At 47.5% G+C, this 68,857-nt stretch overlaps 4 protein-coding genes, 1 non-coding gene and 1 pseudogene across 7 annotated transcripts in view; 4 read left to right on the top strand and 2 right to left on the bottom strand.

Annotated features, from left to right (window-relative positions):
* Positions 1–4,059, top strand: part of GIP (gastric inhibitory polypeptide) — a 10,404-nt gene extending 6,345 nt beyond the window's left edge. Inside the window, exons 4-6 of the mRNA XM_008013037.3 lie at positions 1,196–1,288; positions 2,031–2,132; positions 3,583–4,059. Of these exons, the coding sequence (XP_008011228.3) occupies positions 1,196–1,288; positions 2,031–2,132; positions 3,583–3,592 (205 nt within the window). The 3' untranslated portion in view covers positions 3,593–4,059. The remainder of the gene's footprint in view (positions 1–1,195; positions 1,289–2,030; positions 2,133–3,582) is intronic.
* A 1,513-nt stretch (positions 4,060–5,572) lies between these two features.
* Positions 5,573–5,676, top strand: LOC119622230 (small nucleolar RNA U13). Its single transcript, XR_005238900.1, has one exon. It is a non-coding gene; the product is annotated as a small nucleolar RNA U13 (small nucleolar RNA).
* A 6,238-nt stretch (positions 5,677–11,914) lies between these two features.
* Positions 11,915–12,068, top strand: LOC119622242 (U1 spliceosomal RNA; annotated as a pseudogene).
* Positions 12,069–14,364: 2,296 nt separating this feature from the next.
* On the top strand, positions 14,365–28,666 carry SNF8 (SNF8 subunit of ESCRT-II). Of its 2 annotated transcripts, XM_008013035.3 has the most exons (8): positions 14,365–14,526; positions 15,233–15,283; positions 18,397–18,535; positions 21,283–21,387; positions 22,464–22,536; positions 25,332–25,473; positions 27,255–27,329; positions 28,428–28,666. In XM_008013035.3, the coding sequence occupies exons 1-8, from the start codon at positions 14,473–14,475 to the stop codon at positions 28,563–28,565; spliced, it is 777 nt and encodes a 258-aa protein (XP_008011226.1). In that variant the 5' UTR covers positions 14,365–14,472; the 3' UTR covers positions 28,566–28,666. The 2 variants fall into 2 exon arrangements, with proteins under 2 accessions (XP_008011226.1, XP_072861507.1); XM_073005406.1 differs by lacking the exons at positions 14,365–14,526; positions 15,233–15,283; positions 18,397–18,535; positions 21,283–21,387 and adding an exon at positions 21,416–21,552.
* Positions 28,667–29,992: 1,326 nt separating this feature from the next.
* UBE2Z (ubiquitin conjugating enzyme E2 Z) lies at positions 29,993–49,755 on the bottom strand. The gene is made up of 7 exons (XM_008013036.3): positions 49,324–49,755; positions 47,256–47,328; positions 45,150–45,337; positions 41,709–41,820; positions 36,917–37,029; positions 34,592–34,682; positions 29,993–32,071 (listed from the first exon to the last, which is right to left on the bottom strand). The coding sequence occupies exons 1-7, from the start codon at positions 49,638–49,640 to the stop codon at positions 31,901–31,903; spliced, it is 1,065 nt and encodes a 354-aa protein (XP_008011227.1). The 5' UTR covers positions 49,641–49,755; the 3' UTR covers positions 29,993–31,900.
* Positions 49,756–62,587: 12,832 nt separating this feature from the next.
* Positions 62,588–65,640, bottom strand: ATP5MC1 (ATP synthase membrane subunit c locus 1). 2 transcript variants are annotated; one of them, XM_008013033.3, is made up of 5 exons: positions 65,563–65,640; positions 64,949–64,996; positions 63,969–64,043; positions 63,126–63,304; positions 62,588–62,802 (listed from the first exon to the last, which is right to left on the bottom strand). In XM_008013033.3, exons 2-5 carry the CDS (start codon positions 64,985–64,987, stop codon positions 62,688–62,690), a joined length of 408 nt encoding a protein of 135 aa, XP_008011224.1. In that variant the 5' UTR covers positions 64,988–64,996; positions 65,563–65,640; the 3' UTR covers positions 62,588–62,687. The 2 variants fall into 2 exon arrangements, with proteins under 2 accessions (XP_008011224.1, XP_008011225.1); XM_008013034.3 differs by having other exon boundaries at positions 65,493–65,616.
* Positions 65,641–68,857: the final 3,217 nt, after the last annotated feature.

The raw sequence follows: 68,857 nt of genomic DNA, 5'->3' as shown, positions 1-68,857 counted from the left end.
ACTACAGCCTCACAACACCATGCCCGGCTAATTTTTAAAATTATTTGTAGAGACAGAGTCTTGCTATGTTGCCCAGGCTGTTCTCAAACTCCTGGGCTTAAGTGATCCACTCACATTGGCCTCCCAAAGTGCTGAGATTACAATTGTGAGCCACTGTGCTGGCCCTAATCCTTTACTTCTAAGGGGAGGAGTCAGAAGATGTATGGGAGCTCAGAGAGGAGCCCCAGGGGTCTGAGGATGAAGGGAGGGAGAGATGAGCTCCCTCTAATGACTGCTTGCTTGGCGATGGCCACTTCAGACTTTGAAAACAGGATTGGCTAGGGCCGGGCCCAGTAGCTTACCCCTGTAATCCCAGCACTTTGGGAGGATGAGGCAGGCAGATCATGAGGTCAGGAGATTGAGGCCCTCCTGGCCAACATGGTGAAACCCTGTCTCTACTAAAAATACAAAGATTAGCTGGGTGTGGTGGCACATACCTGTAATTCCAGCTACTCAGGAGGCTGAGGCATGATAATTGCTTGAACCCTGGAGGCGGACGTTGCAGTGAGCTGGGATCGCACCACTGTACCCCCAGCCTGGCAACAGAGTGAGACTCTGTCTCAAAAAAAAAAAAAGGAAAGAAAATAGGATTGGCTGTGCACCGTGGCTCACGCCTGTAATCCCAGCACTTTGGGAGGCCCAGGTAGGTGGATTGTTTGAGCTTACGAGTTCATTCGAGACCAGCCTGGGCAACATGGCAAACAAAAAGTACAAAAATTAGCTGGGTGTGGTGTGGTAATGCCTACCTGTAGTCTCAGCTACTCGGGAGGCTGAGACGGGAAGATAGCTTGAGCCTGGGAGGCAGAGGTTGCAGTGAGCTGAGATGGTGCCCCTGCACTCCAGTCTGGGCAATACAGCCAGACCGTATCTCACACACACACACACACACACACACACACACACACAAAAGTGAAGAGAAGATGAACTGTCCTTATCCTTCTCCCTGCTCTATGCCAAGTCTCTTTCCCCGCCATCTCTGGTCAGCGTGGTAGATTCTGAAAAACTGTTCACTGGTGGAGGCAGCTGAAGACCACCATTGGGTGGGCTTAAGTGGAGAAAGGTACCCTCTGCTTTTGGGGTTGAGGTACTAAAAGATTCAAGTGTCTCTAGCCTGGAGTCTCCACAGCTTGCCCACTCTCTAATCTTATCTTCCCAGCTGGAAACACAACATCACCCAGAGGGAGGCTCGGGCACTCGAGCTGGCTGGTCAAGCTAATAGGAAGGAGGAGGAGGCAGTGGAGCCACAGAGGTGAGTCAGGGCGCAGAGGGAAGGGAGGCAGCCGAGCCTCCTGCCCCGCCCCCACCTCGTTGTTCCCTCTCCCTGACCCCAGAGCAGAGCAAGGACCCGCGATAAGCATCCTCTTCCTCTCAAGAGTTCAAAGAGGGGCCTTCCTTGAGCAAACTCCTGGAGGTCAGCCCAAGCTTAAGGAAGAAGCCTTGGAGGAACAGGGGAGGGGTGCTAGGAGGGGTTTCAGGGACAGGGTTTCTAAGATTGATGACTTCATACACAGCAGAGTCACTGAGTCAGGAGAAGGGCAGGAAAGAAGAGACCTCAGGTTCTGGCTTCACCACCTCTCCTTGCCAAACTTCGGGAAGGCTGTTTGTGAAAGAGTGGGGGATCTTCCCAGGCCCACTCCCCTGAAATCAGTTATCCCCTCTCTGAATGGCACAGGTCATTTCAAAAAGTGAATGTGCCCAAAGTACTCTCTGCATTCTGGAACACTTGCAGAGGTGGATGGGCGGAATATCTCACACCAGAATTCTGTTTGACTCTCCCTGTAGGAAGAGTCCATATTCCCCAGGCAGGCAGTGCTGGGTGGGGCTGGCAGAAAGCAGGCTCCAGATCTCAGAGCTGAGCCAACAGAGAGGCAGCTGTGTTGGCTCCCTCCCCCCATCCGTGGCTGCCCCTCAGTGGTGTCCCCAGTCCTGTGTTTACTCTCTTTGGGCGCGGCTCAGGCTAAAACAGTCAGCCAGAGGCTCTTACCTTGCAGCTCCCCACCCAAGAACCCCAGCGATGAAGATTTGCTGTGGGACTTGCTGATTCAAGAGCTGTTGGCCTGCTTGGTGGATCAGACAAACCTCTGCAGGCGCAGGTAGGGGAATGTGGTGTTGCACAGCAGTTCTAAATTGAGCTTGGGCATCAGACATGGATTCAGATCTTTGCCCCTCCACATGCTGGCTGATTACGTAGCCTTTCTGAACCTCAGTGTTTTCATTAAAATCAGAGGTATAGAATCATTTCACGGGATGTTGTGAGCTTTAAGTAAGACAATGCAAGTGGAAAAACACAAAGAAAAAAACAAAAGAAAAATAAAGACAATTCAAATGGAGACCTGAGGGCCACCTTTGAGGAGTAATAAGAGCTCTGCAAGGTTAGCAGCTCTGATTCCTATTTGTTCTTCCTCACTCTTCCAGGTGAGGTGCTGCTCTCCCCTGCCTATCCCTACCCACTGAGCTGAGCCCATCCTGTGCCCTGCCTGTCCCCAATCCTACCCATCGAGCTGAGCCCCATCCTGTTCTCAGCTTTCCCTCTGTACCCTTGGGCCATGGCACCTTCCTGATGATGGGAAACTGCATAGTTGCAGGCATGTTTCCTTTCTCTGTGGCCATTGGTGGCTTCAATGGTCTCTTGAATCCACCTCATCAGCTAGAAAATTCTTCAGTCCATTCCTTATGTCTCAGAATCGAGGGACTAAATATTATGAAGAGACCTGTCCTCCTAAAGGGTGAGACAAGATCCTCATGATGCAGACAGCGGGGCACGGAAACCAAAACACTTCAGACACTGATACTGAGCAGCTAGGGAGGGATTGAGGGAGCAAATCTGGAACAGGAACCTCAGGAGGGGAAGAAGGGACAGGAGCGTAAGCAGATCCATGAAGAGGGTGTGAGAAAATCTCTGTAGGAAGGTGGGTAACGGTCTCTGTACTTTTGTGAATTATTTGGATTACTTATCATTAAAATAGTGATTTGATGGGGCAAAGGTGGGAGCACTGCTTGAGGCCAGGAGTTCAAGACTGCAGTGATCTATGATTACATCCGTAAATAGTCACCGCACTCCAGCTTGGGCACCACAGTGAGACTGTCTCTTAAAAAATAAGTAAAATGAGGCTGGGCACGGTGGCTCATGCCTGTAATCCCAGCACTTTGGGAGGCCGAGGTGGGCAGATCACGAGGTCGGGAGATCAAGACCATCCTGGCTAACACGGTGAAACCCCGTCTCTACTAAAAATACAAAAAATTAGCCGGGCATGGAGGTGGGAGCCTGTAGTCCCAGCTACTCGGGAGGCAGAGGCAGGAGAATGGCATGAACCCAGGAGGTAGAGCTTGCAGTGAGCCGAGATTGCGCCACTGCACTCCAGCCTGGGTGACACCGAGGCTCCGTCTCAAAAAAAATAAAAAAAAGGTAAATTGATAAAAATAAAAATATTTAAAAAGGTGATTTGAAGGTAGGAGGGGTTCAACAATGGCTGGGTCCCAGGATAAACGTGCTTGGCCGACTCCAAGTCCATAACCTTCCTCTCCTTTCCCTACTCTCCCCAGGTCTCGGTGACTCTGACCACACCCAGCTCAGGACTGGATTCTGCCCTTCACTTAGCTCCTGCCTCAGCCCCACTCCAGAATAGCCAAGAGAAGCCAAACCAATAAAGTTTATGCTGAGATAAGTCGAGTGCATTGTGAAAATTTATTCAAATGACTACTGAGCACTAACAGGGCATGTTTGTCTTTGTGTATCTCTGTGTGTGTGGGCACCACCCAGTGGAAAGGAAATATAGTCTGGGCATGGTGGTGTATGCCTGTAATTCCAGTACTCTGGGAGGCTGAGTCTGGCGGATTGCTTAACCCCAGAAGTTCCAGTCCAGCCTGGGTAACAGAGTGAGACTCCATCTTTGTTTTGTTTTGTTTTGTTTCTTTTTTTTGAGATGGAGTCTCACTCTGTCATCCAGGCTGGAGTGCAATGGTGCAATCTCGGCTCACTGCAACCTCTGCCTCCTGGGTTCAAGCAATTCTCCTGCCTCAGCCTCCTGAGTAGCTGGGATTACAGGCACCCTCCACCATGCGTGGCTAATTTTTTTTTTCTTTTTTTTTGAGATGGAGTCTCGCTCTTGTTACCCAGGCTAGATGGAGTGCAATGGTGAGCTCTCTGCTCATTGCAACCTCCGCCTCCCAGGTTCAATTGATTTTCTTGCCTCAGCCTCCCAAGTAGCTGGGATTACAGGCATGCGCCACCACACCGGGCTAATTTTTTATTTTCAGTAGGATTTCTCCATGTTGGTCAGGCTGGTCTTGAACTCCTGACCTCAAGTGACCCACCTGCCTCTGCCTCCCAAAGTGCTGGGATTACAGGTGTAAGCCACTGCACCCAGCTTAATTTTTGTAGTTTTAGTAGAGACGAGATTTCGCCATGTTGCCAGGCTGGTCTTGAACTCCTGACCTCAGGTGATCCGCCTGCCTCGGCCTCCCAAAGTGCTGGGATTACAGACATGAGACATCGTACCTGCTGGAGACCCCATCTTTAAAATAAAAAAAGAAAAAAGAGAAGAGGGCCTGGTGTGGTGGCGCAAGCCCGTCATCCCACCACTTTGGGAGCTTGAGGTGGGCAGATCACCTGAGGTCAGGAGTTTGAGACCAGCCTGGCCAAAATGGCAAAACCTCGTCTCTACTAAATATACAAAAATTAGCTGGGCATGATGACAGGCACCTGTAGTCCCAGCTATTCGTGAAGCTGAGGCAGGAGAATCGCTTTGACCCAGGAGGTGGAGGTTGCAGTGAGCTGAGATTGCACCACTGCGCTCCAACCTGGGTAACAGAGCAAGACTCCATCGTGCACAAAAAAAAAAAAAAAAAAAAGAAAACAAAAGGATCATTTGAGGTCAGGAATTCGAGACCAGCCTGGCCAACATGGTGAAACCCTGTTTCTACTAAAAATACAAAAAAAAAAAAAAAAAAAAATGAGCCAGGCATGGTGATACATGCTTGTAATCCCAGCTAATTGAGAGGTTGAAGCACGAGAATCGCTTGAACCCAAGAGGCGGAGGTTGCAGTGAGCCGAGATCACACCACTGTACTACATCCAGCCTGGGTGACAGAGTGAGACCCTGTGTCCAAAAAAAAAAAGAAAGAAAGAAAGAAAGGGAAATAATAGTTTTTACTTGCATCTGTTAATTCATCTATTTATTCTACAAACACTTATTGGAAAGTTAATATTGGCAGGGCTGTGCTAAACACTGTATATATAGCAATGAAGCAAATGGACACAATCCTTGCCCCCGAAGAGCTTAAAGTCTGGTGACAAAGAAAGACCTCTAGTTTTTTTGTGGTTTTGTTTGTTTTTCTGGGAGAGTCTTGCTGTGTTACCCATGCTGGGGTACAGTGCTGTAATCATAGCTCACTGCAACCCCAAGCTCCTGGGCTCAAGCGATCTTGCCACTTCAGCCTCCCAAGTGGCTGGGAAAAGTTGGGACTACAGGCACACGCCCAGTTAACTAAAAAAAAAAAAAAAAATTGTGTAGAGAAAAGTTCTGATCCTCTGATCCTTTTGTAGCGCATGAGTGTGATGATTGGGTGTTCACGGGCATATGTGAGATGTGCCACCCTTGAACCTTGTTACAATGTTGGCACATTACCCTTCTGACATGAAGAAAAGAAAAAAAAAGAGAAAAAAGGAGTCTTGGCCAGGCGTGGTGGCTCATGCCTGTAATCCCAGCACTTCGGGAGGCCAAGGCAGGTGGATCACCTGAGGTCAGGAGTTTGAGACCAGCCTGGACAACATGGCGAAACCCCATCTCTACAAAAACACAAAAAAATATTAGCCAGGCATGACAGTGGGCGCCTGTAATCCCAGCTACTCAGGAGGCTGAGGCGGGAGAATGGAGTGAACCTAGGAGGAGAAGCTTGCAGTGAGCCGAGATTGTACCACTGCACCCCAGCCTGGGTGATAGAGTGAGACTCCGTCTCAAAAAAAAAAAAAACAAGAAAAAGAAAAAAGGAGTCTCCCCATCTGGCTCAAATTGGTCTTGAACATCTGGGCTCAAGTGATCCTCTTGCCCCGGTCTCCAAAAGTGTTAGGATTACGGGGTGTGGGCTGCTGTGCCAGGCCCAGACTTTCATTTTTATATTTATGTACTTATTTAAAAGATCCTTGAATCATAAAGACCTTCCTCTTTTTTTTTTTTTGAAATAGAGTCTCGCTCTTGTCGCCCAGGCTGGAGTGCAATGGCGTGATCTTGGCTCACTGCAACCTCCGCCTCCTGGGTTCAAGTAATTCTCCTGCCTCAGCCTCACAAGTAGCTGGGATTACAAGTGTGCACCACCACGCCTGGCTAATTTTTGTATTTTTAGTAGAGACAGGTTTCACCATTTGGCCAGGCTGGTCTTGAACTCCTGACCTCAAGTAATCTGCTTGCTTCAGCCTCCCAAAGTAGTGGGATTACAGGCGTGAGCCACTGTATTACAGCCTGGGTGAGAGAGCAAGACTCTGTGTCAAAAATAAATAAATAAATAAATACATACATACATAAAATAAAATAAAATCAGGGAGTGAGTGGCCAGGCGTGGTGGCTCACCCCTGTAATCCCAGCACTTTGGGAAGCCAAGGCAGGTGGATCACTTGAGGCCAGGAGTTTGAGAGCAGCCTAGCCAACATGGCAAAACCCTATCCCTACTAAAAATACAGAAAATTAGCTGAGTGTGGTGGCATACACCAGTATTCCCAGCTACTTAGGAGGCTGAGGCAGGAGAATCACTTGAACCCGGGAGGCGGAGGTTGCAGTGAGCTGAGATTGCAGCACTGCACTACAGCCTGGATGACAGTGAGACTTGATCTCCCAAAAAAAAAAAAAAAAAAAATACACACACACACACACACACACACACACACATATATATATATAAATAATGGAGTGGGTTTCTTGCTCCAATCAGAGCTCCATCCTGTCTTCACTGCTCCTTATCCTCTGCTCTGGGAGGTCCAGGTAACTGTGCTGCAGCTTCTGTCACCCTGTGACCTGCAGATATTGGGAGAGCCATAGCTAAGACCCCAGGACACCCCAGAAGCCTGGAAAGCAACTGCCTTGTGTACGCTTCTCCAATCCAGAGGATGGGCCACCAACCCACAAAAGACACAAAGCCCAGGACCAGCTGTAAAGCTCCTAAAGTCACTTGGCCAGGTTTCATTGTTTGTATTGTTGGTGTGGCCTCTGCTAACAAGCATAAAACAAATTAATGCAACCTGTCCACCCATGCCATGGAAACGACTGCAGCACCCCCTTCTCTACAGGCTGAGGAACCATCGTGGAAGAGGTGCGTGCATGAGATTGTATGAGCCGGATTAGATGAGTGGAGTGGTCACAAAAGGGACTTTATTTTAAATCCTAATCTGACATGTAATTTCTGATTTACCCAGAAGTGCCTCCAAAATGTCTACTTGATGTATTACGCTTTCTGTAGAAACACTTATTCACTGTAAGTTTCCTCCAAAACAACCCTTGATGCTGTTGCAGAAATCATAGGCTGTGAAGTCTGTAAACATCTATACATTCCTACCAAAGCACTTATACTTTTCCCCAGGATATAAGCCCTGGGTCTGGGGGTTGTTGTGTGGAGATCTACCCGTCTTGTGGCCACCCAAGACCACCCTTCTGTCTGTAAGTTAACCTAATAAATTACCTAAAACCAAAATTAATAAATAAAATCAAATCAGGGAGAGAGTGGCAACCAGATTGGCCCAAGGGCTGGCAGTGAGCAAAATGGGGAGAACACAAGACAATGGGAGGGGTAGGATTGGTAGGGTGCCTCAAGGTATTCTGCTAATCAAACAAAACTCCTTTTTTTTTTTTGAGACAGAGTCTTGCTGTGTCACCCAGCCTACTTTAATTTTCTTTTCTTTATTTTTATCTTTTTGAGATGGAGTCTGGCTCTGTCGCCCAGGCTGGAGTGCAGTGGCTGGATCTCAGCTCACTGCAAGCTCCGCCTCCTGGGTTTACACCATTCTCCTGCCTTAGCCTCCCGAGTAGCTGGGACTACAGGCGCCCGCTACCTCTCCCGGCTAGGTTTTTGTATTTTTTAGTAGAGACGGGGTTTCACCGTGTTAGCCAGGATGGTCTTGATCTCCCGACCTCGTGATCCGCCCGTCTCAGCCTCCCAAAGTGCTGGGATTACAGGCTTGAGCCACTGCGCCCGGCCGGTTTTCTTTTATTTTTATTTTTTATTTTTTATATTTTTTGAGACAGAGTCTCACTCTGTCTCCCAGGCTGGAGTGCAGTGGCAAGATCTCAGCTCACTGCAACCTTCACCTCCTGGGCTCAAGCAATTCCCCTGCTTCAACCTCCCAAGTAGCTGAGATTACAGGCATGTGCCACCACACCCAGCTAATTGTTGTACTTTTAGTAGAGACCGGGTTTCACCATGTTAGCCAGGCTGGTCTCGAACTCCTGACCTCAGGTAATCCGCCCGCCTTGGCCTCCCAAAGTGCTGGGATTACAGGCGTGAGCCACCACGCCCAGCCAAATTTTCTTTTTGAAAAAAATTTTCAACTTTTATTTTAGATACAGATATTTATGTGCAGATTTGTTACATTGGAACATTGCATGATGTTGGGGTTTGTAGTACGGGTCCTGTCACCCTGGTAGTGAGCATAGAACCCGATAGGTAGTTTTGTCGGCTTTTTAAGGCTTTTAATTTTCTACCTCATGGAGGCAGTGCAGTGCATGGTTGATAACAATTATCATATTATCTTTTTTTAAAAGGGTTATGATAAGGCTTTAAATGAGACTACCATGATATATATAAAAAAAAGGAAGACAATGTTTACAAAATGCCTAGCACAATGCCGAGCCCACAGTAAGAACGTTGTACAAATGGAAAAAAACTAACTTCTTTTTTTAGAGCTGGGGGTTTCCCTCCGTTGCCTAGGCTACAGTGCAGTGGTGTGATCACGGCTTACAGCAGCCTCAAACTCCTGGACTGGAGATCTTCCTGCCTCAGTGCTCCACCCACTTCTGCTCTGTGGCTGGAATTGTATTAATAGGTGTGAGCCATCATGTCCAGCTCAAAACTAACTCTTTTTGATTCACCAACCTCCCCTGAAGACATCCAAGACCTCAGAAATGTAGATTCAAATTTCTCCCCTAGATAATCAGTTCTATCATGGAGAATCACTAAAACAAACCCTCTAAACAAAGACTTGCTCTAAATTGTGTGTATAGATTCCAGGAGCTCCAGGAATTTAAAGGAATAGAAACCAAGAATGTCAGAGCTGAAAGAAATCTTAGAGGTCAACTGGAGGCTGAGTGCACTGGCTCACACCTGTAATCCCAGTATTTAGGGTGGCCAAGGTGAGAGGATCACTTGAGCCCAGGAGATCAAGACCAGCCTGGGAAACAAGGCCAGACTTTATCTCTATGACAATTTTAAAAAATTAACCAGGCACAGTGGCATGCATCTGTAGTCCCAGCTGCCTGAAAGGCTAAGGTCACAGGATCCCTTAAGCCCAGGAGTTCAAGGTTACGATGCAAGCTCCGCCTCCTGGGTTTACACCATTCTCCTGCCTTAGCCTCCCGAGTAGCTGGGACTACAGGCGCCCGCTACCTCTCCCGGCTAGGTTTTTGTATTTTTTAGTAGAGACGGGGTTTCACCGTGTTAGCCAGGATGGTCTTGATCTCCCGACCTCGTGATCCGCCTGTCTCAGCCTCCCAAAGTGCTGGGATTACAGGCTTGAGCCACTGCGCCCGGCCGGTTTTCTTTTATTTTTATTTTTTATTTTTTATATTTTTTGAGACAGAGTGAGACTCTGTCTCAAATGATGGCACCACTGCATTCCGGCCTACGTGACATAATGAGGCCCTGTCTCAAAAAAAAAAAAAAAAAAAAAAAAAACTTAAAAGACTATGTTCTGGCTGGGCGCGGTGGCTCGCGCCTGTAATCCTAGCACTTTGGGAGGCCGAGGCAGGCGGATCACCTGAGGTCAGGAGTTCGAGACCAGCCTGACCAACATGGAGAGACTCTCTCTACTAAAAATGCAAAGTTAGACGGGTGTGGGGCCGCATGCCTGTGGTCCCAGTTACTCGGGAGGCTGAGGCAGGAGAATCGCTTGAACCTGGGAGGTGGAGGTTGTGGTGAGCCAAGGTTGCGCCACTGCACTCCAGCCTGGGCAATAAGAGCGAAACTCCATCCCCCGACAAAAAAAAGACCATGTTCTTAGCCACCCTGCCACGAAGCCAATGAGTCAGTTAAAGCAAATGAGGGATTCCGTAATGGTCAGCATTCTGTGATGTGCTGGAAGCAGGCACAGTGGCAAGTGCCTTTGTCCCATCTGCTTGAGAGACTGAGGCAGGAGGATCACTTAAGCCCAGTTGTTCAAAGCTGTAGTGCCCTGTGATAGCACCTGTGAATAGCCACCATATACCATCCTGGCAACATATCAAGCCCACAATCAGAGTATTTACACCATGGACATAGGCAAATGCTACAAATCAGGGTTCCCCTCTCCCAGCCTGGCAAGGTAGTTGTTAAACCCTTACCAGGATATCACTGGTCAGCATATTTTCCCTAAAATTATAAAAGGGTACAAATGTATCTGCATAGGAGGATGAGCATGTCTGCCAGAGTGTGGCCACAAGTGTAGCTATTGAGGTCCACTTTGTGCATCTAAGGGACTAGGCACAGCTGGGCGCAGTGGCAAGCCAGGCGTGGTGGCTCACGCCTATAATTCTGCACTTTGGGAAGCCGAGGCAGGTGGATCACCTGAGGTTAGGAGTTCAAGAGCAGCCTGGCCAATGTGGTGAAACCTCATCTCTACTAAAAAGCCAAAATTAGTCGGCCATGGTTGTGGGCACCTACTTGGGAGGTTGAGGCAGGAGAATCGCTTGAACCCGGGAGGCAGAGGTTGCAGTGAGCTGAGATCACACCACTGCACTCTAGCCTGGGCAACGAGAGCGAAATTTGGTCTCAAAAAAAAAAAAAAAAAAGTCAGGTGCACAGTGGCTCATGCCTGTAATCCCAGCACTCTGGGAAGCTGAGGCGGGCCGATCACCTGAGGTCGGGAGTTCAAGACCAGCCTGACCACCACGGAGAAACCTCGTCTCTACTAAAAATACAAAAACTTGGCCAGGCTTGGTGGTACATGCCTGTAATCCCAGCTACTCCGGAGGCTGAGGTAGGAGAATCGCTTGAACCCGGGAGGCAGAGGTTGCAGTGAGCCGAGATCGTGCCATTGCACTCCAGCCCAGGCAACAACAGTGAAACTCCATCTGAAAAAAACTAAGAAAAAAGAAAAAAAAAAAGGAACTAGGCATGTGTGTATGCATTTGAAAGCATGAATTATTAAATCTAAGGTCTTCATTGTGAGTGAGCAGATCAGTGTGCATACCTTAGGGCATTGCATAACGAGTCAAAGAGTAAGGGAGGAAGCAGGTGTATCTAGATGGTGTTAGTGAGTACCTAAGGGACCAAGTTTTGTGTTTGGAAGTTATGTAGTTAAGACCTCTTATGATGGCTGGGGGTGGTGGCTCCTGCATGGAATCTCAGCACTTTGGGAGGCCAAGGTGGGTGGATCACTTGAGGTTAGGAATTTGAAACCAGCCTGGCCAACATGGCGAAACCCTGTCTCTACTAAAAATACAAAAATTAGCCAGGTGTGGTGATGTGCGCCTGTAGTCCCAGCTACCTGGGAGGCTGAGGCAGGAGAATCGCTTGAACCCGGGAGGTGGAGATTGCGGTGAGCTGAGATCACGCCATTGCACTCTAGCCTAGGCAACAAGAGTGAAACACCGTCTCAAAAAAAAAAAAAGAAAAAAGAAATAGATTTGGCTTCAAATAACAGGAAAACACAAAATAATAGTGGCTTTAGTAAGACAGAACATTATTTCTCTTTCTCATAAACACTCAATACTTTCCATTATCCTGAAGGTGGTTTTCTCAGGGCGAGGCTCATCCATTGCACTCCGAATGTGCCGACTCCTGCGATTTCCCCAAATGTGGGAAACTCGACTATGTAATTTGTGGTAGTGGGGGACTGTGTTCGCACTCTAGTAAAATAAAAAAAAAAAAAAAAAAATAAGGCCGGGCGCGGTGGCTCAAGCCTGTAATCCCAGCACTTTGGGAGGCCGAGACGGGTGGATCACGAGGTCAGGAGATCGAGACCATCCTGGCTAACACGGTGAAACCCCCGTCTCTACTAAAAAATGCAAAAAACTAGCCGGGCGAGGTGGTGGGCGCCTGTAGTCCCAGCTACTCGGGAGGCTGAGGCCGGAGAATGGCGTGAACCTGGGAGGCGGAGCTTGCAGTGAGCTGAGATCCGGCCACTGCACTCCAGCCTGGGCCGCGACAGAGCGAGACTCCGTCTCAAAAAAAAAAAAAAAAAAAAAGAAAAGAAAAATAAAAAATAGCCTGGGCATAGTAGCTCACGACTGTAATCCTAGTACTTTGGGAGGCCAAGATGGGCGGATTGCCTGAGCTCAGGAGTTCGAGACCAGGCTGGGCAACATGGTGAAACCCTGTCTCTACTCAAAAAAAAAAAAAAAAAAAAAAAAAGTTAGGTATGGCGGTGTGTGCCTGTAGTCCTAGCTACTCGGGAGGCTGAGGCAGAATTGCCTGAACCTAAGAGGCAGAGGTTGCAGTGAGCCAAGATCGTGCCACTGCAGTCCAGCCTGGCGACAGAGCGAGACTCTGTCTCAAAATAAATAAATAAATAAACACTCAGAGATTGGTGGCGTAGGGCTGGTATGACAGTCTGTTCCGTAAAAATCCTTGGGTATTGAAGCTCATTGTACTCATGGTTCCACCATTCCTCTAGGTCCAAAACGGCAGCTACATTTTGAAGCTCATTGGAACCTCCATCTCCCGGGTTCAAGCAATTATCCTGCCTCAGCCTCCCGAGTAGCTAGGATTACAGGCATGCGCCATCATGCCTGGCTAAGTTTTTTTATTTTTAGTAGAGACAGGGTTTCACCATGTCGGTCAGGCTGGTCTCAAATTCCTGATCTCAGGTGATCTGCCTGCCCTTATGCTTGGGCCCACTCCCACACTGTAGAGTTTTCTTTTTTTTTTTTTTTTTTTTGAGACGGAGTCTTGCTCTGTGCCCCAGGCTGGAGTGCAGTGGCGCGATCTCGGCTCACTGCAAGCTCCGCCTCCCGGGTTCACGCCATTCTCCTGCCTCAGCCTCCCGAGTAGCTGGGACTACAGGCGCCCGCCACCTCGCCCGGCTAATTTTCTTGTATTTTTAGTAGAGACGGGGTTTCACCGTGTTAGCCAGGATGGTCTCGATCTCCTGACCTCGTGATCCGCCCGCCTCGGCCTCCCAAAGTGCTGGGATTACAGGCTTGAGCCACCGCGCCCGGCCCGAGTTTTCTTTCTTTTTTCTTTTTTTTTTGAGATGGAGTTTCCCTCTGTTGCCCAGGCTGGAGTGTAATGGTGCAGTCTTGGCTCACTGCAACCTCGGCCTCCCGGGTTCAAGTGATTCTCCTGCCTCAGCCTTCCAAGTAGCTGGGATTACAGGTGTGTGTCAACACATCTGGCTACTTTTGTATTTTTTTTAAGTAGATCGAGGGTCTCACCATGTTGGCCAGGCTGGTCTCGAACTCCTGACCTCAAGTGATTCACCCGAGTCAGCCTCCCAAAGTTTGGGATTTATTTTCCCCCTTTTTCCTTTTCCTTTCTGCTCCATAAAGGGGAATCTCAATCCTCCCTCTCTCTCTCTCTCTCTCTCTCTCCCCCCCCCCCCCCCCCCCGAAATGCTGGGATTACAGGCTTGAGCCACCGCGCCCGGCCATGAGTAGGTATTATTCTATTTCACTACTGTGGATAGTGAACCACATAAAGACATTAAAATAATTTGCCTTCAGTTCCTGTACCATATGTAGTGGAACTGAGCTTCGCAGCCAGGCAATCTGACTTCAGAGTTCAACTTAACTTCAAGGCCCTTCGTAGTCAGAATCCTTTGTATGTGATTCCAACAGGTTAACTCCGTTAGGGCAGAGGGCTATTTTATGCTCAATATGGAACCCTGGATGGCCAACACAGCGTTTGGCACGTAAGAGGTGGTCTAGGCGCATTTGATGACCTCCAGGCAGTGGAGGGGCAGTCGAGGAAGACCAGGGCCCCAGGCGCCTACGTGGGCGGAATGCACAAGCTTGGGTCTTGGCGGCCGGGGCTCCACGTCCCAGCACTAGCCAACGAGGGCCTCGGCCGCGAGCGAATATTCGTGCCTTCCTCGCTGCGAGGCTTTGCGAATCTTGGCCACTAGCTAAAGGCGGGGTCGCCGGACCGGTAGCAATCGGAGACAGTCAGCCCCGCGGCAGGAAATGCGCCTCGTGGCTTCCGGCGCGTGCAGATGACGCGCGGCTCGGGCTTCCGCCTTGGGGAGCGGGCGGCGGAGCCCGGGACGCGGAGACCTGGGGTCGCTGCAGCTGGGCGGCCCGCGGGCCCAGGGTGGGAATGCACCGCCGTGGGGTGGGAGCTGGCGCCATCGCCAAGAAGAAACTTGCAGAGGTGAGCAGGAAGAAGGCCGACCCACAACCTGCCCCTGACCCGTGCGAGACTGAATTCTCTCGGAGCCGAGTCCTACCCGTTAATCACCTCCCAGCAGAATCTGAGACGGGCTTCTTGGCCCCGGGATACAGAATGTCTCCAGCTTCCGGTGGATTGGCAGCGTTCCCAGATGCCCAGCCCTTTCTCCCACTTACCCAAGTTTTAACTACAAATGGGACTCTACTCACAAATCTACAGTCGTCGATTCTCCTCCTTCACCCTATCCTTCTCCCTAAGAAACCCATTTAAGAGAAACCCTCCTCTTTTCATCCCAAAGCTGTGGCAGCACAAGTGGGGGACCCCAGCGCCTACTCTCTTGTTTTTCTTTTTCTTTTTTCTTTTTTTTTGAGACGGAGTCTTGCTCTGTCGCCCAGACTGGAGTGCAGTGGCGCGATCTCGGCTCACTGCAAGTTCCGCCTCCCGGGTTCACGCCATCCTCCTGCCTCAGCCTCCCGAGTAGCTGGAACTACAGGCGCCCACTACCACGCTCGGCTAATTTTTTGTTTTAGTAGAGACGGTTTCACCGTGTTAGCCAGGATGGTCTCAGTCTCCTGACCTCGTGATCCGCCCGCCTCCGCCTCCCAAAGTGCTGGGATTACAGGCGTGAGCCACTGCGCGCCGCCCCCAGCGCCCTCTCTTAACTCATGCTGGTCTCTTTGTCTGACAGGCCAAGTATAAGGAGCGAGGGACGGTCTTGGCTGAGGACCAGCTAGCCCAGGTGAGTCGGCTGGGGGGCCCCAGGCAGGGAGGGAGACCTAACAGGGCTGGCCAAAACACCTTGGATACGAATTTGATTGTGTAGATTGAACTAGAAATAGGGTGTGTGGAAAATTTTGATTTCTGAGCCGCTGCGATCTTTTAGGTAACTTGCTAATAACAATAATGGCCAACATATTTGAGTGATTACATGCTTGTAACGTCCCAGGCATTTGTCTATTTTCTTTACATATACTGTCGTGTTCAGTCTTCATTACAGCCCCATAAGGAGGGAACCCTATTATTCTGAGAGTTTTTTTTTTTCTTTTTTTGACGGAGTCTTGCTCTGTTGCCCAGACTGGAGTACAGTGGCATGATCTCGGCTCACTGCAGCCTCCGTTTCCCGGGTTCAAGTGATTCTCCTGCCTCAGCCTCCCGAGTAGTTGGAATTACAGGCGCCCGCCACTGCACCCGGCTAATTTTCGTATTTTTAGTAGAGACGGGGTTTCGCCATCTTGGCCAGGCTGGTCTCGAACTCCTGACCTCATGATCCACCCGCCTTGGCCTCTCAAAGTGCTGGGATTACAAGCGTGAGCCACCACGCCCAGCCAATTTTTGTATTTTTAGTAGAGACAGGGTTTCTCCATGTTAGTCAGGCTGGTCTCAAATTCTTGACTTTGTGATCCACCCACCTTGGCTTCCCAAAGTGCTGGAATTACAGGTGTGAGCCACCGTGCTTGGCCCTAATTTTTGTATTTTTTTTGTAGAGTCAGGGTTTCGCCATGTTGGCTGGGCTGGTCTTGAACTCCTGGCCTCAGGTGATCCGCCCGCCTCAGCCTCCCAAAGTGCTGGGACTACAGTCGTGAACCACCGTGCCTGGCCGTATTCTGAGTTTAAAATTGAGAGCTGAGCGCTGTGGCCTACGCCTGTAATCCCAGCACTTTGGGAAGCTGAGGAAGGCTGATCACTGGAGGTCAGGAGTTCGAGACCAGCCTGGCCAACATGGTGAAATCCCATCTCTACTAAAAATACAAAAATTAGCCAGGCGTGGTGGCGGGCTCCTGTAGTCCCAGCTACTGAGGAGGCTGAGGTAGGAAAATTGCATGAACCCAGCAGGCAGAGGTTGTAGTGAGCCAGTATCTTGCCACTGTGTTCCACCTTGGGGGACAGAGCAAGACTCTGTCTCAAAAAAAAAAAAAAAAAAAAAAAAAAAGGCCAGGCGTGGTGGCTCACGCCTGTAATCTCAGCACTTTGGGAGGCCGAGGTGGGCGGATCACCTGAGGTCAGGAGTTTGAGACCAGCCTGACCAACATGGAGAAACCCCATCTCTACTAAAAATATAAAATTAGCCGGGCGTAGTGGCGCATGCCTGTAATCCCAGCTACTTGGGAGGCTGAGGTAGGAGAATGTCTTGAACCTGGGAGGTGGAGGTTGCAGTGAGCCAAGATTGCGCCACTGCTCTCCAACCTGGGCGACAAGAGCAAAACTCTGTCTCAAAAAGTAAAAGAAAGAAAAGAAAAAGAAATTGGGACACTGGGGTGTTAAGTAATATATCCAAGGTTATATGGGTAGTAAGTGGTAGAGCTGTTATTGATTTACGTCCTCTGGGGCTTTTCATTTTAAATACTTCAGAATAAAATGAAAATATTGCCTAACCTGTGGCACCCACACCACCATCATGACATCTAGGCACACACCAGGACAGTGTGTGAGTGATGGGGGTGCAGCTCCTGTGCAGTTTTCTTTTCCAGCCCTTCCCTGCTCTTTACATGCTCCAAGTTTACGCAGTGGTTGTGATTGGGGAAGAAGAGGAGGAAGCTGTTAAACAGGAAAACGGGGCTGTGAGCTGAAGAAAAATAGTAGGCCCAGGCTGTGTTCTTCAAAAGCTCCCACTCACAGGGGAGATGACTGCAGGAATCAACTGAAAATTGTGATTAAAAGAATGTGGAGGTTTCTAACAGTTTTATGTGAGAAATATTGGGCTAGGAGTGCTTATTCTTGGTGGAGTAGAAGGTGGTCCTTGTTAATTAGGAAAAGAGAAGGGGTAATACAAAGTCAGAAAATCCCCAAGTCTTTTGTATTTAACATGAAATGCAATCTGGCAAATTAAAGTCCCAGAGCAGTTCTTTATCTGGAATTGATCCCCAGGTTCATGACTCAAAAGTTTTTTTTTTTTAATTTATATTGGTTGGTTGATTGATTGACCCTGCGTGGTGGCTCACATCTGTAATCCCAGCACTTTGGGAGGCTGAGGCAGATGGATTGCTTGAGGTCAGGAATTCGAGGCCAGCCTGGCCCACATGATGAAATCCTGTCTTCACTAAAAATACAAAAATTAGCCAGGTGTGGTGGTGTGTGCCTGTCGTCCCAACTACTCAGGAGGCTGAGGCAAGAGAATCACTTGAACTGGGAGGCTAAGGTTGCAGTGAGCTGAGATTGTGCCAGTGCACTCCAGCCTGGGCAACAAAGCAAGACTCTGTCTCAAAAAAAATTAAAAAAAAAAAAATATATGTTGATTGATTGAGACAGAGTCTTGCTATGTTGCCCCAGCTAAACTCGAACTCCTGGGCTCAAGTGATCCATTGTGGGATTACAGGTGTGAGCCACCATTCCTGGCCAGACTCATAGGTTAAACAGATTCATGCGACACTTCATTTTTTTCCTGTCCACCCTTTCCATCGGGGGGTAAAGATTTTCTAATGGATGAACACTGCATTCCCTCATTTCTAAGATACAATGAATTATTAGGTACATCTTCAAATTAATAAGTTTTTCTGGGTAAAAGAAAAGGAATACCACATTATATATAACACATTGTTCTTTTTTTGTGCATGTATTTGGTTGTATATATGTGCACCTTGATTATTAAATGCATCCTGATTTTAGAACAGGAACGCACAAAAAATTGTCTAGTTTGGAAGTGAGAAAACAGTACAGCATCCCATTTCTGCTGACAACAGAACTGTGAAGGAGAAGCAGGGATAAAAAGAGAGATAGATGGTAAACAGCATAATGGTAGGCTGAGAGAGACTGGTTATTTCAGCCTTTGCCATGCCACAGGACTGGGCACCTATTTTTGGCATCTGATTATCATCTGGCTGGGCTGCCCTTCACCACTCCCTGTCCATCCAACAGATGTCAAAGCAGTTGGACATGTTCAAGACCAACCTGGAGGAATTTGCCAGCAAGCACAAGCAGGAGATCCGGAAGAATCCTGAGTTCCGTGTGCAGTTCCAGGACATGTGTGCAACCATTGGCGTGGATCCGCTGGCCTGTAAGAAGTTGTCTGTAGGGTTCCAGTGTTCTTATAGAGAACCTTAGGGACAGAAGCTCACATAGTTGTTACCACTGTTGGGGTATCGCTAGAAAGGCCTACTAGAAGACCCAGAGGGTGTCGTCTTTAGGGAGTACCTAGCAGGATGGCTAGTTACTGTCTGATATGGAAGATAGACCAATTATAGGCTGAGTAGCCAGTGTCCATGATCATTCCTTGAATGATCTACAGTAGAATTTTTTATGGCATTTTCCCTCTTTATTAAAAAATACTTAATTTTGGCCAGGTGCAGTGGCTCATGCTTATAATCCCAGCACTTTGTGAGGCCAAGGCAGGCAGATCACTTGAATCCAGGAGTTCAAGATCAGCCTGGGCAACATGGCGAGACCCCATCTCTACAAAAACTATAAAAATTTGCCATGTGTGGTGGCATGTGTCTATAGTCCAGCTACTTGGGAGGCTGAGGTAGGAGAATTGCTTGAGCCTGGGAAGTTGAGGCTGCAGCAAGACCTTTTTTTAAAAAAAAAGTTTTTTTTTTTCTTTTTTTTTGAGACAGAGTCTTGCTCTGTCACCCATGCTGGAGTGCAGTGGTGCCATCTTGGCTCACTGCAACCTCTGCCTTCCAGGTTCAAGCAATTCTTGTGCTTCAGCCTCCCAAGTAGCTGGGATTACAGGCCTGTACCACCAAACCTGGCTAATTTTTATATTTTTTGTAGAAAGGAGGTTTCACCATGTTGTCCAGTTTGGTTTTGAACTCTTGGGATCAAGTGATCAGCCTTTCTTGGCCTCCCAAAGTGCTGGGATTACAGGCGTGAGCCTCTGCACTGAGCCCTTCCTCATACTTACAAACTTTAAAAAAAATTATTGGCCGGGCATGGTGGCTCATGCCTGTAATCCTGGCACTTTGGGAGGCTGAGGCAGGCAGATCATGAGGTCAGGAGATCGAGACCATCCTGGCTAACACGGTGAAACCCTGTCTCTACTAAAAATTAGCCAGGCGTGGTGGCACGTGACTGTAATCCCAGCTACTTAGGAGGCTGAGGCAGGAGAATCACTTGAACCCGGGAGAAGGCTGCAGTGAGCCAAGATTGCACCCCTGCACTCCAGCCTGGGCAACAGAGCGAGACTCCATCTCAAAAAAAAAAAAAAAAATTACTAATTTAATTTATTATTTTTTAGTGTTGAGGCTTCTGTCACCTAGGCTGGAGTGCATTGGTGCGATCAGCCCACTGCAGCCTTCAACTCCAGGGTTCAAGTTACTTTCCTGCCTCAACCTCCCAAGTGGCGCTGGGACTAGAGGCGTGAGCCACCGTGCCTGGCCCTAGTGTTTGTTTTTTTTTTTTTGAGACAGAGTCTCGCTCTGTTGCCCATGCTGGAGTACAGTTGTGCTGCAATCTTGGCTCACTGCAACCTTCTCCTGGGTTCAAGTGATTCTCCCGCCTCAGCCTCCTGAGTAGCTGGGACCACAGGTGTGTGCCACCATGCCTGGCTAATTTTTTGTGTGTTTAGTAGAGACAGGGTTTTAGCGTGTTAGCCAGGATGGCCTTGATCTGACCTCATGATCTACCCGTCTCAGCCTCCCAAAGTGCTGGGATTACAGGCGTGAGCCACCGCTGCTGGCCTGGCCCCGACTTTTTAAACATACATGGGATTATAATTACTACTGCTCTACAACCTGCATTTTTCTTCTTTTTTTTTTTTTTTTTTGAGATGGAGTTTTGCTCTTGATCCCCAGGCTAGAGTGCAATGGCATGATCTTGGGTCACTGCAACCACCCAGGTTCAAGCGATTCTCCTGCCTCAGCCTCCCGAGTAGCTGGGATTACAGGTGCCTACCACCACGCCTGGCTAATTTTGTATTTTTAGTAGAGACGGGGTTTCTCCATGTTGGTCAGGCTGGTCTCAAACTCCTGACCTCAGGTGATCCGCCTGCCTCTGCCTCCCAGAGTGCTGGGATTACAGGTGTGAGCCACTGAGCCCAGCCCGTATTTTATTTTTTATTTCTACACTCCTGGTAACTTGCAGAACATCAGTGGATTTTGGATGCTGAGTCCGCATATTCTTTCTCTTAGTCTTGTCTAGACCATATTTCCCATTATATTTCACTGTATGTTGTGTGAATGGAAACTTGTTTTTTCAGTATCCTGAGCCAGAATTAGCCAAATAGAAATGACTTTTGTTTTATTTTTTCAATTTTTATTTATTTATTTATTTATTTATTTATTTATTTATTTATTTTTTGAGACAGTTGCGCTCTTGTTGCCCAGGCTGGAGTATGTTGGTGCAATCTTGGCTCACTGCAACCTCTGCCTCCTGGGTTCCAGCAATTCTCTTGTCTCAGCCTCCCAAGTAGCAGGGATTACAGGCGCACGCCACCACTCCTGGCTAATTTTTTTTTATTTTTAGTAGAGATGGGGTTTTGCTGTGTTGGCCAGGCTGGTCTCGAACTCTTGGTCTCAAGCGATCCGCCCACCTCGGTGTCTCAAAGTACTGGAATTACAGGCATGAGCCACTGTACCCAGCCAGAAATGACTTTTAGATTGCCTGCCCTCTGGAACTGTCTGACCCTGTTCTTCAGCAGGAGTTACCGTAATAAGTCTGATTGTTTCCTGAGTAGCAAATGGAGCAGAAGAACTTCATGCCATGCAGGGAAAACTTCCCATACGATAGATGTTTTAATGCAGCTTTGAAAGAAAAGAAGGGATATAAATTAATCAATAACCGAGATTGTGTTTTTCTGTCTTGTAGCTGGAAAAGGATTTTGGTCTGAGATGCTGGGCGTGGGGGACTTCTATTACGAACTAGGTGTCCAAATTATCGAAGTGTGCCTGGCGCTGAAGCATCGGAATGGAGGTGAGGGTGGCTGGGTCCTGTGAACTGGACTCTGGACTTCTCTGAGAGGGAGAAAACCGTAAAAGATTATCGTTTCCATCCTGCAGTCTACAGGCCTCTAAGGACTTGAGAGACATCTTAGCTGTTTCATGCAGTTGAATCCATGGCAAGTCTCCATGGCCAAGGGTAAATAGAATTACCTGAACGATTGTCTCTGTTCTCCAAAGATCTTTGGCCAGGAAGGTCTAGTCCCTACTCAGTACAGAAAATAGTAGGGAGGTAGGAAATAGGCCTTTTCCCCTGATGTCTGATGTGTCTGGAGTGATTTTCTCATTAGTAACTGTAGTCCTGCACTGTCTCTCTGACGTATGGGAATGCCAACTGAGTCTCTGTGTTCCCTAAAATGTGATCTTAAAATTCGTCATTTGGTGATGCCATCTTTCTTAGTAAGCACATTAAATGGTGTGGATTGAAGTTGCAGAAAGAAAAGTTAAAACCATTTACAAATCATCATCGACTATAAATAGACACGGCCTTGATGTCAAGAGGACATTTATAGTTTTTCAAAGATGACACTGCTTTTGTTTTTAGATTTTCATGGCTCTCACTCTGTTGACAAGCCTGGCAAAGTCTCAGAATCCATTTCTCATATTATGGCCAGTTATTTCATAAGGAGAGAGTTTTTTTTTTTGAGACGGAGTTTCCCTCTTGTTGCCCAGGCTGGAGTGCACTGGCGCGATCTTGGTTTACTGCAACCTCTGCCTCCCAGGTTCACGTGATTCTCCTGCCTCAGCCTCCCTAGTAGCTGGGATTACAGGCATGCGCTACCACGCCTGGCTAATTTTGTATTTTTAGTAGAGATGGGGTTTCTCCATGTTGGTAAGGCTGATCTCGAACTCCCAACCTCAGGTGATGCACCCACCTCGGCCTCCCAAAGTGCTGGGATTACAGGCACGAGCCACTGCGCCCGGCCAAGGAGAGAGTTAAAAGAAATTAGGAACTAGAATGTTACTTGCTGTTCGTAGGCCACTGGAATGTAATGGCTGTCGACTTATTTAAAGTGGGTAATCTCTTTTTCTGATTTCTGTCTCCAATAGGTCTGATAACTTTGGAGGAACTACATCAACAGGTGTTGAAGGGAAGGGGCAAGTTCGCCCAGGATGTCAGTCAGTAGGTCTTGTCTTTCAATCCCTTGGAGTACAGAAAGAGGTCTTTAAAATTCAGATGGGGGCTGGGCGTGGTGGCTCACGCCTGTAATCCCAGCACTTTGGGAGGCTGAGGTGGGTGGATCATGAGGTCAGGACATCGAGACCATCCTGGCTAACACAGTGAAACCCCGTCTCTACTAAAAATACAAAAAATTAGCCAGGCGTGGTGGCAGGCGCCTGTAGTCCCAGCTACTCGGGAGGCTGAGGCAGGAGAATGGCGTGAACCCAGGAGGCAGAGCTTGCAGTGAGCCGAGACCGCACCACTGCACTCCAGCCTGGGCAACAGAGCGAGACTCCGTCTTAAAATAAAAAAAAATTTAAAAATTCAGATGGAACTCTTTTCTCCCTATTCCTCATGTCTAGGCTAGCTTAGAAATCTATGATCTTCATATTGTACAGAAAAAAAAAAAAAAATGAAACAAACAAAAAAGAGACAGGGTCTCACTGTTGCCCAGGCTGGAGTACAGTGGCACGATCATAGCTTACTGCTACCAAGATCGTTGCTTACCTGCAGCCTCAAGGAATCCTCCCAGCTCAGCCTCCCAAGTAGTTGGGATTATAGGCATGGGCCCGTACGCCTGGCTATTTTTAGAAAACAGAAAATATAGAGATATAAAAAGGGAAACAAAAACCATTATTTCTCAACTAAGAGATTACAACTGCTATATATTTTAATGTAGTTCCTTCCAAGCATTTCTTCATGTATTATTTTTTAATAAACTTGGGGCTATATATAGTCTTTGTTTTTCTTTGAGAAAGAGTCTTGCTGTCGCCCAGACTGGAGTGCAGTGGCCTGATCTTAGCTCACTGCAACCTCTGCCTTCTGGATTCAAGCAATTCTTGTGCCACAGCCTCCCCAGTAACTGGGATTACAGGGTGTGCACCACCATGCCCGGCTAATTTTTGTATTTTTAGTAGAGATGGGGTTTCACTATGTTGGCCAGGCTGGTTTTGAACTCCTGACCTCAAGTGATCTGCCCGCCTCAGCTTCCCAAAGTGCTTGGATTGCAGGTGTTAGACTGTATCCAAGGGCTGTATATAGTCTTGAGATTATTTGAGGCCAAGGAGATTAGAGTAGGTGCCTAGAAAGGCTGGGGAAGGAGGTGGTAGTGAGATGATGGAATATAAATTGATCTAGTTCACCAGCCTCTATGTGTGAGTCCAATTTGAGAAAAGATAAAAGGCTGTTTTTGATGTAACTTCCAAGGAGTCAGCCTACTATGAGATCTTGAAGACCTAGAATATTCAAAGAAAAGTAACGAGGCTGGGTGCAGTAGCTTACACCTGTAATCCTAGCCCTTTGGGAGGCTGAGGTGGGAGGATTGCTTGAGGACAGGAGTTTGAGACCAGCCTGGGCAGTGTAGTGAGACCTTGTCTCTAAAAAGTAGTTGGGTGTTGAGGCATGCACCCATAGTTCTAGGCTGCAGTGAGCTATGATTGCACCACTGCACTCCAGCCTGGGACACAGCAAGATATCATCTCTACTTTTCTTTTTTTTTTGAAATGGAGTCTCGCTCTGTTGCCCAGGCTGGAGTGCAGTGGCGCAATCTTGGCTCACTGCAACCTCTGCCTCCCCGGTTCAAGTGATTCTCCTGCCTCAGCCTCCCGAGTAGCTGGGATTACAGGTACCTGCCACCACGCCCTGCTAGTTCTTGTATTTTTAGTGGAGATGGGGTTTCACCATGTTGGCTAGGCTGGTCTCAAACTCTCAGCCTCCCAAAGTGCCGGGATTACAGGTGTAAGCCACTGCACCTGGCCAAGACCTCATCTCTTAAAAAAAAAAAAAACAACAAAAAAAAAGGAAAGTGATAACAAAAGATTACTAGCCATACTCATTGCAAATTCTCATGAAGAGAGGGTGAGCATTTGAAGCATTTCAGTTTGCTATTCTTGAGAGTTGGAGAATGCATTCCAATCTACCTAAAAGTGCCCTTTCCCTGGCTGTTTGGGTGATACATTTTTGAGCTTTGGCAGAGGTTTTAAACTCTGTGTGTGGGCTGGATATGTGATCTACACACTGTTTTGTAGGTTTTCTTCTTTTCTGATTTCAGTTAGAATCAGAAAACTTGGCAGTATTGGGCTTGAATTTCCACTTGGCAATAATCAGCTGGGTTGCCCCCTTTAAAGTAGATAAGCATTCTCCAGTTTGCCACAGGTGACACTACCCCCTATTGCCTCTTCAGCTCACTCATTCACGTTTCCTGATGGGCATCTGCAGGTGTATCTTTGACCTCTGTCTGGGTGTTGGAATGAGTGGTTTGCTGAGCAGAGAGCCTGACTCCTATGATTGTCAAAGCATCACTTATTGCTCCTTGACCCTGTCTTTTTACTGACATAGTTGAGTGTTGTGCAGCCTTTTATTATTTTAGAGGCAGGGTCTTGCTCTGTCACCCAGGTTGGAGTACAGTGGTGCACAATCACAGCTCACTGCAGCCTTGAACTCCTGGGCTCAAGTGATCCTCCTACCTCAGTCTCCCAAGGACTATAGGCGATTGCCACCATGCCCTGCTAATTTTTTTATTTTTTAGTAAAGACAAAGTCTTGCTGTGTTGCCCAGGCTGGTCTCTAACCCCTGGGCTCAAGCAGTCCTCTCATGTGGGCATCCCAAAAGTGTTGGGATTATGGGTATGAGCCACTGCGCCTGGGAGTTGTGCGGTCTTTTAAATTTTCTGTCAGTGTCCTGCCCAGGGCAGAGCTGAAACTGTGTTGTTAGGTCTGATCTGCCAAGGGTCGTTAAGCAACTCTTCCTCACCTCAGAGACGACCTGATCAGAGCCATCAAGAAACTAAAGGCACTTGGCACTGGCTTCGGCATCATCCCTGTGGGCGGCACTTACCTCATTCAGTCTGTTCCAGCTGAGCTCAATATGGATCACACCGTGGTGCTACAGCTGGCAGAGGTACTGGTGCACCTTCGAGTGTGTGTGTGCAGGTACTGGGATGCAAGGCTGTCAGCAGTTCTGAGCTCCTGCTCCCCATTATGCAGGTCTTTTGCTGAGACTATCCAATGGATGAACTACTCAGGCCTGTTCTTGTTCAGCAGACATTTATTGAGCAGCTACAGTGCAAAGCACTGGGCCAGGCTGTGGGGCATATAAAGATAGGAATGATAAAATTCCTGCTCTCAAGGAGCTTACAGTCTAGTCTAGTCAGGTAGACAGACATGCAGACAACTAACTAGATTTCTTTGGGTAGCCAGACTCTGATGTCTTTTGAAACTACTTTATGGATTCTTCAAAAACAGATTTTAAATAATCTTGTTTGCCATGCCTCTGTCCCTCATCATGCCTTAAGCATATGCCATCTTCCCCCAAATCCCCATCAAGTATTTAGGGTAGATATGTTCAGTTTTATTATTTTGAGATGGATTATTTTCTTTTTTTTTTTGAGATGGAGTCTCGCTCTGTCGCCCAGGCTGAAGTGCAGTGGCCGGATCTCAGCTCACTGCAAGCTCCGTCTCCCGGGTTTACGCCATTCTCCTGCCTCAGCCTCCCGAGTAGCTGGGACTACAGGCGCCCGCCACCTCGCCCGGCTAGTTTTTTTTGTATTTTTTAGTAGAGACAGGGTTTCACCATGTTAGCCAGGATGGTCTCAATCTCCTGACCTCATGATCCACCTGTCTCGGCCTCCCAAAGTGCTGGGATTACAGGCTTGAGCCACTGTGCCCGGCCGAGATGGATTATTTTCACTCGTTGCCCAGGCCAAAGTGCAATCGCGCAATCTTGGCTTACTACGAATCAGCCTCCTGGGCTCAAGTGATTCTCCTGCCTCAGCCTCCCAAGTAGCTGGGATTACAGGCGTGTGCCACCGCGCCCAGCTAATTTTGTAATTTTAGTAGAGATGAGGTTTCTCCATGTTGGCCAGGCTGGTCTCAAACTCCCGACCTCAGGTGATGTGCCCGCCTTGGCCTCCCAAAGTTCTGGGATTATAGGCGTGAGCCACCTCACCTGGCCCAGTTTTCTTTATAATGTAAAACAACTAAATAAGGGAGGGGCTTTTCTGTATTGGAGGGTGAGTAGAATGAGGCAGGGCAAGGGCTGAATATTTAAATAATGGATATTATTAGCAGTTTATGATTCTTCTTCCTATCAGTTAATTGTTCAGAATCTTCCCTTGTCATGCTCTAGAGTGCTTTGCAGAAGCCTAACTTGTTAGTACAAGGGACCCACCTTTTTTTTTTTGGGATGGAGTCTCACTCTTGCCCAGGCTGGCATGCAGTGGCACAATCTCTAGCTCACTGCAGCCTCCACCTTTCAGGTTCCAACGATTCTCCTGCTTCAGCCTCCCGAGTAGCTGGGATTACAGGCATGTGCCATCATGCCCGGCTAATTTTTGTATTTTTAGTAGAGATGGGGTTTCACCATGTTGGCAAAGCTGGTCTCGAACTCTTGACCTCAGGTGATACCCCCACCTCAGCCTCCCAAAGTGCTAGGATCACAGGCATGAGCCACCATGCCCGGCCTGGACTCCACTTTTAAGATTGAACCCACCAACCTACCTCTGTCATGCTGAAAGTCACTTGTCTCTCTCCCTGCTGGAACCTTTAAACATTTTCTGTGTTCCCTCATGCTTGACAGCTTTTCCTCCTGTCTGGATAAGTCTGTTGTTCCTGGGCAGGTCCTGGGTTCTAAGGGAAGGTGCACTCTTTAACTGATTCAATCCCCATTCCTCCTTCCTTCAGAAGAATGGCTACGTGACTGTCAGTGAGATCAAAGCCAGTCTTAAATGGGAGACCGAGCGAGCGCGGCAAGTGCTGGTATGCAACTTTGGAACAGTCCAGAAAAGACAGGCCCCAGTTGGGAGGATGTGGGTTCCACAAAGGCAGGCCCCAGTTGGGAGGATGTGGGTTCCACAAAGGCAGGCCCCAGTTGGGAGGATGTGGGTTTCACAAAGGCAGGAGCTTCAGGATTGCTTTGCTGGCCTTCTGCCTTGAAGGCTACTGCTGCCATGCTAGAAGGAAGCCTAGCACTTCTCTTCATGCTACCAAGAAGGTAGAACTCAGGAAGGCAGGTTCCTAACTCTGGTGTGCACACAATACCAGGCTGCCCCTGCTACTTGGGGAACCAACACTCTATTTCCTGAACATGCTGAGCCTGGACTTGTCAGGAGATTAATGTAGTTTGTACTGAAAGTAACACTGTTAGTACAGTGATGGGAATTATTAACTATGTTAATTACATATCTGTAATTATCCACGAAGCATTATATTGCATAGTATATACTCTAGCTTTATACATACACATTTCGTGGTACTGAAGAATGAATGATGTGAAGAGGGAGCAATGTTAACAACTCTGGCTTCAGTACCTTTTTTCCTTATCCAAGCAATTCAGCTGTCTAAACCTTTCATCTGTAAAATGGGGATAACATATTTATCTACCTAATGATATTGGACAGAACCAACCCATTTTGAGCATATTTCCAGCTCTAGGAACTGAGTCTATTCTTGCGTAAGTATGGTCAATTATGTTTGCTACCTGGTATAAGTTAACTCAAAGGTACCTAAAACAGTGATCTCTGTGTTGTTTCTGGGAAAATGGAGGCAGTGATTTGCTGAAGGCCATACAGCAAATCTTTCTGTAGCCATGTGTTCTTTCCACTATATTCCACTATGCTAGGCTTTACCCCTCTTCCTCAGCAGCACAAGTTAAATGACTTCGTAGCATTTTTCACATTCAGGCAAAGACCAAGGCCAAACAGCTCATATAGTTGGTTGTGTAAATGTTTGAAGGCACTTAGTAGATTTAGTTTGAAAACCTCACTGAAGCCAAAATAGGTTTGGGGGTTGCTTACCTACCCTTTGTCTACGGAACCTCCCTGTTCTCAAACCGCCCTTCTTCCCTTTTCCCTCCAGGAACACCTGCTGAAGGAAGGGTTGGCGTGGCTGGACTTACAGGCCCCAGGGGAGGCCCACTACTGGCTGCCAGCTCTCTTCACTGACCTCTACTCCCAGGATATTACAGCTGAAGAGGCCAGAGAAGCCCTTCCCTGACTGCGTGTGGAACGGCACACAGCAGCAGGCAGGAAGGAGGAGGAGGGCAAATAAACCTGGGTAGTTTTATTAAAAAAAAAAAAAAAAAAGAAAAGAAAAAAGTTCCAAGTTTTTCTTTCTTCCCCCATTCTTTTATTTTTGAAAAGTGCCTTCACATTGCATCTTTATTGGAGAAGACCTCGCTCATTCAGTAAGGATAATCTGATTAACACAGAAAACGGCAAGCACATATAAAATGATTTGTGCAGGTCATCTGCAAGTTCATGGAAGAGCTGGGCCTGGAATGCAGGTGGTTTCCTGGCCTGTCTAGTCTTTGTAGCTGTGAGACATAGATTACAGCCTATGCTAATTCAAACATTTTTAATAAAATGTTCCTTATCTCAAACTAGCTGGTCCTAATGGACCAGTAAATACTATTCACTCTTTTAGCCTCTTCTGGCTTCCTCTGTAGAGGCTCTAGGTTATGACAAAGTTAGCTGTGAGTGTGAAGGAAATAGAAGTCAATGTCCAATCGTGGCTTAACTGGAGGAAAGAAAACAATGGACTCTGAGGGGAATCAAACAATAGTTAGGGAGTGTTCTATTTTCTCTAATTCCCTACTAGCTTTCTCACCCTCCTGTACTAGATTGCCAGGTCCCTCTAGCCTCAGTAGTGGGAAAGGGAGTCATTTACTGAACACCTACCCTGTCCCATTTTACATACAGCTCACTTAAATTTCACCAAGTAGGCAGCCTTCAGCGTCACAGGTGATTGAATCAAAGTAATTTGCCAGGGGCCACCAGCTTCAGCGGAGCCAAAGCTGGAGCCTAGGCCTATTAACCCGAGCCCATGCCTTCACGTATCACTGCACAGTACAGAATGGCAGCACATACTGTGTGTAGACATTTTTCTGCACACATGGTCAGCCAAGAGTAAAAGCTTCTGCATCAGAAAGCAAGAATCTCCTACAGCAAGTAGAAGTGATGAGGGAAGAGGCCAGAGTTGTTTAAGGCTCCCAAAGTCGTTACAGTCTAAAGGCCAAGATCCTTAAAAAGTGCTACTGTACTGGAAATCTGAAAACTCAATGGTTTTTCCATACTGAGACCCTTCCTTTAGCAGGATATCGCCTGGGCCCATCTCTACCTCTGCCTGTCCTTGTAGGACATGCTCACTCCAAGTTCTGGAATAGGTCTTTGGAAGCCGCTGAAACTAAGATGTCACTGACTGCCAGAGCCTTAAAAAATGAACCCCATTTCCAATGAGAAAACTTGTCCTGCTCTCCCCACCCGGCCCCGCCCTTCCACCATGTTATGCAAGTCTTTGTCTTCCAGACAATTCACAGCACTTTCCTTCTCCCTAACAGTTCCAGGCCTAGGTGAGGTGTAGTTAACAAGATGATCCCACTCCTCCTTTACACAAGCCCTCCCATGCCCACAGGCACTTCCTCCTTCTGCCAAAACAAACTTTATTGCACCAAAAAGGAAGAAAAAAAAAAAAAAAAAGAAAACTTCATTTATGTACAGTCAGATATAAAGACATCTCTTTGACTCCTGTGCATATATTTCCTCAACTCAAGATTAGGGCATAAAAGTCAGGCTGCTATGCCAGACATGCTCTGCCCTATGGCAGGGCCAAGGAGAGGATTGTCACTTGAAAGGGGGAACACTTAAATGGATGACAGACAACACTGGACCCACAGACCAAGGGCATTTTTCTAAGCCCTGGAGTAGCTCGAGGAATGGAAGAGGGAAATTGGAAGCAGGGTCCCTTTTCAATCTTCATGTGAAGAGACCCAGCCTCTTCATGGGTATCCAAGATAAACTTCCGTTCCCCAAGCCCAACAATCCCTGTCCAGTTCCTTTGCTTCCTGCCCTCCCAAGTAGGACATTCTCCTTTATGCCCAGCCCCTCTTTGCACAGATCCTCCAAGGGGGTCCCATGATCCACAAGCCAGAGACTTTCATAGCAGCGGGCAGGGCAGGTACACACTATCCTCTCCCTTATGCGTGGCTGGACACTGACTGAGGCCCTGCATCACAAGAATTGCCAATACCCACTGGGAGCCATAACAATAAATCTGGAAGTATGGGGAGAACATATCAAAAAGGGGAAGGATGGATTCCCTTGATGCCCAGGATTACAGGGCACCTAAAGCACATTTTTTTTCTGAGCCAACCAGATAAAGGATCACTGCAGAGAAGCAACACAGCCAGGCAAACACCCATCAGAGTCAGTGACAAGAGCAGCTGGGGGCACAGGGGAGGCGGAAGGAGGAGAAAGAAGGGGAGGAGCCTCCAGAGCCCCAGCCCCAATCCCCTCTGCCATTGGCTACCCTTGCTCCCCACAAATCCCTGGGGTTGAAGTGAGGAGGACTACAGGCTGGGGTGAAAATACACAAGGACAGCCCAACAAAATACAATGACTAGCATCAGTCTCCCACTTACTCCACCCTCAAAAGAAATACCCTCATTGTGACTAGTATTTATGAAAATCTGTAAGACTATTCTATGTAGTGGCTCTAATCCCATATACACAGCAGCTGCCTGTGCCGGGAACTTTTCAAATCAGTGATTGTGGGAACAAACAGTATTTTCAGCTTCTTACGGTGCCTATGCAGGCTTTACCAAGACCTTGGTTAAGTCCCAGTCACATTTACCTTCTGTCTTACATCTAGAAAAGGGTGAGGAAAGGGGGGAGGGGAGAAAGGTGCTCAGGTGCTAGGTAAAGCTTACTGATCAGCAGCCTAGATTCCACCACTGTTCCTTCTCTTTGGTCTGTCTAGAACAGTGACTATAAATTAGGAAAAACAAAATTATGCTGGCCTGTGGGAAATAATGGGGGAAGGCAGGCAGGGAGGAAAAGGGCATTGGGAAGCCCTGCTTCAAGACTGAAGACAGACAAATAGACAACCACCCAGACTGCTTAAGTGTCACAGACAGCCCCCACCCCAAGCTCCCTTCCAGGTATCCCCATAAATCATTTGGGCACACTCCCTCTTGGAACTGCAATTTCCGTCTTCTACTTATCCCTAAGGAGCTGGCCCTGTGGAGAGGTGTGTTGGTTGTTTTGTTTTTGCCAGAGGCCCTCGCTCTAGGTGGTCCTGTAAAGGTACCTTGGCCCCTGATATGGGATGAACAGATGAACGTCGCCCCAGATGCTCCAGTGCCAAGGAGGTCAGACCGGGAACAGGCCCCCCACTCCCACACCCTGGGATCCGAGCTTGCTTGGTTCTCGCCATCTTGCAGGATGACTTCGAGTCTGGAGGGAGATACACAGTGCCTCTCCATCCCTGGGGTGGGGGGAAGGAATTCTGCTGGGACTCTTGAGTTGGGGGGAAAGGGGAGATGGGAGCAGGGTCTAAACCCTCAGGCTCCCGTGAAGGTCTGTCTCTGTCCCAGATGAGCTGCTATCAGAGTCCATTTCTGCATTCTCATTATGGAGCCTCTCCAGCACTTTCTGACGAATCAGTCCCAGGCGCATCAAGAGGGACTGGTAGTCAAAGTGGCCCCGCTTCTCTCCAAAAGGGTCCTATGGGGGAAAGGAGACAAGGGGATGGAAGATTCAAGTCTGGGTGGCTGATCCTAGAGAAAGCAGCTTCGGGTTCATGTGAAATGCAAGCTCAACTTCTGAGCCATGGGAGCAGGAAGGCCTAACAGCATAGGTAGTCCCGAACAGCAGGCAAAATAACCTTTGCTTAAAAATATGACACCTAGCCCAGGCACAGTGGCTCATGCCTGTAATGCCAGCACTTTGGGAGGCCGAGGAGGGCGGCTCCCCTGAGGTTGGGAGTTTGAGACCAGTCTGAACAACAAGGTGAAACCCCATCTCTACTAAAAATACAAAATTAGCCGGGCATGGTGACGCATGCCTGTAATCCCAGCTACTCGGGAGGCTGAGGCAGGAGAATCACTGGAACCTGGGAGGCGGAGGTTGCAGTGAGCTGAGATCAAGATAGCACCATTACACTCCATGGAGCCTGGGCAACAAGACTGAAACTGTCTCCAAAAAAAAAAAAAAACAAGACACCCTTACTGCCCCAAATAGGTGTAGCTTGGGCTAGAGTGAATATGTATTGGTATTCCTCAAAAGCAAACCAATATCCGGAAGAAGGGACAGTAAGAGTGAGATAGATAGGGAAGAGAAATTCAAGACCAGAATTATAAAGTATACCTATGTTTTAATTAACCTCATAAAAACCACAGAAAGTAAAAGTTGCCCTTTATTCTCTGTACTCAAAAATGGCAATTTGCTTTTCTAAGGTCACAGGCAGGTCTAGAACTCAAGAGTTCTGACTTTCAGATAAGCACCTGTACTCCTCCCCAGGGACTTGTCACTCCATTCCTGTCCAGGTTTCTGGGCATTGCTCCAGGGCCACCTAGCCTTGATCTTAGTCCTTCTCATTCTAGATCAAAGATCCCTAAACATTTTACAGAAAGGTTTAATTGTCCCCAAAGTCTCAAAAACAACTAGTTGAGTGGATGGTATAAAAAAGTTTAAAATACTATATAGGGACTTAGGCAGCAAAGTAGTGCGACAGCCCCCAAAAGGTACACAACTTTCCCTCTCACATTGTCTGCTTCTCTCACAAGAACTCCTTCCACACTTCTACCCACACATTACCCTCATCCTGAGTGGGATGGCAGTGGGTGCTAGTCAGTCACTGGGACTACAGCCTGCACTTCTCATTCATGAAAGTTAACTCCCTCATGACTGAGCTCCACATTTATCTATGAAGCTGTCAATTTTACAAATCTTCTTTCATCCGTGGCTCCAACTCCTCTAATTCTCCTTCTGCCCAGATGCTGTCCTCCTTCCCATCCCTCATCACCAGTTGTTTTTCCTTTACACACTGATATTGCTAATGCTGTTGGATACCAGCAATTAGAATTCCTGATCGGGAACAAACTAGGACATACGTCATTGATACACTCTCAAAAAGGCTTTAGGAGACAACTTAGTCCTAAGCCAGCCCTGCCCTTTGTGCTTAAATGAGACAGGTGGGTGGAAAGTCCTTGAAGGAAGGAAGGGAAAACTACCATTTATAAGTAGTAGAATAAGTCATCTCCTCCTACTGCTGTTGGTGTTGGGTGGGTGAATAGACATAGTACGAGAGCTGGAGAGAGCCTTAAGAAATCTTAAGTCAATTATCCAAGTTACCCATTTTTTTTTTTTTTTTTTGAGGTGGAGTCTGGCTCTATTGCCAAGGCTGGAGTGCAACAACATGACCTCGGCTCACTGCAACCTCCGCCTCCTGGGTTCAAACAATTCTTGTGCCTCAGCCTCCCAAGTAGCTGGGATTACAGGCACGAACCACCACATCTGGCTTATTCTATTTTTAGTAGAGGCAGGATTTCACCATGTTGGCCAGGCTGGTCTCAAACTCTTGACCTCAAGTGATCTGTCTGCCTTGGCCTACCAAAGTACTGGGATTACAGGTGTGAGCCACTGTGCTGGGCCCCACAAACCTCCCATTTCTAAGCAAGACCACCAGTAAGATGATCCAAATACACAGAACTAATTCTCCAGGACAGGAGAATTCTCATCCTCTTACCAACCAGGTGGTAAAGTTTACATTAGTCTATCAATAATGTGTTTTTGTTGTTGTTTTTGCAGACAGAAATCTTGTCCTGCTGCTCAGGTTGGAATGCAGTAGGGCAATCTCAGTTTACTGCAACCTCTGCCTCCCAGGTTTAAGCATTTCTCATCCCTCAGCTTCCCAAGTAGCTGGGATTACAGGCATGAGCCATCAAGACTGGGTAATTTTTGTCTTTTTAGTAGAGATGGGGTTTCACCATGTTGGCCAGGCTGGTCTTGGACTACTGGCCTCAAGAGATCTGCCCACCTTTGCCTCCCAAAGTGCTGAGAGTACAGGCATGAGCCACCGCACCTGTCTGTCTATCTACAATTTGGTCAACGATAGCCTCCTTCCTTAAAACAAGCCCAAATTCTGAGTTCTTACTGGAAGCAAAAGCACACTTTTGCCAGTAAAGGCAAATGAACAATGGCCAGCTGTAGGGCTTCTACAATTAGCAGCAAGGGTTGTATTACCTGCATAGTTTGGCCTTGAAGGTGCAGGCGATCTTTGCAGGCCACCTCATAGAAGTCATAATACTCCAGAAAGGACTTTTCCATCACCCCTCTGGAAAACAAGCAGAAAAGTTAAGTCAGAAACCTAGCGGTACAGGTCACCCCTTCCTCACCTAACCGTTTTTTTTTTTTTTTTTCCCGGATGGAGTCTTGCTCTGTCACCCAGGCTGGAGTGCAGTGGCGCAATCTCAGCTCCCTATGACCTCTGCCTCTCGCGTTCATGCAATTCTCCTGCCTCAGCCTCCTGAGTAGCAGGGATTACAGACATGTGCCATCACGCCTGGCTAATTTTTGTTTTTAGTAGAGATGGGGTTTCACCATGTTGGTCAGGCTGGTCAGGAACTCCTGACCTCAAGTGATCCGCCTGCGTTGCCTCCCAAAGTGCTGGGATTACAGGTGTGAACCACCACGCCTAGCCTCCTTACCTAACCTTAATGCCAAATTAAACACCTACCATTCCCAAGTCCAAATCTGTTTTCTACAAAGATCTTTTTATTTTATTTTTTATTTTTTAAGTTTTTTGAGACTGAGTCTTGCTCTTTTGCCCAGGCTGGAGTGCAGTGGCATAATCTTGGCTCACTGCAACCTCCGCCTCCCGGGTTCAAGTGATTCTCACGCCTCAGCCTCCTGAGTAGCTGGGATTACAGGTGCGTGCCAACACACCCAGGTAATTTTTGTATTTTTAGCAAAGATGGGGTTTCAGCATGTTGGTCAGGCTGGTGTTGAACTCCTGACCTTGTGATCTGCCCTCCTTGGCCTGCCAAAGTGCTGGGATTACAGGCGTGAGTCACTGTGCCCCGCCTCTACAAGGATCTTTAAATGTGAAATGGAAAAAGGAACATCTAATTGCCTGGGGTTGACTTCCCCGACACGTTGGGAATTATGAGAGTGACTGTAAATACTCATCATTTGTTTTCTTTTTGAGGCAGGGTCTTGCTGTTACCCAGGCTGGAGTGCAGTGGTGTGAACACAGCTCACTGCAGTCTCAACCTCCTAGGCTCAAGCAATCCTCCCACCTCAGCCTCCTGAGTGGCTGTGACTGCAGGAGCATGCCATTACACCTGGCTAATTTTAAAATTTTTGTAGAGATGGGGTCTTCCTATGTTGCCTAGGATGGTCTTGAACTCCTGGGCTCAAGTGATCCTCCCGCCTCAGCCTCCCAAGCACTAGGATTACAGGCGTGAGCCACCACCAGGCCAGTACTCACCATTTGAATCCCAACTTCAACTCATGACTTGCTTCACCTCAATTGTTTTTCATCGGCCATCCCTAATCGCAAACCTTACTCAAAATTCTCCTAGAAGTTTATTTACCTAACCCTGACATTGCTCATCCAGTTTTGGCACTTAAAAATAAACTTCAGGCTGGGCACGGTGGCTGAAGCCTGTAATCCCAGCACTTTGGGAGGCCGAGACGGGTGGATCACGAGGTCAGGAGATCGAGACCATCCTGGCTAACATGGTGAAACCCCGTCTCTACCAAAAAAATACAAAAAACTAGCCGGGCGAGGTGGCAGGCGCCTGTAGTCCCAGCTACTTGGGAGGCTTAGGCAGGAGAATGGCGTAAACTCGGGAGGCAGAGCTTGCAGTGAGCTGAGATCCGGCCACTGCACTCCAGCCTGGGCGACACAGCAGGATTCCATCTCAAAAAAAAAATAAAAATAAAAAAAAATAATAAAAATAAACTTTAGCACTAAGAAATGAGTTTATTATGAAGTGCTCTACACATTTGGCTGGAAAAAAGTACATCCAAGCCTTCATCAAACTGGAAACTCCCTGAGGGTGTGGACTGCCTCTCCCAAAGGCTCGGGGTTCTCCAACACAGTAGCTCTCTGAACTTTCTCTTGGGTAACCCTCAGCCGCTTGTTCTTTTTTTTTTTTTTTTTGAGACTGAGTCTCGCTCTGTCATCCAGGCTGGAGTGCAGTGGCCGGATCTCAGCTCACTGCAAGCTCTGCCTCCCGGGCTCATGCCATTCTCCTGCCTCAGCCTCCCAAGTAGCTGGGACTACAGGCGCCCGCAACCTCACCCGGCTATTTTTTTTTTTTTAGTAGAGACGGGGTTTCACTGTGTTAGCCAGGATGGTCTCGGCCTCCCAAAGTGCTGGGATTACAGGCTTGAGCCACCGCGCCCGGCCGCGCTTGTTCTTTAAAAGCAGGAACCACATCTTTCCTTCTTCTCTATCTCCCTCTGGTGCCCAACACTGTCTCTGTCCCAAAGTTCCTCAAAGGTGCCAACTACCCAAGTGCCCCAAAGGAGTAATACCAAGCAAGCCCTCTTGACACATACCGTAGGGGTTCAGGACAGGGACACTTTCCTTCCATCATGTCACAGACTGCAACTCTGATGGTCTCGTGCCGGATACATTCATTATAGTTTTTGCTGTCTCCTGGATGTCTCTCCTGTAATGTAACAGATGCCAGAGTATCCCAAAATTTAAGCAAAAAGAAAGCCAATGGGAAGAGACTTCAAGATAAGTATGGGGTATGTGGGCCAGTCATACAAACTAAAAAATACCTTTCCCACTGTATGGCAGATCCATGAAGAGCAACCACACCTTTATTTTTGACACCATTCACCCCCACCACCCTCCAAATATACCATCAGGTTGCAGGTCATTTGGCCTATAACCAGCAAACTAGATCCACATCATTTTCCTGAATGTAAAGTGAAAGGCCTATCAAGTAAAGATTACGAGGGAAAAAACCAAACATAAGAATGATGGTAGGTGCATGCCTTGTGGCATGCACCAGTAGTCCCAGCTACTCAGGAAGCTGACGTGTGAGGATCACTTGAGCCCAGGAGTTTGGGTTCAGCCTAGACAACAAAGTAAGATCCTGTTTTTTCAGTTTTTCTTTTTGGAGACAGGGTCTTTGCTGTTGCCCAGGCTGGAATGCAGTGGCACAATCACAGCTAACTGCAGCCTTGACCTCCTGGGCTCTAGGGATCCTCGAACTCCTGGGCTCTAGCAATCCTCCCACTTCGGCCTCCTGAGTAGCTGGGACTAAAGACATTAGTCACCACAGCGGGTCCCAAGTTTTTACTTTTTATTATTTGTTTTTTGAGTTTTGCTCGTCGCCCAGGTTGGAGTGCAATGGCACGATCTCAGCTCACTGCAACCTCCGCCTCCTGGGTTCCAGCAATTTTCCTGCCTCAGCCTTCCAAGTAGCTGGGATTGTAAGTGCCCGCTACCATGCCCCGCTAATTTTTGTATTTTTTAGTAGAGACGGGGTTTCACCATGTTGGCCAGGCTGGTCCTGAACGCCTGACCTCAGGTAATCCACCCGCCTCAGCCTCCCAAAGTGCTGGGATTATAGGTATGAGCCACCGCACCCAGCTTATTTGTCTTTTATTTTAAAAATTTTTAAGAGGCGGGCTCTCGCTTTGTCGTCCAGGCTGGAAAGTGGTGGCATGATCAGAGGTTACTGCTGCCTTGAATTCCTGGGCTCAAGCGATGTTCCTCTCCTCAGCTTCCCAAGTAGCTGGGACTCAAGGTGCATGTCATAATGCCCAGCTATTTTTTTTTTTTTTAAATTTTTTCGGTAGAGACAAGGTCTCACTAGGTTGCCCAGGCTGGGAAACACTTGTCTTTTTAGGGGGAGAAAAAAAAAAGAAAGAAAGAATGATGGTGGGACAAAAAGGTATAAATGAAGTGAAGAGTCTCAGCGTGGAAAACCTTTAGGCATCAACAAGTAAAGGATGCTTCCTGGTTAACCCCTTTACCTGTTATATGTCTCTAGGGTCCCACCATCATTGAACCAATTATTATAAATCAGAAGTAGGGCTAGGCCCGACGGCTCATGCCTGTACTTCCGACACTTTGGGAAGCCGATGCAGGCGGATTGCTTGAGTTCAGAAGTTCAGGATCAGCATCGGCAACACGGTGAGATCCCGTCTCTATAAAAAATACAAAAATTAGCTGGGCATTGGTGATGTGCACCTGTCGTCCCAGCTACTCAGGAGGCTGAGGCGAGAGGATGGCTAGAGCCCAGGAGTTCGAGGCTTCAGTGAGCTATGACTGTGCCACTGTACTCCAGCCTGGGTGACAGAGCGAGACTTTGTCTCAAAGAAATAGTAAAATTAGAAATAAATCTAGCAGAAGCAGAACTTAAAACTTTCAAAAGATAAACTTCAACTTTGGTCTAGAAAGTCAATATAAACAGGGTCTCACTATGGTGTGAATGGAAGGGAGTACAGCCTCCTCTTCTTTACTTTTTCCTGTGCTCTTCTCTTACCACCAACCCCAGTCAATTAGAGCCGTGGCCTCTGATAAAAGCAGCTGATGGGCCAGGCGCGGTAGCTCACACCTGTAATCCCAGCACTTTGGGAGGCCGAGGCAGGTGGATCACGAGGTCAGGAGCTGGAGACCAGCCTGGCCAAAATAGTGAAACCCCGTCTCTACTAAAAATATAAAAATTAGCTGGGCGTGGTGGTGCGTGCCTGTAAATAAATAAATAAAATAAAAAATAAAATAAAAACAACTGCAAATCATTGTAGAAGTAAAAAATAAAAAACACAAGGCTGGGCATGGTGGCTCACACCTGTAATCCCAGCACTTTGGGAGACTGACGTGGGCAGACTGCTTGAGGCCAGGAGTTCAAGACAAGCCTGGCCAACATGGCAAAACCCCATCTCTACTACAAATACAAAAATCAGCCAGGCGTTGTGGTGTGTGCCTGTAATCCCAGCTACTTTAGGAAGGCTGAGGCACTACAATCGCTTGAACCTGGGAGGCAGAGGTTGCACTGAGCTGAGATCACACCAATGCACTCCAGCCTGGGTGACAGAATGAGAGTTTGCCTCAAAAAAAAAAAAAAAAAAAAAAAAAAAAGATAAGACCTACAAATCAGCTCCTGCTAATGAGGTCTATTTCAATTAGAATCTCCTCCTGAAATGACTGCTTGGAGAAAGGATGGATTAGGGAATAATTTTAGTTAACTTTTGAAGCCAGACTCGGTGGTTCACGCCTGTGATCCCACCACTTTGTGACACTGAGGCAGGCTGATCACCTAAGGTCAGGAGTTCGAGACCAGCCCGGCCAACATGGTGAAACGCCATTTCTACTAAAAATACAAAAATTAGCCAGGCGTGGTGGTGTGTGCCTGTAGTCCTAGCTCCTCGGGAGGCTGTGGCAGAACTGCTTGATCCTGGGAGGTGGAGCCAAGATCAAGCCACTGCACTCCAGCCTGAGAGATGGCGTGAGACTCCGTCTCAAAAAAAATTTTATTTTTCATTTTTGAAAGGTATTTTGTTATCCTTTGTTCAGGTCTATAGAGAAATAATCAAAGTTGGTGTCATCTGTAGTAGTTTAAAAATAAATTAAGCTGGCCAGGCATGGTTGCTCACACCTGTAATCCCAGCACTTTCGGAGGCCAAGGCAAGTGGATCACCTGAGGTCAGGAATTCGAGACCAGCCTGGCCAACATGGTGAAACCCCTTCTCTACTACAAATACAAAAAATTAGTCAGGCATGGTGGTGCGTGCCTATAATCACAGCTACTCGGGCAGCTGAGGCAGAAGAATCACTTGAACCTGAGAGGCAGAGGTTGCTATGAGCCGAGAATGCACCATTACACTCCAGCCTGGGTAACAAGAAAAAAACTCTGTCTCAAAAAATAAATAAATCAATAAATTAAGCTGTTCTAATCACCTATCTGGAATCATTTTCTTTTGGGACTATCACTGGAACTTTTTCCCGTGCTCATGAGTAATTCAGGAAGGAACATCAGAATAGTGGGAGAACTTGGGCTCCAATGTAAGTCTGGGGTCCTATCTTGAACTGTGTCCTTGTGAAAGTTAATTAACCTCTCTGAGGCAACATTATTTCACTTGAAAATGGGAATAACAATATTTAACCTCACATAGTATGAAGGTTAAACAAGAAATTACATAAAAAAACCTCAGTAGTGTCCAGCACAGAGCATGCTCTTGGAAAAATGTGAGTTTTCTCCACCTTCTCATTGGCATTGTTAACTCAAAAAGTCTTTCCCAGGACTCCTAATGACTCCTTTGGCTCTGCAGGCAACAGTCCTTCATAACTCCAGAAGAACAGCTGGCTGAACAGTAGTCCCTATAGAGCAACTTCAGGGGATGCTGAGGATACAGGCACATAGAACCCACTAGATGCCACAACCCCCAAAGCAGGCTCAAAATTAATTTCCAATTGAGTCCATTGACTTCCATGTTGTAAAGGAATCCAAGTCACATATTTATGGTAACTCTCACAAATAAAAAATTTCATTATTATTTTTTGGGGGGGGCAGGGAGGATGGAGTTTTGCTTGTCGCCCAGGCTAGAGTGCAATGGCGTGATCTCAGCTCACTGCAACCTCTGCCTCCAGGGTTCAAGTGACCACGCCCAGCTAATTTATTGTATTTTTAGTAGAGACAGGTTTTCACCATGTTGGCCAGGCTGGTCTCAAACTTCTGACCAGTTAATTTTTAGTAGAGATGGGGTTTTACCAGGTTGGCCAGGCTGGTCTCGAACTGCTGACCTCAGGTGATCCACCTGCCTGCCTCAGCCTCCCAAAGTGCTGGGATTACAGGCGTGAGCCACCATAGCCGGCAAAAAATTTCATTACTAAAAAACACATGTCAATTCCCTTTTTTTCCTATAGCAACAACTGTAGTACATGGGGCTGTGCTAGGTCCAAAACAAAACAAAAAAACCTCCCAAGCAGATCTCTTAAAACACTATTCTGGCCGGGCATGGTGGCTCACGTCTATAATCCCAGCACTTTGGGAGGCCGAGGCAGGCGGATCACCAGGGTAGGAGTTTGAGGCCAGCCTGGCCAATATGGTGAAACCCCGTCTCTACTAAAAATACAAAAACTAGCCAGGTGTGGTGGTGCACGCCTGTACTCCCAGCTATTCGGGAGGCTGAGACAGAATGGCTTGAACCCGGGAGGTGGAGCTTGCAATGAGCCAAGACTGCACCACTGCACTCCAGCCTAGGTGACAGAGCAAGACTCTGTCTCAGAAAAAACAAACAAACAAAAAACAAAACAAAAAAAACATAACCAACCAACCAACCAACCAAAAACACTAGTCTACTCCCCAGAGCCAGGCTCATCTGGCCTTACCTGTTCAAAGCCAGGCTCATTGTGATAGGGGTTCTCAGTCATCAGGGACTGGATAGAGATGAGCACGGAGGAGATGCTCTGGGCTGGGCTCCAGGCAGGTCCAGTCCATGTACTGTAAATATATCAGAAGGAAGGGAGGGTGAGGCAGAGAAAGAACAGGGAACAAGTACCCTGGGGCCCGGCAATACCACTATAAGTGATTCACCATAAGTTTCTCTTTCACTATTAATACTCTGGAATTTCCCAGCCTCTGTCTCATGCTCATGTTCTGATTTCAGCAGAAATCAGTCAATTGCCTAATCCTCATATCAAGGGGGGCAAAAGAATAGGTAAAAGCAAGCTATGTAACTTTGAAGGGATTTTCTTTGTACTAGAAACAGTTATGACAATCAAAACAAAAGAAATTAGGTAAGCAAGCAGCTCCAAAAGTTGTCTAAATGTTCATCTCTGTGGATCTCAAAGAGCTCATTTATGGGTGGTGATGGAGTTAGTGAGGGGAGAGAGAGTTGAACATAGAGGCAAACAGGTGACTGAAGTCATCTGGTTAGAGGCCATGTGGTGGGGCTATTGGGGATCCAGTTTTGTATCAAACCCCCAAGGACTGTCAAATTCTCTTAAGACTACATAACTCTACCTAAGGACAGGAAGAGAGTGCTTCCAGACAGTGGAAGGTGTGAAAATAATATATGGAAAACATCGAATACCAAAATTGCTCCTTTCTTTCATAAACCCAACCAAGTATTAGGGGGAGTGGGCAGCTTGGATGTTAATGACATTTATTTTTAGCTCAATTAATTGAAGAGATGGCACCGGAGCTGGAAGCCAAACACAACCTAAGCCAGGACTGGCTTGTTCAAGTTGATTGCCCACTTCCCTTTCCCTGCGGTACCTGAGGAAAGCCCAAGTGAGTAATGCCTAATGGTAGCTTCACTGGGGGCTGCTCTTAAGTCTTCTCTCTTTTCAGCTTTGCTTCCCCAGAAACTCTAGACCTACCCCTCTCTGAAGCTTTACAACAGTGTCAACTCTCATTAAATTTATTTAGTCAGTGAGTCAGCCCAACATTGTTTTCTAGATAGAGAGGGGGAAAAAAAAAACAAGGCTGATAAAGCTAATACAGTCAACTAGGAACACCTAAGAACTTTTTCTTTCTTTTTTTGAGACAAAGTCTCCCTCTGTCACCCAGGCTGGAGTGCAGCGGCGTGATCTTGGCTCACTGCAACCTCTGCCTCCCAGGTTCAAGCAATTCTCATGCCTCAGCCTCCCGAGTAGCTGGGACTAGAGGCACGCGCCACCATGCCTGGCTAATTTTTCTATTTTTAGTAGAGACAGGGTTTCGCCAGGCCAGGCTGGTCTCAAACTCCTGACCTCAGGTGATCCACGTGCCTCAGCCTCCCAAAGTGCTGGGATTACAGGTGTGAGCCACCACACCCGGCTGAATTTTCTACTCTGTCATTCTTTACGGCAAATTTTCAATTTCAGGACAGCTTTTCCTTGTCTACCTAACACACTTCTACTACTTTTACCCCACTGTCCTGTCGTTGGTATCTCAAAAGTTTTATATTGACCCAATGAGGGAGAGCCTACTCTGAGACATGCTTTCATAAATAAACTTCATACAGAAGCAATGACTAAATTTCTTTACCATCATGGGTTTTAGCCTACCAGCAAAGACAATTAATTAAGCACCCTAACGAGATGAAGTACTTCTTTAAGGACAGCCTCCTTTAAAGGACTTCTTCACTGCCAAAATCACAGCAGAACATATCCCTGGGTCTGAGCAAGTTCTAGAAAAATGAATCATGTCTCTAAGTTTATTTCAAACGCTGCCCTTCCCTCACACAAACCTGGAAACATGTTGGATAGCAGGAAAACAGAATCATCAGTTTGGGGGTACTTTCTCAACTTCAACCTGCACGTGTTCTCTGCCCCAGAGAAGTTCAGACCACTATAAAAAGACCAATCCAAAATATGCTAGAAGACATGTCCACACTGAGTTTTCAGACCCCAAAGGCAACTAAAATGGGAACTCTATGAAGCAAAACCTCAGAAGCATCCAGAAAGAAGATGCACTAGAAACTCATTTCATATATAATATGATTTCCACTGGGAGGCCGAGGTAGGTGGATCACGAGGTCAGGAGATCGAGACCATCCTGGCTAACCCAGTGAAACCCCATCTCTACTAAAAATACAAAAAATTAGCTGGGCACGGTGGCAGGCACCTGTAGTCCCAGCTACTGGGGAAGCTGAGGCAGGAGAATGGCAGGAACCCGGGAGGTGGAGCTTGCAGTGAGCCAAGATTGTGCCAGTGTACTCCAGCCTGGGGGACACAGCAAGACTCTGTCTCAAAAAAAAAAAAAAAAAAAAATTTCTAATCTCAGACATTTGTCATTGTTAAAATACTATAATCAGGTCAAGCATGGAGACTCATGCCTGTAACCCCAGTGCTTTGGGAGCCACAACAGGAGGACTGCTTGAGGACAAGAATTCAAGACCAGCCTGGGCAACATAGTGAGACACCCGCCTCTACCGAAAACAAAAAAAAACCAAAAAAACCAAAGAAACAAAAAAAAAAAACGAAACCGTAATGATCACCACCACCACCACCACCGCTGCCGCCACTGTCTTCAAAGCAACTTATTGTGAGACTCAAATTAAGATACCCCAAATCTTGAATGGCACAGACCTGCAGCCTTTCTCAACCTGTTCAGGAGAGAAAATAAGGCCTTAACACCCCAGCAGAGTGGTTCTGAAACTGGAGTATGCACCACAATCATCTGGAGAGCTTGTAAAAAACAGATTACTGGGCCGGGTGTGGTGGCTCACGCCTGTAACCCCAGCACTTTGGGAGGCCGAAGTGAGTGGATGATGAGGTCAAGAGATTGAGACCATCCTGGCCAACATGGTGAAATCCTGTCTCTACTAAAAATACAAAAAATTAGCTGGGTGTGGTGGCACACACCTGCAGCCCCAGCTACTCGGGAGACTGAGGCAGGAGAATCGCTCGAATCTGGGAGGCGGAGGTTGCAGTGAGCCGAGATGGCACCACTTGCACCCCAGTCTGGTGACAGAGCAAGACTCCATCTCAAAACAAACAAACAAAAAACAACAACCAAAAAACCCAGATTTTTGGCCCCAACCCCAGAATTTCTTTTGCAGGTCTAATGTAGGGTCCCAGAAAGTGCTCGGCTACAAGTTCCCAGATGCTCGGGGCCACTCTCTTAGAGAACCACTTCTCAAAGGTTTCCACTGTAATAAATTAACTTCTCCCCTCTGCATCTAGAATGATACTAGTCACATACCATCCTGAGGAGATTTGAGAAGAGTCACTCAATCATTTTCTGTATTCTGTAGTTCAGATGAGGGACTCCGGTTGATAAAGGCTGACCTAGAGTAATTATCTGCTAACAACCGACTTGGCTACTTAAAAGTCTCCTCTTACCCTAGAATACTCAAGCAGACTTTCCCATTGCGGTAGAAGTTGGGGTTAAACCTCACTGTGTTATTGCCCGTTGTCATCAGTTTGACCCGAGGTGGGTGGATGGGATAGTCGGGCGGACACCGAAACACGAACAGGAAGAAACCCCCTTCATAAGGAGTGTCAAATGGGCCTGTGATCAATGCATGAATCTGCAAAATAAAACCCCATCTCAAAATTGTGAGGTGACGACCCACCCCAACCCCTTCTGGCTACCCTCCACCTACTACCCACACCAGAAGCAGAGCCCATAATCTGGTACACATGTTCTACATCCTCACCATGCAGAAGGAACATCCTGTATTCACTCATACTAATATGTATAGGTTTGGAATTTTAAGAAATCTCATTACAGTGGAATGACATCTTACTCAGGGGTTACTTCTAAAGTTAGAGCCCAAGGCAAAAACTGAACCTAGTCAAAATCACTCAAGTATCCCTTAAAACTCTCTTAAAGCATGTTTTTTGTGTATGTGTGCAGACCTCCCTGATCAGTGTTACATATAATGGATAAAACACCACTGTGCAAAAATATAATATGCTTATCTATAAAATATAATCCTAGCATTTTTAATTTTAAGAAATCAACACAGATTTTGACTGAATATACGTTTGGATTTGCCCAGGCCAAACATGCATATGATGCAACCCCAACCTACATTTATGTGGCACGAAGGGAAAGTATGATGAAAGGAAACGAGAAAAGGGATTGGAGGCCACAGCCCTATGCCACTAACAGAGCAGAGTTAGGGGGTGTGATGGATGTCTAGGATATCTGCTTGCTTCCTCTGCAGAGGATCAAACCTATTGTGGAGGATGTGGCTCAGGCAGCACAAGACTCAGGGTCCACTCAGAGCCATTAGACCATCCCCAGAACCTTCCCCAATACTGTTGGTTAAAAAAAAAAAAAAAAAAAAAAAAAATCAGCTGCCCTGAAAATGACACAATTCTCTTCCCCCTCAAACCATAATTCTAGAACAGGATTTCCCTCCCTGAAGGGAGGAAAACCTGAACTGATTCAGTTATATTTCTTCTTCTACAAAGGCTCCTAAGCATTTAGATCTGCTAAGAATTTGAATAGCAAAAGGAAAAGGATGTGGCAATCCAATGCCTAAGTCTATAGTTCCCACCTTGCCCTCCTGGCAAGACCCTAGGTCATATTCTGGTTCCCAGTCATTTGGAATAGTAAACTCAACTGGTCTCAGCATGGCATCAACTCTGGGATCCCAGGTACTTGACAGAGGACAAGATGTCCCAGGAAAAACATTTCCAACCACATAAAAAGAAAAAAAATAAGTATGAAGGGAAATCTATTTAAAACAACAAAAAAAGATACACCAACAATACAAAATCTGAATTTTTACTGTAAGAAATTTACCATAAGAAAACTATGTGTTTTAGTTAAATGGCATTAGGTTTAGGAAATCTGGTTTCTTTCAACATCAGTTTAAGTGCAACTGCACTTCTGTGGGTAGAGCACTCAGTGACAGAGAAGCCTAGGTATCTATGCCAGAGAAATGTGACATTATGTACTAAGCTTTCTCTCTGTGTGGAGGACAAGAGAGGTATAGTCTTTGGGGTGGAAGGGATATTTAAATGCAACCAGTAAGGACAGGATCCTGAACAAAGTCTTTTAACCACAAACACTTCAGTCAAGCTTGCCCTATCTCAACCTTCCCTACATCTGATTTATAGTACCATAGTTAATGTCAAGAGTAATGGGATGGGGGAAGAGCTGGGTAGTACAATGGATAAGGTGACTATATAATTTATTATCCAAACAGGAGCACTTTTGAGAGTGAAAGAGAGCCCTATAGTCAAGCTGCGACAACAGACATGAACTGGGATTTTCCAAGCCAATCAGTACCTATGGGGTACACTAATAAGACACCTCTTCAAAGCGCTGCTCCACCTCACTATGTGACCTTGGACAAGCCATTTACTCTCCTGGGGTCTTGATTTCTTCATCTGTGTAATCAGAGAGGTGAGCTGAATAATCTCTTTTAGGCTTTTCCAACCTTATGGCCCCCGATTTCCCAAAAACCCCCAAACTCCCATCAAGTTACATACCTTAGTCATGTCAACGGTATCAGGTACAACGAACATTCCTGGAGGAGGCTCCTTATAAATGGACATGATATCCCTGTATAACACCAAAAGGAGGTGGGGGAAGGAGTGAGGAAGGTGGGGAAAGGGGGAATCCCTTGAGCGGGACAGTTGTTATCACCTCAATGAGGCCAGGGTTTGAGAAAGTGGTGCTTGGTACCGCAAGTGTTTGTACTGTCTCGTTGGCTGAGAAATCCCAGCTGAGTACTTCTCAGGCAGGCAGAGAGCAAATTATTATCAAAAGGACATTGTTTCCTCAGGGGGAGGGGAGGGAGACGGGAAAAAAAAAAATCAGAGATCCCAATGGCATCAAATGTCAGCCTGGAAAAGCCACTTTCCACTTACTCTCACTTCCTCCCACATGGCAATTCATTCACTCCCCACCTCCATGATTCTCAGGTACTACAGCTGAATGCTAAATGAAGATTTTTTAGTAACTGGAAAGGCATCACCAACTCCACTAAAAAACTAATTCTATAAACTATACAGTGGACCCTTGTTGGTAAAGGGATTGTATGAAGCCAGCCAGCCAGCAGGGAGTAAGACTATCATGGTGGTCTTCTTGCTCAGGGGACTAAGGGTAGAGATCTCTTCAGGCTGGGGAGGCACCCTCAGAAAGCGCTGAGAATCTCCCATCTGGAAGATGACATGTGGACTTCTATAGGAGATGAGAAGATTTCTGAGTCATATCTCACCAACTGGAATGGATCAGTTGAGAGTAAGGGGCTAAAGAAAAAATTCTAGGTGGGAAAAAGTCTAGGGACTTGCTAGGGTGGGTAGGGACATAAAAAGGGCAAAGAGCCGACAGAGCAAAGAAGTATTGGCCAAACTCAAAGGTATGTCAGCTAATTGGATGACTGAAATAGCTGAAGGAGGAAAAGAGTTGAGTGCTGAGTTTCAGTAAGAGGTGGCAACCCCTCCAGAGTTCACCTCCTGTGTCAGGCACTGTGCCAGCTACTTTACACACATTGTATTAATTTTTATTACAACCTTGAAAAGTAGACACAGTGACATGTGAAAGGACGTGGAACATGGGGAATAACACCTAAATGAAGATGCTTGTGAAGGGGGCATGGGGAGAAGTCAAATGTTTCAGGATTAACAGCAGCTAAAGAGTACTGCCCTTTTCTTATGCGATAGGTACTATTCTACGTGCTTTTGGAAAACATTATCCACTAAATGATAGGATCTAAAATCAGTCACCCAAGAAATAAGCACAGAAAGGACTTAGGCCTTTGTTCCTATATTTGAATTGAGTATATTTGCTTCATAAAAGTAAAACAGATGATCCAGGAAGGGTGGGGAGTGGGGGGAGGGAAAATACAAGAAAGAAGCTCCTGAGTGGGATATTACAATCCAGAGTGGCACTGGGGAAGTGGGGGGAGGTAGCCTGTGTTTCTGGAAGAGGCGTAAGAATGGACAGCTTTGGGACAGTGGAAAAGGGGTTCAAGGAAAGATTCGGGTGAGGGAGGCGATCTAGACCTGGGGAAAGGACTGTGTGGAGGGAATCTGAGGAAAACGGAGGATAAAAACAAAGGCTGGCTCGAGTCAGAGGCAGGGCAAAGGAAGATAAGTTCGTCTGTGTTAGGAACGGGGCTCCAGAGAAGACAGGGGACCGATGGGTGGGGCCTGCGGGCAGCAACTAGCAAGGTTGGGGTGGGGAAGGGGAAATAGGGGCGGCGCCGAAGGCGGGAGGGGGTGTTACTGAAGCGCGACAGGGTCGGGTTTCCACCCAGAGGTGGGAGGGGTGGGGGAAGGTGGCCGGAATGAAGACGGAGGGCTCACGGGAGGTTGTCGAGGGGCGGGGTCGGATCTGGGCACACGAGGCGAGGGTTGGTGCTTGTGGGGCTGGGGGTGGGGGGAGAAGGGACTTGGATCCCGACGCCCGGAGCTGGCAAGATTTGGGCCGTGGAGGTGGGCCGCCGCGAGGGCAGCGCAGCGGGTGGGGGGTGAGTTGTAGTGGGAGAGGGTGGGGGGCGGGGAAGGTCGAGCCCCGGAGCTCGGGGCTGGGGGAGGAAAAACCCCGGCTCACCGCTTGATCCGGAGTAGACACTGCGGCGCGGTGCGCTCGCCGTCCCAGTCGGAGCTGAGCGTGGGGTCCCAGTGGCTAAGCAGCGCGGCCCCGTGGGCAGCGGCCGAGGGCGGGAGCCCGGGCAGCGGAGCCAGGCCGCTCCCCGGGCTCCCGGCCCCGCCCGCTGCCGCTGCCGCCGCCCACACATCCGGCAGGAAAGGCGGCCCGAACCCGCCACCGCTGCCGCTAACGCCAACAACACCAGCAACGCCGCTCGCCCCGGGGCCAGCCGCCCCGGCGCCCGCCGTCGCCGCCTCTTCAGTCGGACTCTCCGCCATCGCTGCTTCGCTTCCGGGACTACTCGGCAGCACGTCCGCCGACCAGAGCGGCCGCTGCCACCGCCAGCTCCCGCACCACCGAGAACCGGGCCAGAGTGTCCCCACCCCTCCGCTTCCACAGCCCAGACGGTGCTGGCTCCGCCCACCCCCGCCCCAACCAGCGAGAGGCGCTCTGCAAGAGCGTCCACCTACGGTCCTCCAGGACGGGAGGGGTGGGAACTAGCAGGCCGCGAAGGTTTTGGGCTGGTGTGGGTCCTGAGCTGTGCGGAAGGAGCGGGAGAGCCCAATTCAAGTATTGAAAGGGGAGAAGAGAAGGGGGAGTGGGGGAGGAAGGGCCACATCATTCCCGTTAACGGCGGCGACCGTCAGACGTGTCCATGGTTGGGATTGGGGATCCAGCATCCTCGTGGGAAGCTCAGTAGAGAGGTTGACTCGCTTTGGGCCCCTTCTCTGGGAAAGGCTCTGCGATTGATCCTCCCTGCATCTTTGTGCACCCAGGGCAGGATACCATTGCCCTTGCCTGCAACAGGACCAAGAAAGGACTCAACTTGGATTGAAAAGCTACCTCTTTTAGAGTTTATTCAACATATATTTATGAAGGGCCTACTAAATGCCAGTCACTGTTGCTAGTCGTTGTCATAGGGATAATGAAACAGAACTAGAGAAGCTTGGTGAAAGGAAGAAAAATCAGGCCTCCTGACTCCAAACTTGGTACCTTTTCTTCCCACAAATCTTGGAATATACAGGAATCAAGGGACTGTGAGTGTAAACCCTGAGGATTCTTTGGGTCTTTCCTGAGATGTTTAAAGTGAAAAATAATCGGCCAGGCTCGGTGGCTCACGCCTGTAATCCCAGCATTTTGGGAGGCCAAGGTGGGCGAATCACGAGGTCAGGAGTTCGAGACCACCCTGACCAACATGGTGAAGTCCCGTCTCTATTAAAAATACAAAAATTAACCGGGCGTGGTGGTGCGCACCTGTAATCCCAGGTACTCAGGAGGCTTAGGCAGGAGAATCACTTGAACCTGGGAGGCGGAGATTGCAGTGAGCCGAGATCGTGCCACTGCACTCCAGTCTGGGTGAAAGAGACTCAAAAAAAAAAAAAAAATCTGGCTTTAGAGCCTTTTTTTTTTTTTTTTTTTTTTTTTTTTTTTGAGACGGAGTCTCGCTCTGTAGCCCAGGCTGGAGTGCAGTGGCCGGATCTCAGCTCACTGCAAGCTCCGCCTCCCGGGTTTACGCCATTCTCCAGCCTCAGCCTCCCAAGTAGCTGGGACTACAGGCGCCCGCCACCTTGCCCGGCTAGGTTTTTTTTGTATTTTTTAGTAGAGACGGGGTTTCACCGTATTATCCAGGATGGTCTCGATCTCTTGACCTCGTGATCCGCCCGTCTCGGCCTCCCAAAGTGCTGGGATTACAGGCTTGAGCCACCGAGCCCGGCCGCCTTTTTTTTTTCTTTTAAGAGGGAATCTCGTTCTTGTCACCCAGGCTGGAGTGCAATGGCGCAATCTTGGCTCACTGCAATCTCCGCCTCCCGGGTTCAAGCGATTCTCCTGCCTCAGCCTCCCCAGTCGCTGAGATTACAGGCATGCCTCTACACCTGGCTAATTTTTTGTATTTTTTTTTAGTAGAGGCAAGGTCTCACCGTGTTGGCCAGGAAGGTCTCCAACTCCTGTTGGAGTTGGATCAAGTGATCCACTCTCCTCGGCCTCCCAAAGTGCTGAGATAATAGAAGTCATCCACCCACCGGACCTTTCCTGGCTTTTAGAGTTTAATGAATTTACAGTGATGGAATGCAGACCTGAAGGATAATGACCAACATTTATGGAGAGCTAAAAATTGATTTGTTTTGTTTTGAGATAGGGTCCCACTCTGTCACCCAGGATGGAGTGCAGTGGTGTGATCACAACTCACTGCAACCCCCGCCTCAGCCCTCCGAGTAGCTGGGATTACAGGCATGTGCCACCGTGCCCGGCTAATTTTTGTATTTTTCTGTAGAGGCAAGGTTTCACCATGTTGCCCAGGTTGGTCTCGAACTTCTGGGGTCAAGCAATCCTCCTGCCTCGTCCTCCCAAAGTGCTGGGGATTACAGGCATGAGCCACCGTGTTTGGCCTAAAAATTATTTTTTTAGCAGACATTTATTTATTTATTTTATTTTTTCGAGACAGAGCCTCACTCTGTCGCCCAGGCTGGAGTGCAGATCTCGGCTCACTGCAACCTCTAGCAGACATTTATTGAGAGTTTAATATGTGGCAGGCACTTTGTATACTTTGGCTTTATTTCTCTCAACACTCAGTGAAGTAGTAGGTACTATTATTATTATTATTATTATTTTTATTGAGTCGGAGTCTCTCCATCCCCCAGGCTGGAGTGCAGTGGTGCGATCTCGGCTGACTGCAAACTCCGCCTCCTGGGTTTATGCCATTCTCCTGCCCTTGCCTCCCAAGTAGCTGGGACGACAGGCTGCCCACCACCACACCCAGCTAGTTTTTTATATTTTTAGTAGAGATGGTGTTTCACTGTGTTAGGATGGTCTCGATCTCCTGACCTTGTGATCCCCCCGCCTTGACCTCCCAAAGTGCTGGGATTACAGGCATGAGCCACCGTGCCTGGCTGTAGGTACTATTATTAATCTGGTCTGATAGATGGAAAAATAGGCTTACGCAGGTTCAGTGAATTACATGGGGTCACACTGAGAGCAAGTCGCATAATTGGAACCGTAAACCAAATCTGACTTCTGAGAACAAGTACTAACCACTACGTGACACTCCCACACTTGTATTTTACCTTGTACTAATTACGGTCCCTTGGTACCTGTTGCCCCTACCCCCTCTTCCCCCCGTACCCCCACCCCCGTGAAAGGGAGGCTTGCTCTGTCACCCAGACTGGAGTGCGGTGGCCTGATCTCAGCTCACTGCAACCCTGCCTCCCAGGTTCAAAGGATTCTTGTGCCTTAGACTCCTGAGACTACACCACGTCTGGCTAATTTTGTATTTTCAGTAATTCCTACCTCTCAAGGTTTCCCTGAGGATTAAGTGTGGTATTTCCAGAAGCTTTTGTAAAGTGTGGGCCACCATGCCCAGGTGATTTTTGTATTTTTATTTATTTTATTTATTTATTTACTTTGAGACGGAGTTTCGCTCTTTTTTACCCAGGCTGGAGTGCAATGGCACAATCTCGGATCACCGCAACCTCTGCCTCCTGAGTTCAAGCGATTCTCCTGCTTCAGCCTCCTGAGTAGCTGGGATTACAGGCATGTGCCACCAGCCCAGCTAATTTTTTATTTTTAGTAGAGGTGGGGTTTTTCCATGTTGGTCAGGCTGGTCTTGAATTCCCGACCTCAGGTGATCCACCTGCCTCGGCCTCCCAAAGTGCTGAGATTACAGGCGTGAGCCGACGCACCTGGCCTGATTTTTGTATTTTTAATAGAGACCGGGTTTCACCCTTTTGGTCATGCTGGTCTCGAACTCCTGATCTCAAGTGATCCACCCCCCCTTAGCCTCCCAAAGTGCTGGGATTACAGGCGTAAGCTACCCACACTCCCTCTTAACAGACATACATACACAACGTGTACACCCTTGGGGCTGTAGACAATGTATTTTATGTGAATCCAACACAGGGCATGGCACAACTTAGGCACAACATGAAGTGAAATGAATCAATATAGTATATTATGCAGATTTTGCGTTTTGTTGGTATAGTGTTTTATCAGCATAATAAAGATGCCAGAATATCTATAAAAGGATACAAAAGGCCGGGAGCGGTGGCTCATGCCTGTACTCCCGTACTTTGGGAGGCTGAGATGGGCAGATCACCTGAGGTTAGGAGTCCGAGAACAGCCTAGCCAACATGGTGAAACCTTGTCTAAACTAAAAATACAAAAATTAGCTGGTCGTGGTGGCACCTGTAATCCCAGCTACTCCTGCTGAGGCAGAAGAATTGCTTGAACCCGGAAGACAGAGGTTGCAGTGAGCCAAGATCGTGCCATTTCAGTCCAGCCTGGGCGACAGAGTGAGACTCTGTCTCAAAAAAAAAAAAAAAAAAAAGGGATACACAAGAAAACATTAACAGTGGTTGCCAGCTGGGTGTGGTGGCTCATGCCTGTAATCCCAACACTTTGGGAGGCTGAGGCGGGTGGATCATGAGGTCAAGAGATCGAGACCATCCTGGCCAACATGGTGAAACCCCGTCTCTACTAAAAATACAAACATTAGCTGGGTGTGGTGGCGCACACCTATAATCCCAGCTACTTGGGAGGCTGAGGCAGGAGAATTGCTTGAACCTGGGAGGAGGAGGTTGCAGTGAGCCGAGATTGCACAGTGTATGTCTGTAATCCCAGCACTTTGGGAAGCTGAGGCGTGCGGATCACTTGAGGTCAGGAGTTTGATACCAGCCTGGCCAACATGGTGAAACTCCATCTCTACTAAAAATACAAAAATTAGCTGGGTGTGGTGGCAGGTACCTGTAATCCCAGCTACTTGGGAGGCTGAGGCAGGAGAAGCGCTTGAGCCCGGGAGGCAACACGCCACTGCATTCCAGCCTGAGCAACAGAGGGAGACTGTCTCAAAAAAAAAAAGACTCCAGAATTTTGCTTGATTATTATTTATTCAGTAAGATGGTCAAAGGTGAGTTTGCTTGGTAACCTTGTACAAAGAAAAACACTATTCCATAGCTCCTCTATAGCTACAGAATGCAGATGCCCAGAGGTGGCTCATGGGGTGAGGGGATTCTCAGTGTGTCTCACCACTGGACCATTATTTTCCAGTACAAGGTCTGGTAGTGATGGGGCAATGAACAGAAAGCCCTTACTTTAGATTCAGATGGAGGTTCAGGTTTTTAATCTGCATCTCTTACCTTCTTTGAAGCCTATTTTTGCAGCCTATAATTTGCAATATAGAATAGTGAAAACTCCTACCTCTCAAGGTTTCCCTGAGGATTACGTATGACATTTCCAGAAGCTTTTGTAAAGTGGCAAGGACTGTACGAATAATTGGCACCTCACTTGCCAGTGTATCTTCTCCCCACTCCAAGCCTTTGCTCATTTTTCCTACTTGGAATACTCTCTCTTTTTTTTTTTTTTTGAGTCGGGACGGAGTTTCACTCTTGTTGCCTAGGATGGAGTGCAATGGTGCGATATCAGCTCACTGCAACCTCTGCCTCCTGGGTTCAAGCGATTCTCCTGCCTCAGCCTCCCAAGTAGCTGGGATTACAGTCATACACCACCACCCCTGGCTAATTTTGTATTTTCAGTAGAGATGGGGTGTCTCCATGGTGGTCAGCCTGGTCTCGAACTCCTGACCTGAGGTGATCCGCCTGCCTTGGCCTCTCAAAGTGCTGGCATTACAGGCATAAGCCACCACTCCCCGCTGGAATACTCTTTACCTCTACCATATCCTAGGTAGGGAAATCCTAGTTGTTTAACCTCTATGAACCTCTGCTCTTCATCAGCAAAATTGAGAAAATAATAGTAGCTACTAAGATCATGTGATAATGAATGTATAAAATGCCTGGTCACTGGAAATGTTCAATAATTATTAACTTTTTTTTTTTTTTTTTTTGATACGGAGTCTCGCTCTGTCGCCCAGGCTGGATGGAGTGCAGTGGCCGGATCTCAGCTCACTGCAAGCTCCGCCTCCGGGATTTACGCCATTCTCCTGCCTCAGCCTCCCGAGTAGCTGGGACTATAGGCGCCCGCCACCTCGCCCGGCTAGTTTTTTGTATTTTTTAGTAGAGACGGGGTTTCACCATGTTAGCCAGGATGGTCTCGATCTCCTGACCTCGTGATCTGCCCATCTCGGCCTCCCAAAGTGCTGGGATTACAGGCTTGAGCCACCGTGCCCGGCAATAATTATTAACTCTTATTATTTATACTCATTCTTCAAGGCTGGCTATAATATTACTTTTGCTGCTAAACACACTTCCAGGCGTATTATTATTATTATTTTTTTAAATTACTCCCTCCTCTGGTTCTCATGGCTGATTACTCATACCTTTATTATAGCATGCGCTACTTTTTATTTTAATGGTTTTTTACTCATCCCTCTGGCCACTAGATATGACCTCCTCCTTCTGGGCAAGAAGCATGGGGGCACCTATCTTTCTGTCACTTGGACCTGACATTCAGTGAGTGTTGCTTAACTGGTGATCAGAATGCAAATAAGAACATGGTAGCCAGCTGCCCTTCCCCTGGCCGTAGATCTTATAGTTTTTATCTAAAAGCATTTTTAGAGGCCAGGTGCAGTGGCTCATGTCTGTAATCCCAGCACTTTGGGAGGCCGAGGTGGGTGGATCACTTGAGGTCAGGAGTTTGAGATCGGCCTGGCCAACATGGTGAAACCCTGTCTCTACCAAAAATATAAAAATTAGTCGGGTGTGGTGGTGTGTGCCTGTAATCCTAGCTACTTGGGAGGCTGAGGCAGGAGAATAGCTCGAACCCGGGAGGCAGAGGTTGCAGTGAGCAGAGATCGTGCCATTGCACTCCAGCCTGGGTGACAGAGTGAAACTCAGTCTCTCTCTCTCTCTCTCTCTATATATATATGTATGTATGTACATATGTGGAGACAAGGTTTCACTTTGTTGCCATATATGTATGTGGAAACAAGGTCTCACTTTGTTGCCATATATATATATATGGAGACAAGGTCTCACTTTGTTGCCCAGGCTGGTCTTGAACTCCGGCCTCAAATGACTGTCCTGCCTCAGCCTCCCAAAGTGTTGGGATTACAGGTGTGAGCCACTATGCTTGGCAGCCATATATCTTAGCATTTACTTCTTCCTCCTCTGCTATGCTTATTTTTCCTTCTTTTTTTCCCCAGTGCTCTCATTTTAACAGTACTATACCTATTACATTTCCAAAAAGGCTGAGCCAAGTTTGCACAGAGAACCTGCAAGTCAGGGCCTGAAGGGCTGCAGGGGATGGCAGCCGCTTAAAGGACCAGTTTACCTCTGGGAGGCCTCTAAGCTGGGGGAGAGAGGAAAGGCCAGACAGAGGCAGCAGAACATAAGCTTCTGCTTCTTAGTTCAGTGCTCACTTTTTCAAGGCGAACACTTAGCTGCTTTCCCCTGGCCCCTTGGGCAGAGGGCAAACATATGCGTCCTTGGAGCCACTCCCATGCCTTCAGGTAATTGACACAACTGAGTGGGCCTCCTTCAGGAACCCGGATCAAACCTCTATCTCCTTAGCACCGACTCCCCTGCATTGGGCTGTCTCTTGGTGCAACAAGGTTTGGTAGCACCTTGCTCATGGCACCTAGGCAATTGCCCTCCACCTGACAGGCATTAGCAAGTGTCCTGGGGTTCAGGTCACTGCTGTGCCTCAATCGTCTGAGAAGATACACCATGAAGATCCTTCTCCTTCCCTTCCCTAAAATCCTGGGTCCCATGGCCCTCTGGGGTAGACCTCCAGGGCCCAGCCTTTTGTCTTGGTTAAATGCCAGGTATAAATGAAAAATAATTCCCATGGCCGGGCACGGTGACTCAAGCCTGTAATCCCAGCACTTTGGGAGGCCGAGACGGGCGGATCACGAGGTCAGGAGATCGAGACCATCCTGGCTAACATGATGAAACCCCGTCTCTACTAAAATACAAAAAAAATTAGCCGGGCGAGGTGGCGGGCTCCTGTACTCCCAGCTACTCGGGAGGCTGAGGCAGGAGAATGGCGTGAACTCGGGAGGCGGGGCTTGCAGGGAGCTGAGATCCGGCCACTGCACTCCAGCCTGGGCAACAGAGCCAGACTCCGTCTCAAAAAAAAAAAAAAAAGAAAAAAAAAAAAAAAAGAAAAATAATTCCCACCAGGTCATAAACTTTACACTAAAGAGAATAATCAGAACTTGGACTAGATGTTTTGAAGCTTCTGATTATAACATCTGTTTTGTTTTTTTTTTTTTTTTTTTGAGATGGCGTCTCGCATTGTCACCTGGGCTGGAGTGCAGTGGCGTGATCTCAGCTCACTGCAACCTCCACCTCCAGGGTTCAAGCGATTCTCCTGCCTCAGCCTCCTGAGTAGTTGGGATTACAGGCGGCCGCCACCACGCCCAGCTAATTTTTTGTATTTGTAGTAGAGACTCGGTTTCACCATGTTGGCCAGGCTGGTATTGAACTCCTGACCTCGTGAATCACCTACCTTGGCCTCCCAAAGTGCTGGGATTACAGACGTGAGCCACCGCGCCAGCCATGACATCTGTTTTTAATAATTTAATAATATCTGTATTATATTATCCCGTTCATTTTCTCTTTTCCACCATTGCTGAACTCTTAAGGTAATGGTTGCTAATTGTTTTCTCTTCACTATTCCTCTGAGAATATAATGAATACAATGGGTCCTCTCCCAAGAACAATGCATTGCTGTATCCACTCAAAATATTTTACACTAAACAAAATGTGTAAAATAAAAATGGTCTCATCTATGGACCAGTCCATAGACCTTAGATAAAGAACCTTAATGATAAAGTTCTTGGACTAACTAGCCTGGTAGGGGGTAAGGAAGCATTCTTCCCTGACTCTCCAGGACCCCCTGGGCCCACCAAGAACATTCCCAATCCTACTGACTTGAGTTTATAAATGCAGCCATTCCAAGGCTGTTTGGAGCCCTTCATGAAGGGAAATTCTTTTTAAATTATTATTATTATTTTTTTTTGAGATGGAATCTTGCTCTGTCACCCAGGCTGGAGTGCAGTGGTGCGAGCCTGGCTTACTGAAAGCTCCGCCTCCTGGGTTCATGCCATTCTCCTGCTTTAGCCTCCCGAGTAGCTGGGACTACAGGTGCCCGCCACCACGCCCGGCTAATCTTTTTGTATTTTTAGTAGAGATGGGGTTTCTCCGTGTTAGCCAGGCTGGTCTCGAACTCCTGACCTTGTGATCCGCCTGCCTCGGCCTCCCAAAGTGCTGGGATTACAGGCGTGAGCCACCATGCCCGGCCAGTTTTTATTATTATTTTTAAAAACCGGAATATTTATTGCATGACTAATGGTTGAAATTTTTTTTTTTTTTTTTTTTTTTTTTGAGATGGAGTGTCGCTTTGTTGCCCAGGCTGGAGTGCAGTGGTGCGATCTCGGCTCACTGCAGTCTCTGCCTCCCAGGTTCAAGCAATTCTCCTGCCTCAGCCTCCCAGGTAGCTGGGACTATAGGCATGTGCCACCATGCGTGGCCAATTTTTTTTTTTTTTTTTTTTGCATTTTTTAATAGAGACGGGGTTTCGCCGTGTCAGCCAGGATGGTCTTGATCTCCTGACCTCGTGATCTAGCCGCCTCGGCTCCCAAAGTGCTGGGATTACAGGCTTGAGCCACTGCACCCGGCCTAACGGTTGAAATTGTTAAGATGACTCAGATGCTTCCACAGCTGCCCTTTTGGGTTTAGGTGTTTCTTCACAAAATCCATGCCTGAATCTGGTATACAGCTTTTAGGTGCCTTATTCGACCAGTCCCAGTGAGCATTTCATCTTTGAGCCTTGGCACTCCAGTTATACATCCTTTTGTGCTTGGCAGGGTAGCCACATTTGCCACAGGTCGACTTCTCTTTTTCTTTTCTTTTTTTTTTTGAGACGGAGTCTTGCTCTGTTGTCCAGGCTGGAGTGCAGTGGCACAATCTTGGCTCACTGCAACCTCTGCCTCCCAGGTTCAAGAAATTCTCTGCCTCAGCCTCCCAAGTAGCTGAGATTACAGGCGTCTACTATCGCTCCCGGCTAATTTTTTGTATTTTTAGTAGAGATGGGATTTCACCATGTTGGCCAGGTTGGTCTTGAACTCCTGACCTCATGATCCACCCACCTCAGCCTCCCAAAGTGCTGGGATTACAGGCGTGAACCACCGTGCCTGGCCTGCCACAGGTCAACTTCTGAAGGTAGTAGGCCTTAGAGCCATAGTGGTGGCACGACTTGTGTGTCTTATTGCGATGCTTGCCAAGCGATGATGTTCCCTTCATCTTGCTTCTGCAGCCGAGACCAAAGAGCAGGAAATTCTTACCATCCTCTTGGCAAAAACTGGATTCCTGGAATTTCACAGGAAAGATAGGGCAACCATCTTCCCTGGGGGCTGCTTCTTGATTGCCACTGGAGGTAGTAGGAAGTGAGCTGGTAGGAAGCCAGCTGTGCCATTCTGTTTGTGTAACAGCATTAGCAGTTAATCCATTGCTCCCTTGGTGAAACATCGGTCACTAGTTCAACCTCAGTTCCATTTCCTCTTCGGCCATGAGATTCCTGGGCTCCGCTTCAGGTTGTCACTGGCTTGCTGTGGGCAACCTTGAGGGAGTTTCTTAAGGTGAAAAGGCTGAGGAGATGCAGCAGCTTGTGGTAGACCAGTAGCTCTCAACTGGGCATGGTTTTGCCCCCCAGCCAGGGGGCATTTGTCAATATTCTGACATTTGGCAATTTGTCACAACTTGGGTGGGGATGTCAGTTACTGCTGGCATTGAACGGGTAGAGGTTAGGGATGCTGCTAAACATACGCTACACAAGGGAGTCCCCTCCACGACAATGAATTATCTGGCCCCAAATATGCCAAGGTTAAGAAGTCCTGGGGTGGAAAGGCCATGATTGTATAAGTGTCAGACAGATTGGGATTCGAATCATTGGCATGCTGTATGACCTTGGGCAAGTCACGACACTTGCGCAAACCTCAGATGAGTCGGCATAAAGCTAAGAACACAGATTCTGGAGTTTGAATCCCAGCTTTACTAACCAGCTCTGGTTTAGTAGAATTTAGGCAGAATGCCTCACCTCTCTGAGCCTCTTCATTTGCTTGCTTATCTGTAAACTGACCTATTCTGTAGGGATGTTGGAAGTTAATCATGGAAAGTGCTTAGCATTGTGTATGACACACAGGTGCTCAAATGTTAGCCCACGTTATTACAACTCACCAGCCTTTTTCCTCTGGGAACTTCTATAGCACAGAGCTCATGTACCCACATATACAATGATGTAGGGCATGGTGTACTTATTTCTACTCTGTTGGTGCCCCAAACTCCTTGAGGGCAAGGACGTTAGGATTAGATTTCTTTGCTTCCCCTAAGGTCCCTAGGAAGATGTTTAAATACCTACATGACTGTCTGTAAATTGCATGTAAATGGAATCCAAATTTTCTGTATGTTTTAACTCTTTGCTAGTTGCCTTTCAGTTAGAAAGTGTTCTTAACACCAATTAGATATTTTCTTGGTTTCACTATTTCACATTTTGCAGCTGAGGTATAAGGTTTTCACAGAATGGATCCCACTTTTAAGTTACTACTCCCTTTGAAGCCATCCAATTTGAGACAGACCACGTTCCCAGCTTCTTTGCATGAGTTCTCTGTCCATGGCTTTCTCCTGCAAGGACTTAGAGAAGCAGCAACTGTTAATATGTCAACTTAGCTAATTTTACATGGGTTATCAGTCCCACTTTAGCCAAGAGCGGCAAGACTGGTGGGCATAGACTTTAAGAACTCAAGGAAGATGCTGGACGAAGCTGTCAATGGAATTCATTCACTGGCATACACCCCCAAATCATCTTTTTTTTGAGACGGAGTTTTGCTCTTGTTGGCCAGGCTGGAGTGCAATGGCGTGATCTCAGCCCACCACAACCTCCACCTCCTGGGTTCAAGTGATTCTCCTGCCTCAGCCTCCCAGGTATCTGGGATTATAGGCATGCACCACCATGCCCGGCCAATTTTGTATTTTTAGTAGAGACGGGGTTTCTCCATGTTGTACAGGCTGGTCTCGAACTCCTGACCTCAGGTGATCCGCCTGCCTCGGCCTCCCAAAGTGCTGGGATTACAGGCGTGAGCCACCGTGCCTGGCTCCAAATAGTCTTTTATCCCTAGCAAAACTAAGATGATAAATTCTCCAAGAACTAGGATTGTGTACTTTATCTGCTTTAAGAACATTTAGATACTCTGAGAAAGGCTAATTGATAGTGAAAATGAAACCTACAAATGGGGCTAGACACAGGCAGATAGAAGCCTACCTCTACCTTTCACTTGCTATACAACTTCTTTGAGACCAAGTTTTCCTTTCTGTGCCACCTTAATTGTTGTGTGACCGGAATGAAAATAGATGGGACCAAAAAATAAAAAAAGGAAATAGAACAACACTGCAGTTAAGGTTTAAGCTGGCTGGCCTGAGGGGAGAAATCCCCAATCTGCCATTTACCACCTCTGTGATACTAGATAAGTTATTTTGCTTCCCCAAACCCTGGGTCTGTCATTTGCAAAACAGTTTTAAAGTTGTGCTTATAACTCTTAGGGTTGTGGAGATAATGAATGTAAAATGCTTGGTTCAAATTAAGCCCTTCAAATTATTAATTTTTAGTAATTTATTAACCTATTAATATAGAGTATATTAATTAACCTATTAATATAATTGCTTATTAATATATAGTTGTGTTAATATACAGTTGTGAATATATCTATTAATATACAGTTGTTGCAGTTATCCTTTGGTATCTGTGGGAGATTGGCTCCAGGACCTCAGTGGATACCAAAATCCCCAGATGCTCAAGTCCCTTATATAAAATGGTGTAGTATTTGCATATAACCTATGCACATCCTCCCATCTACTTTAAATCATCTCTAGATTACTTATAATACCTAACACAAGGTAAATGCTATATAAATAATTGCTATACTGTATTGTTTAGGGAATAATGACAAGAAAAAAGTCTGTACATGTGCAGTACAGACACAACCATTCACTTTTTTTCCTGAAGATTTTCTGCCTACTGTTAGTTGAATCCACAAAGATGGAACCCATGGATACAGAGGGCCAACTGTACTAAATCTGAAGGGAAAAGGCAAGAATCTCATTACTCAGACAAACCCACATCCTCCTGGGAGAACATGAGAACCCCCTGTGTTCTTACAGTCATGGCAGTGCTCCTTCTCAGCCCGGAGGAGTTCCCAATCACCAATGGTTGACCAAATTCCCTCTCCTCACCCTCTACCAAGGCCCTCCTGAAGGTCAAAGGACAGAAGCACAGACAGGGGTTTAGAGAAACGTTGTGTTTAATGGTAAAGCTTAGTACACCCCAGCACCAGGAATGGTGTGGAGTCGCAGCGGCAACAGGTAGGTGACCCCCACGGAGCCTCACATGGCGAAGAGGATGAGGAAGGCGACCATCAAACAGAAGAGCCCCATGGCCTCAGACAGGGCAAAGCCCAGAATGGCATAGGAGAAGAGCTGCTGCTTGAGAGATGGGTTCCTGCCAGGGACAGAGATAACTGCCAGTTGAGGGAGAGGAAGGGGTGAGGGGAGGGGAGGGCATAGGAGGGTGAGGTGAATGGGGAGTGGAGTGTTACTCCTAGGAGAGGGCCTAGCCTGCACAGATCCTGGGGATTTGGATGGACAAGCAGAGTGGACCAACCTGGTAAGTTTAAGTGAGCCAGGCTGGACACATGCTTTCTCTGGAGAAACTATGATGTAGATGAAATCAACCTGAAGGCTCCTTAAGGGAGATTCTTCAGCTGAGGCTTCCCCAAACGGTGGAATTTCCAGTGGGAGATGCTCCAGGCCACCCAAACTTACCTGGCATAGCCAATGATCAAGCTGCCAAACACCGTTCCAATGCCAGCCCCTGAACCAGCCACACCAACTGTGGCTGCCCCAGCACCAATAAACTTGGCTGCTGTGTCAATGTCCCGGGAGACAACACTGGTCTGGAACTCCCGTCTGGCCACCTGGAGTGGGAAGCTGCTGTAGGAAGGCTAGAAAGAGAAGAAAGGCAGGCAAGATAGCAGAGAGATAGTATGGCATAAGGACAGGTGGCTGACTCTACCTCCCTCACCCCACCCACCTGAGCTCTGAAACTGTTGGCAAACTGCCTGGTAAATGCAGAATACTCTGATTGCAGAGTATGCTGGGAATTAGTCTTCGGGTCTGTTGTCAGACAGGACTAGGGAAATTTCATGGGTTAGGCAGACCTCACAAGGCTCACCATGGGGGACTTAGAACTATTAAAGCACACAGATTCTCCAACTCTCCTCCCACTTTGGTCTAAAGACAACTTAACCTGAAGGACCCCTGTCTGGGGACATTCTTTGATTTTTAAAAAATTAATGAATGAATGGGGTTTTTTGAGTCAGGGTCTTGCTCTGTCACCCAGTCTGGAGTGCAGTGGCGCAGTCACAGCAGTCTCAACCTCTGGGATTAAGCAGTCCTCTCATCTCAGCCTACAGCCACATGCCACCACACACGGCTAATTGTTATATTTTTTTGTAGAGATGGGGTCTCACTGTGTTGCCCAGGCTGGTCTCGACTACTGGGCTCAAGTGATCCTCTCGCCTCAGCCTCTCAAAGAGCTGGGATTACAGGTGTGAGCCACCACCCTGGGCCTTGGGAACATTCCTAAGAGGGCTATTCCTCCCTTACCTGTTTAGATGAATTCACTGGGCTATTCAAGAAAGAGGCAGACACAGGCCTGATTAGACCCCTGGTACAGCGGATCTGTAAAATCAGAAAGCCACATCCTACCAAATCAGTCAAGGAAAAAAAAAACCCTAATTGCTGAGCTGTCAAAAATGACTACAGATTTCATGAACAGAATAAGTTCAATGTATTTCAAGGTCAATTTATTCCTGTTTCTATCAGGCCTGCCCCAGAGACAGCTGTCTTGATAGCTTGATGTAGTCAGCAGTCGCAACCTTCACCATTCAAAACCATACCAAAGTTCACTCCTTTGGGCACAGCCTTAATCGGTTTTCCAGAATGGAACAAGAACCCACACTAATACCAAAGCAGGTACAGGAAAGGTTTATACCCAGATCACCAAGTAATCAGATGGGGGAAATTTTATTCTGCTAAAATACACTCACAGCTGCATACCCTAAATGGAGTGGGCCAATCAGCCCTGGAAACCGACTGGAATAGCCATCCAGGAGAGCCATCTGTAACATGGCGTTTTTGAAATACTTTTTAGTGAAGTGGTTCTCAAACTTGGCTGCACAGTGGAATCATCTGGAGAAGTCTAAAAGATACAGATGCCTGGGTTCCACCCCCATTCCCAAACTCTGATGCAAATGGTGTCTAAGGTGCAGCCTAGGCATCAGGATTTTTAAAAGCTCCCTGGATGATTCTAACACGCAGCCACTGTTGAAAACTACTGTTTTAGTGGGCTGTCTCTATGGCCAAGCCAGACTGGGGATAAAAATCAAATCCAGACTCTCTGACCACATTCCAAAGCCAAGATAGCTTGGTTCACAGGCCCAGAAGTTACCTTCATCACATCCTACAGCCACCTCAAAGAGCCTACATCATCAGGACGCCAAGTTCCCCTGGGTTCATTCATTAAACACTGATGGCGCCCACACCATACACCTGGTACTACAGAGCACCGCGGCGCGGCAGCTTACCAGAGCTGGAGAAATGAGTAATGCCCCGGTAGTCTGCATTTTTTCAGTCTGCAGAGGGGAAAAAAAAGTAATAATTATCCCATTGAGAGCCTGGTTGTTTGCCTATAGTGACGACCTTTGGTCGTCCCCTTCACCCCCGCCCGTCCTCCCTAGACCACTCTCTTCCTCGCACCGTGCCCCAGCTGAGGAGGGCATTAGAGGTCAGAGGGACAGAGCAGCGGGTCTTCAAGGGAAAGTCATGGAGATCGGAAGTCAAGGAAAGGGGCCCAAGCCCCAGGAGGGAAATGTTGCGAAAGGGAATGGTCTCCCAGGAAGACTGGAGGCGGACACTGGGCAGGTGTCGCGCAGGGTCCTGCCCATCTTACACAGCAGTCGTCGACCCGCCCCAGCCGAGGTAGTCAATCGTTCATTACCGTTGGTAACTAACATTCATTGATAAGGCCATATCTAGATTGCCATCGCCTCTCCCAGCTCTGGGGGGAAATACCCCTCCCCACTGCCCAGCCCACAACCCTGCCTATGCTGGCTCCCAGTCCCAAGTCACCTGCACTCCCACTGCCCTGCAACCCCTGCTCGGCCCACAGCGCTCGCCCGGCTCAAGGTGACAGACTCACCTCCCAGCTTTAGCCCTTGGTCTCAGCTCTCAGCTTCCCCCACCCACGTGTCCTGGACCTCCTCCATTCTCATTGGCCGTAATATCCCCGCGTCCCCATTGGTTTGCATCATCGATTCCTCCACTCTTATTGGCTTTCCGCAGCTGCTTCCTCTCCCTCCACAGGAGCTTCGTGGCAATTCCCGCCTCCATGCGGATAGAGGCTGGGCTTTACTGCGAGATTTGGATTACGATTGGCTGATCCCTGAAACGCTCGACCATAGAGTTGGCGGGACTCAGAGGTTCCATAACCTCGCGCACAAGATGGCGACCAAGGTGGAAGCTGAAGAAAAAGGCGTGGAAGAGAGGACGGGACATGTGACGCAGTCAGACACATGACTTTGGCCCCGAGCCTTCATTCGGGCGCTTGGGCCACGGGGCGCGTTGCATATTGGGATTTGTAGTTGTGCTGGGGGGGCCGCCCCAAGGACAGCTGAGATCCCGCGAGACATTCGAGGCCGGGAGAGCCGACGCCTTTGCGGTAATTCCCACTGTGGAGATTTGTGGAAAGTCCGCTTTAGCCATGGAGAGTAAAGGCCGGCTGGAAAGTCCCCAAGCGGTGAGCGCAGTTTTGTGAGCCTCAGCCGGTGTTCAGCAGTCATGGACTGGCATCCAGATGGCTTTCTAAAAAATTTGTTGGGCCGGGCGCGGTGGCTCACGCCTGTAATCCCAGCACTTTGGGAGGCCGAGGCAGGCGGATCACCTGAGGTCAGGAGTTCGAGACCAGCCTGACCAACATGGTGAAACCCCTTCTCTACTAAGAATACAAAAGTTAGCCGGGCATGGTGGCGCGTGCCTGTAATCCCAGCTACTCGGGACGCTGAGGCAGGAGAATCTCTTGAACCCGGGAGGCCGAAGTTTCAGTGAGCCGAGATCGCGCCACTGCACTCCAGCTTGGATGACAGAGCAAGATTCCGTTTCGGGGGAAAAACAAACAAAAAATTGTTTATTTTGTAAAAACACTGAAAGGATGAAATAATATCCCTATAGAAAAACGAGCAAAGGATAGGAACAGGCAATTCACTAAGGAAGAAATATGAATTTCAGGAACGAATGTCAGCCTTCCTAATCAAAGAAATATAAGTTTAAATGCACCACTTAGTACTGCTCAAAACAGCAGAGTTCTTTTTATTAATGTAAGCCACACTCTCTCCTATATTGCTGGTGAGAGGGTGAACTAGAAAACCTTCCTTGAAAGCAGTTTGGCAATATTTATTTTTATTCGAAGGCTATGAATGGGCCATCCTCTTTGACCCAGTAATTCTTGAGTAACTGAGAGCCTTTAAGCTCGCCATCCACTTTCATCTAGTAATATCACTTCTAGAAATTTATTTTGAAGAATCAGAAATGCAGATTCTTTTAAAAAGATGTGCATTTGCAGAGTTTGTCGAAATTGGAAACAAGTAAATGTACCACTGACAGTAAAAGGTGAAATAAGTTATGATATTTTCACTTAATGAAATAAGCAGAAATAAAACGGGAAATAAAATCGTATTATTATTATTTTTTTTGAGACGGAGTCTGGCTCTGTTGCCCAGGCTGGAGTGCAGCGGCCGGATCTCAGCTCACTGCAAGCCCCGCCTCCCGAGTTCACGCCATTCTCCTGCCTCAGCTTCCCGAGTAGCTGGGACTACAGGCACCCACCACTACGCCCGGCTAATTTTTTTGTATTTTTAGTAGAGACGGGGGTTCACCGTGTTAGCCAGGATGGTCTTGATCTCCTGCCCTCGTGATCCGCCCGCCTCGGCCTCCCAAAGTGTTGGGATTACAGGCGTGAGCCACCGTGCCTGGCCATGTTTTTGAAGAATATTTTATTTTTATTATTATTTTTTGAGACAGAGTCTCAGTCTTGCACAGACTGTAGCACAGTGGTGAGGTCTCTGCTCACTGCAACCTTTGCCTCCCGGGTTCAAGCAATTCTCCAAGTAGCTGGGATTACAGGTGCACACCACCATGCCCAGCTAATTTTTGTATTTTTAGTAGAGAAGGGTTTTCACCATGTTGGTCAGGCTGGTATTGAATTCCTGACCTCGAGTGATCCGATCGCCTTGGCCTCCCAAAGTGCTGGGATTACAGGCATGAGCCACTGTGCCTGACCTTGAAGAAGATTTTATATTGAGAAATATTTTATAATGCAAAACTATGCATAGAATTGTGAAAAAAATACACATGGAAAAAGAATGAAAAAATATTAAAAATTAATAGTTAATTCTAGAGGGTGTAATACATTGATTTATGTTTTTATGAGTATGGATACTTTTTAATAGAAAAATACTTTAAAATTACACTAATCTGGCAAGTCACAAATCTAGACTCTTAGGAAAACTTTTTTTTTAAAATAATTTTTCTTTTTTTTTCTTTTTTTTTTTTTTTAAGAGACAGGGTCTCACTCTGTTGCCCAGGCTGGAGTGCAGTGGTGCAGTCATCCCTCACTATTATAGCCTTCATCTCCTGGGCTCAAGCAACCCTCCCTCCTCACTCTCCCAAGTACCTAGGACTACAGGTGGGATCTTGCTATGTTGTCCAGGCTGGTCTCAAACTCCTGGCCTCAAGGATCCTCCCACTTCAGCCTCCCAAACTGTTGGGATTACAGATGTGAGCTACGTGCACCTGGCCAGAAAAACATTTTCTTTTTTTTTTTTTTTTTAACAGAGTCTTGCTCTGTTGCCCAGGCTGGAGTGCAATGACATGATCTCAGCTCACTGCAACCTCAGCCTCCCGGGTTCAAGCGATTCTCCTGCCTCAGCCTTCCGAGTAGCTGGGATTACAGGTGCATGCCACTACGCCTGGCTAATTGTTTTGTATCTTTAGTAGAGATGGGGTTTCACCATGTTGGCCAGGCTGGTCTTGAACTCCTGACCTCGTGATCCACCCACCTCAGCCTCCCAAAGTGCTGGGATTACAGGCATGAACCACTGTGCCCAGCGCATTTTCTTTCTTTTCTTTTTTTTTTGTGAGACTCTTTCCCTTAGACTGGAGTATAGTGGCGAGATCTCGGCTCACTGCAACCTCCGCCTCCTGGGTTCAAGCGATTCTCCTGCCTCTGCTTCCCAAGTAGCTGGGAGTACAGGCACCCACAACCACGCCCAGCTACTTTTTATATTTTTAGTAGAGACAGGGTTTCACCATATTGGCCAGGCTGGTCTCAAACTCTTTACCTCAGGTGATCCTCCTGCCTAGGCCTCCCAAAGTGCTGGTATTACAGGCGTGAGCCATCGCGCCTGGCCTGTTTTTTTTTGTTGATTTTTTTGTTTTTT

Source organism: Chlorocebus sabaeus, chromosome 16, assembly GCF_047675955.1.
Source record: "Chlorocebus sabaeus isolate Y175 chromosome 16, mChlSab1.0.hap1, whole genome shotgun sequence".
Taxonomy (NCBI): domain Eukaryota; kingdom Metazoa; phylum Chordata; class Mammalia; order Primates; family Cercopithecidae; genus Chlorocebus; species Chlorocebus sabaeus.
Note: the sequence above shows the minus strand (reverse complement) of the source record. Positions and strands in the feature narration are given on the sequence as shown.

Coding starts and splice junctions, on each gene's coding strand:
- SNF8 (XM_008013035.3), top strand. CDS start 14,473: ATGCACCGCCGTGGGGTGGGAGCTGGCGCCATCGCCAAGAAGAAACTT. Junction 22,537..25,331: donor TTCGCCCAGGATGTCAGTCA/GTAGGTCTTGTC, acceptor TCCTCACCTCAG/AGACGACCTGATCAGAGCCA. Junction 25,474..27,254: donor TGGTGCTACAGCTGGCAGAG/GTACTGGTGCAC, acceptor TCCTTCCTTCAG/AAGAATGGCTACGTGACTGT.
- UBE2Z (XM_008013036.3), bottom strand. CDS start 49,640: ATGGCGGAGAGTCCGACTGAAGAGGCGGCGACGGCGGGCGCCGGGGCG. Junction 45,338..47,255: donor ATACCGTTGACATGACTAAG/GTATGTAACTTG, acceptor TTTATTTTGCAG/ATTCATGCATTGATCACAGG. Junction 41,821..45,149: donor GTCTGCTTGAGTATTCTAGG/GTAAGAGGAGAC, acceptor ATATATTTACAG/TACATGGACTGGACCTGCCT.
- ATP5MC1 (XM_008013033.3), bottom strand. CDS start 64,987: ATGCAGACTACCGGGGCATTACTCATTTCTCCAGCTCTG. Junction 64,044..64,948: donor TACTCATTTCTCCAGCTCTG/GTAAGCTGCCGC, acceptor CTGATTTTACAG/ATCCGCTGTACCAGGGGTCT. Junction 63,305..63,968: donor CAGTGAATTCATCTAAACAG/GTAAGGGAGGAA, acceptor TTCTCTTTCTAG/CCTTCCTACAGCAGCTTCCC.